Here is a 52608-nt window from a genome sequence, read left to right as displayed (position 1 = left end):
ACCGGCCCAGACTGTTTTCTAAAGTCTAAATAAGAAAAACAGCTCACATAAAGTTCCCTTCCGTATGGATGAACATCACTGATACAGCTCAACCCACAATAATACTTCGTTACTAATGACAACCAACAAAAACCCACAATCGATCCGTTAATTCTTTTTGTCTTATGTTTAATCACCCACTGGAGATGCCACTGCTAACTTATAAGGGAAGTTTCAGCAATGGTGAGTTGCAAGCTTCAATTTGAGAAAGCGTTCCGTTCCGTGGTTTAGTCCATCATTCCGTTCCGTTCCGTTCCGTTCCGTAGAATAGTCCCCACCTGCGCGCTCGTTTCTAATCCCTGTACTCGATGATGTAACTGGATAGCCTTTTAGGCTTGAGGTTTCAAATCGTATAAATTGCACCCAGCTAGCCTACGCAGCAAGCCGATGAGAGTCTGAGAATATATAGCTAGTTTGACTCTGATAACTGGCTACAATGGCATCAATAATTGGAGTGGTATGCGTTATTTACGCTTGCTTTTCTTTCACTATCGTAGTGTCGGGATGTGTGTGCCTTGACTTTCCTCATTTTCAGTTAACGGATTTACAAGCTATATGCACTGAATATAGCTACAGTAATGATGTGTATGCGGCGCGAGTTGTTGACAGTGACTGGTGCAGGTGCTTTGATTGGAACTGCCGTGAGAATCATACAACTCAAGTTGTGGATGTATTCAAAGGGAATCATCAGGTGCTCTCTGTTTTGCTGCATGTAGTTATCAATTACTTGGTCCTATTTATTTACTTATACCGTACGTGTATAGCTATTACATAATTGGTACTAGCTACTGGACATGCTAGCAAGGGTGATGTCAGTTGTCAGTGTAGGGACAATTACTTTTTAAAAGTAACTCAAAGCTATACTATTATACAAGTACACAAAAACTTGGAATTTTCAACTAGAGTAGGGACCATACAACTTGGGGCGTTTATGAGCTCCTGATAAAAGTACTGAAACAAGCTGGAGAAGTGCATGACAATAAAACAATAAGAAGTGTTATATCCCTACTGTGCAGCTTGTTTCAGTACTTTTATCTATGTGCTATGCATGGTCCCTATATATACTCTAGTTGAAAATTCCAATTCTTTTCTGTGTAGCTACTTGTTTGTTAACTTTTTTTGCAATAGCTAATTATATGACTGGTGAACCCACATAAAGCGCACCTGAAATGGTTCCGCGCGCCTCAGTAGTTTGGTCAGTAGTCTGCAGGGCTTTCTTCTTAAGGCCCCTGTCCGGGGGTTTTGCTGTGTGTATGCTGGCGGTCCATGCGGTGTTTTTGTAGGTCTGTGTAGGCTCTGTAGGTTTAGCTGCTTTTTCTTTTTTCTGCTTAGTTTTGTCATTTATAAATTAAATTAGGTTTAACTTCTAGCTATAGAGATTGGGGAGGATGGGAGTGCCATTAGGGCCGGAATAAAATTAAATTAAAAAAATAAATTTAAAAAAGTTATATCAATTATCGTCTGAAAAATGAAGTATCCATTACGCTTCGCTGTCAGCTATGTTCAACTCGTTACACAGCATTTCGGATCAAGAACCATTCGAAAAGCGCCTCTGGTGGGGTGTAAAGGATCTTTTCTTTTACAAAAACAATTAGTTCAGTAAACCAAGTGCGTGCCCACAGCCGGCCTTAGGCCGGTTTAAAAAGCATTGCATATCGCTGTGGTGGTTGGTCTGTAAGTTATACTGTCAGTTGATTGTAGTCAGTATGTGATGAACTGTTTATATTGTTGGTTCTTGTGGTAGGTTCAGCAGTTTGATGTCACATGACGTTCGGTTACGACGATCGTCAGTGGGTGCCTGCTCTAGAAGTTAAATGGAATAGCATAATAGACTATAGCTAGTTGTATGCATGCAAGCAGCATTTGTTTACACTAATACAGGTAGCTGTAGGCCTTGTGTGCATACAATTTTCATATTTTTGTTTGATAATGTCTCACATGAACGCCTGAGCGTGTTTCTTGTGTGTGTAGTTCAGTTGATGTTATGCTCTACCATCAAATATTGGCTGGCTACCCCCATGGTTACATAGCTGAATTCACGCTCTGCAAAAAGACATTTGTAACAGCTGAACTCTCTGCTGGGTGACTTGTAACACAGCTGAACTCTTTACAGGGGACTTGTAATGTAGTTGAACTCTCTACTGAGTGACTTGCAATGTAACTGAACTCTCTACTGGCTGATTATAACTTATAATGTAGCTGAACTTTCTACAGGAAGAGACTTGTTAACTCTCTACAGGAGACTGGTAGTGTAGCTGAACTCTCTACTGCATGACTTATAATGTAACTGAACTCTCCTACAAGGTGACTTTTAATGTAGCTGAACACTGTATAGTGTTACACAGTTGAAGTCTCTACAGAGAAATTTGTTATGTAGCTGAACTGGAACTCTACAAGGAGACTTTTGTAATGTAGCTGAACTCCCTACTGAGTGACTTACAGTATTATGTAGCTGAACTCCCCTTAAATCATTACTCTTTTATTTTGATGACCCACACTTGAATTTCATTGCACTTGTTTGGTAATTTGTGTTGTAATATAATTGTGGCATACCATAATATGCATCAGTACATGGTATAGTAAGCACTTATTAGAAAATTCTGTTTAAAAATTCACTAAAAGTATTTGGGATAGCACTTTTGGGCTGGATTATACCGATCTACCCATGACCTAATCAATAATGAGCTGCTGTGAAGGAAAAATGAGGCTGGTTTCTGAGGGATATATTTGGGCAGAAAAAATGTAAATCTTTATGACTTATACTATACACCACCACTGTACTATGTGATATTTTACATATTTTGGCTTGGTGCAGACTCTGAGTAATGTACAGGCATATTATATGTGTACTAACTTGGGGTACTGTATATTGCAAATATGATCCAATTAGATTGGTAGACACTACTACCCTGGACCCCTACCAGCCAAGCTGCTAGAGGCACTTTTATGGGGTAAGCTCATTGATATAAAATTTAACAGAGGCTCTACCCCTTCTCCTCAACCCCCCACATATCAAAACTGTCTCTTTACTATTCTGTATTTCCTTATAAGGTCTTTCAACATGGTTGTTGTAAAACTGCCAAATATGGTGCTTGTTTGGTACCATAGTATTAACCACAAGATTACCTATGCTTACTACATAGTACTAATTGTAAAATTCATTGCTGTGTTCAAATTCAATACGAACTCCTAGTGTGTTATAGTAGTGTGGTTACTACCTCACATCTATGAATACATCATAATACCAACCAGACTAAACAGTTTTGTAATGTGTATACACATGTGACTGGTACATCTTATGTACAAATAACTAAGTTTTAATAAGTTTAGCAAATGTAGATCATTCTAGGGTGATTGTTTGTGTGCTCATCCCATTTAATGCTCGCCAGCTGCTGTTCTATCCATTGCCATGGGTGCCATGCAGAGCTGTTACAAGGTAAATAAAGTATAATTACTATATAGCATGTAAATATTTGTACAATCTGCAAAAGATAAGTTTTGCTTATTTCGTTATTCCGCAATTCCGTTATTCCGCGTTTTACTAATTTCCGAACTTTACACAGGGTGTTTGTACAGGCCATACTGAGTGTTAGATACTCTCCCCATATAAATATTATGTACTTTTGATATTATGTGCCAATTAGCAAAGTCATTAGCTCACAGTGTGTGAACACCTCTGGCTATATAGACGTTATATACAAAATACTAATTGTTGTTTACTTATAATCTATAGTATTACAATCAGTTGGTTACTATGGGTTTCATTTCTTTTTCAATGATTTATTATTTTTATATAACCTATCCCAGCCCTACATGGTTTTGATTTAGCCATGACAGTTTAATAGTCTGCGCATGCATATTTTATGAATGCTTATTTAGAACAACAGGATTACAAACAACCCCTCTACTGAGTTATGACACAGAGTCAGAGAGGGATTTATTTTAGCTATTATGCAGGTAATGCTTAATGTAATAACTTTGTTTCTGCTCTTTATAATTTGCTTAGAACTTGAACTTGTAAGCTGTAAACCATGCTGCTATACTAGCAAACAATATACTAAACCACAATGAGAAAAATCAATTGATTGTAAAGACATGCAGCTAGATGATGCCTCCACATGCAGTATTAGTCTACCATGAATGTTGCTTTCCACGCCTTACTTACTACATGCATATAGACTGGTGTGGTTCACCTGTTTGCACAATAAAAGTAAGCAGCATCATCACAGGTCTATACTGATAATTTACAAGGAATGATTATATTAGTCATCCTGTTTAATAGGTTAGGTTACTCAAAGGCAATGTTAAAAACTGGATATCCTCACTTTTGAATGGCAGGATACAGCATGTTATTTTAGATGGTGTTTACTCTCCCAGATGTCCAGTTTAGTCAGGTGTTCTCCTGAACACAGTCCTTGGCCCTACTCTGTTCTCTATCTATAGTGCGCTGCTCCTGGCATTCACAGGAAAATGTAATGTTATTGTTTACATAAAAAATTCTACTATATCCACAAGTGGTAGTTTAGGCATATATACATAAACGAACTACCAGCAATTATAATACATGGCTCTATAAAACTAATTGCTGATGATTGTATATGTTACTAGGCTATACGCACAGCTGACAGCAATGCAAACAATGCAAATAGACTACAAGAGGGCCTGTGTGCCCTACAAGATTGGCAGCAAATGTGGTTGATGAAACTGAATGCAGCCAAATGTCTTGTTATGAGTGTTTCACACCCTAGAAGTAAGATAATCTCCTCTTCTAATGAACATTTCAAAACTTTGGGCATAATAATTCAGAGTAACCTAATGGCATAAATATATCCAATCTATTTCCTGCAAAACCAACCAGACAATATAGTTTTGCTAAAGCATAATCTAAAAGCATCATTGCAGTTAAGAGAAAGAGTCTACCTTACCACAACAAAAAGAGTGTTCCAATAGTACCTATACTATCTCTGTCTTTAGTCAGCATTAAAACAACTATTTCAAAAAAACGTCCCTATAATGAGAGAACATGGACCACAAATCTATAAATGACTCCAATGCTATTCAGTATTAGGGCCTGTGGTCTGATTTTGTATGATCAAACTAAACCGGTCCCTACATGATTCAAGTGATTTCCAGTTGTAGCTCATTTAGCATCTCTGTAACACTGGCATCATATGTATGTATACTATCCTTTTACATATCTAGTAGCAAGTCTCTGTACTTTCTCCATCATTTATTAGGTGTGGACTCCAGACTGTGTTGGCATATTCAAGTTTAGGTCATACCAATGTACACAGCATAATTTATATACAAATACTACCTGTATTTTTTCTGTCTATGTTTTGGTGTTGGAATTAATTTTACACTCAATAACATCCTAAAAAAGAACACCAATCTACTATCAGAATATATTCCGGAGTCTTACTCCCAGAAATCACAACATCAACTACAATTACGAAGAAGTACTTGCATTACAGAACAATTTAGTTAATCTGAACAAGTGACTTGATCTGGTTTGTAGACTTAGTTAATCTGAACAAGTGACTTGATCTGGTTTGTAGTCTACAAACCAGATCAAGTCACTTGTTCAGATTAACTAAATTGTTCTGTAATACAAGTACTTCTTCTTAATGTCATCACCAAAATCATGGAACTCTTTGCCATGCCACATTGTCGAATGCACCACAGTAGAATCCTTAAAATTATCATTACAAAACTATTACAGTACTTCATAGTATAGCTGTATCTGTGCATGATCTTCATCTTTGAAGCTTTCATAGGTTATTATATTGAATCAGATAATAAAGCTACAGCACAAGTTGCTGTCAGATCTTCACTGCTGGACACTGCATGTAAAGCCATATAACAATTACCTTTTTTTTTTAAGGAAGTGGTTACTGAACCGAACTTTTTCTCTGCGGATAACACACAATAACTGACACTCATCCATCTATATGAGTATCTAGTAACTAGTTGCATGTTAGGGTTTGTATGCCCCCAAAATTTGACATTAAAGCATGCATCTAGTAGTGTCCCAAGTATTCAACTTTAGGGCACGCGAAAAGTAGTATTAGCGTTAGGGTTAGAGTCGGGTTCAGCTTTGGTTTCTTCTTCACCATTTAGGTTCTTCTTACTATAATATTATACAACTTACTTATAAGATAGAAAAGTAATGGAAGTGGGTAGTTAGCAGCAGTAGCACAGTGATTAGCACACTGCATGGCTTAGCACACTGGTAGACCAGGGTTTGAGTCCTGGATGAGTTGTGTCTTTTTTTTTTTGTTTTTGGAACCCCTTTTTTTGTCTAAGTTTGACTTATTGAACTGACTTTCGGTTCAGTATCCTCTACCCTTTTATTATTATTTTATTTTGTAACTGATGGGCATCCTGCAGCTGGCATGGACAATTGACAGTATTGAGAGTAACGCGTTACTTATGTAACACGTTATGTGATAATTATAACTTTTGTGGTAACAAAGTGATATATTGAAATATGCTATACAAATAGGTAATAGCTATAACTCAAGTTACTTTACTTACAAATGTAATGCATCACCTAAGTGTTGAAGTGACAGTAACAAGTCTAATATTACTTAATATTATTACTACAAGTAACAGTTACTAATCTCGTTAGTAATCTACTGAGTAGCACCTAGCCACAATGAAGTAACAAAGCAAACCTTATTCAACAGCTTATTACTTAAAGCCAAGATCTGCAAATTTCCGTCATGTCACATGGTAAGGTGGTAGTTTTGCACATGACAGCTTAAGGCTGTGGACACTAAGTAATATGATGTATTATTATAGTTACTTTATTGTAATAGGTAAGGCCATACCTATTTGAAAAGTTGTTGCTCAGATTTATTTTACAACAAAATGGGCCAGTTGGTAGGCAAAAAAACAAAAACAAAAAAAACAGCTAGTTACAATTTTAGATGTGTACATGCTTATGATTTCTGGTTACAAACCATTGATAGATCAGTAAGTCACATTAAAGCTGTATGTAATACATAACTATTAAAAACAGATGAAACATAGCCAGTAGCTCAATGAGCACTGCACTGCTGCTATCATAGATATTTCCTTTGTCACTGAGGGGTGATGAACATGCTGGTTTTACATTTACAGATAGCTAGCATTAAATTAATTTTGAGATCAAAATTGTATCAACTGACTGTTCTATTAGAGTATCTCAATCTCTTGCAGGGTGTCATGTGATCTATTTTTTTTTCTTTTCTTAATTAAAATCTGTGCAAAATTGGGTCAGTTGAGTCTGATCAACAACTGTTAAAATAGGTATAGCCTAATATGTACCTGTATTAGTTGCAAGTAGTATCATACAGTACGATAGTTACTGTATAGTAGCATAGATACTACACCTCCCGGGTGTAGTATCTATGATAGTAGGCAGTGTTGGGAGCAACGCATTATATTAATACTTTTGTGGTAACTAAGTAATATAACGAAATACGCTATAAAAACGGGTAATATAACTCAAGTTACTTTACTTACAAATGTAACGCGTTACCTAAGTAATATAGTTACTGTAACGAGTCTAATATTATGTTATATTATTACTACAAGTAACGAAGTTACTAATCTCGTTAATTATCCTCTGAGTAATGCCTATCCACAACGAAGTAACGAAGCCTACTGAATAAAGCTTATTCATCAGCTTCTTACTTACAACCTAGATTTGCACACTGTCCAACAACACAATCATGTCACATGATAAAGTGGTAGTTTCACACGTGACAACTTAAGGCTGTGGACACAAAGTAATATAATATGTAATATTACTTTATTTTATGGGTAATATGTAATTGTAACTAAATAGTTCAGTTGCAAGTAATATGTAATATGTAACTAGTTACTTTTACAAAGTAACTTACCCAACACTGATAGTAGGGACCACAAAGGAGTAGGCGACTAGGCATGGCCCACGAAATAACATCACCCAGAAACCATCCTCAATATTTTCCCTGATGACAATGAGGCAGTGTTGGTTAGGAAAACTAAGCCCAAATAAGCTTTCAGATCAACTCTGAATGCTTTCAAGACGTTACTACAAAATATATATTTAAATTATTTAACGAAATTTTCTAGTGACTGATTGATTACTGACTGACTACCTGACTGACTGATTCCTTCAGACAACCGCAACTCAATAACGGCTAAGGCTATGGGCTAAGTTTTTCACTGTTTGATGTCGCTTTAGCCCGAGAGGTGCCTTTTGGCATACCGTAGTACGTACAATGCTGGCATTCATCGTGGACTTACCAGTGTCCTCCTTTGTGTCCTATTCATCTTTGCTGACAGCGAAAAGTGTCAATTTGGCCGTAGTACATGATGGCTTCCCTTTGTATTAACAGAAACAAATCTAGACAATAACCTGCAAACTGATGTAATTTTCTTAGATTTTGCCAGGACTTTTAACAAAGTTGACCATTTCTGTTTACTTCACAAACTTGATCATTATGACATGCGTGATAATCTTCTGTTCTGGCTAGAAAACTTTCTAACTCGAAGAACTCAACGTGTCACCGTAGAAGGACATTACAGCTCTACAACCAACGTCACCTCAGGGATACCTCAAGGCTCTGTCCTAGCTCCTCTACTGTTCCTGTGTTTTATAAATGACCTACCAGAGGGCATTAAAAGCAGAATAAAACTGTACACTGACAATGTACTCCTGTACTCAATAATCACAACACCATATGATTGTCACCAGTTACAAGCTGACTTGCACACTCTAGAACAATGGGCTAAAAAGTGGAACATGATATTTAACCCTTCCAAATGTGAGTTTCTTAGAGTCACCAATAAAGCAAATCCCATTCACATGTCTTACTAATACAGAATGAAAGGATTAAAGAAGTTCCTCATGCTAAATACTTAGGAGTTACTATAGACCAACACCTAACATGGAATGAACATATAAGACAGATCACAACAAAGGCTAACAATGTCAAAAGTTTTCTCCAGCGAAACCTAAAGTCATTTTCCGTAAATGTCATAGCTATCTGTTACCAAAGTATGGTAAGATAATGCAATCCTTGACTATGCATCAATAATTTGGTCACCATATATGCAGAAAAAACATTCAAGCTCTGGAATCTGTGCAAAGGAGGTCTGCCAGATTCTCACCCTACAATAGTGTATCTGAAATGCTTACTAATCTTCATTGGAGCTCTCTTGCTGACAGATGAAAAGAACAAAGATTGCTGATGCTATATAAAATAATTCACCATCTAGTAGATATTGACGCTGACTCCCTACTTCCACCTCGCCCTTGTAGCCATTCTACACGTGGACACCCAGAGATTGTTACAGTTACCAGCAAGAATTAGCTAATGCTTCTTTTTTTCCAAGTAGTATCAAGTTATGGAACTCGCTATCAATTGATGATGTAAATATTTCTGATCTCAGCCAATTTAAGCAAAGGATAACAGGACTGCTCTGATAAATTTTGTAATATAATCACTTTGTGCATATATGCTCCTTGTGAGGTTGGCACAGTAATAAGTAATTATTAAATTGTCTGTATATTCATAATGGCCATTTTGATTGCAGAGGTGCATGCTTTTCAAACAGTTCTTGATTCTTACTGCTGTGTAACGGGTTGAACATAGCCGACAACAAAGCGTAATGCACCTATCAATGTTAATCCCCACCCACCCCCTCCCGGGAATTATAAGGGATTAGTAGGGGATTTGATCTTTCAAAAGATCAAATTCCCTTCCCACGGGGCATGATTTATGATCAAATCCCCAACTACACACACGGGCTTCACATTAGGGATCATATGGGGATTTGACTTGCTACAATTTTTAGACTGCAGCTCACAAGACTGATTCCAAGGTTGATTTCAAAAGTAAATGTAGTGCTTGAAAAATCAAGCTATACAACTAATCATTAATGTGCAAATCATTCATAACGTAGCTATTGATTTTTTTTTTACAACTTGAAAGCACTTTGTTACAATATGTAATAGTCAAAACAACAACAACAATTACTTACACTCAAGAACACCTTCACAATCTCCACAATACCAGGAATCATACATATCACACATAATCCATAACTCTTCTTCTGTAACATTGTCATACTTCTTTTCACACTGTCCACAGTATGTGTCAACATTAACCATATTTTCATCGTCAGTCTGGTCAGATGGTAAACTAACTGATGATGATGGGTCAAATGGTAAGGTAACAGCTACAGGATTCAATTTTTTTAGCTTGCCTTGTAACAACTGCCTTTGCAGCTCCTCACTTGTGATTTAACAACACCGTATGAAGATGGTCTAACCAAAACATTACACTATCTGATGTAAGCATGACTTTCTTTGACAGTCAATGTATAAATGTATCTAAAGGAGGGTAGTTAATCAACTTAGAAAATTCTTGCTTGATGATCGTAGAAGGTGGCTGCATTATCGATTTAACACATTCAGAATTATTAACATTGATATATATATGAAGTCTTGTAATGTCCTGGTCTTTCGTTATCCTTAGCAGGAAAAGGAAGTGTTGTAATTGGTGGTCCGCCTACATACCAATTCACAGGCTCAGTAGGCTCTCCTTTTTTGCACACTGGATGCATACACCCTGGCTTATAGCAACATGTTAACATAAATATGTATTGTGATGGTAAATGACCAATCATATGGCTATTACGAATATTCCAAATGGTCTGAAACTCTTTATAAATGTCTGGATATGTTTTTTGTAAAGCTAATTTTTCTTTTTTAGAGCCTTTCAAGAAAATGATTAATTTTTTCCGGTTTACTGTGTACTCAGAACTGTACTCACCTTTGTACAATTGTATAGTAGTTGCACCACACGGACATCCATTGACCCTATTAATATATGCATCAATAGCCAAATTCAAATTTCTTTTCGACTTTTCTGGATCAATTTCTCCTGTAGTCTCATCCATGCAGCTTCCACCTATAGTGGAAGGAATAAATGTATTGGCGTGACCCAAATAAGACAGCCATTTTGCAATTTCACTCTGTTAAGAAAGGACGATCCACTACTCCTAGTTGTCACTAAAGTAACTGTTTTTTTCTTTAGCAATATGATGCTGTGTCCAAAGGAACTGGACTTCTTCATGGTTTGGGCCTTCGTCTGTTGCCCCATCGACCCTTATACATTCAATTTGTTTGTGTGCACCACTCAAGGGATTGATAAAAGCTGAAGACAGTTCAAGCTTAGACTCCAACATGCATAAATCTGCCATGTGCTGAGTAGGGTTCTATTGGTGAAGCTTGGCCGCTTTCACTACCCCAACACAAATTTCATCAGTCGTAGAAGTGTGCGTAAAGTTAACAGCTACAGGATTCAATTTTTTTAGCTTGCCTTGTAACAGCTGCCTTTGCAGCTCCTCACTTGTGATTTAACAACACCGTATGAAGATGGTCTAACCAAAACATTACACTATCTGATGTAAGCATGACTTTCTTTGACAGTCATTGTATAAATGTCAGTAAAGGGAATGATTGAAGGGATTTCAGGGGAATGTGGGAGCATATTTACAGTACCTAGTTGAAGCATAATTGTGGCAAGATTGAATCTGGAAACAATTTGAGATAAATGACTGAGACCTGGAACTAGGAAATAGCGAACAAACTTACAGTGATGTACAAACCAATTATTTTTTATTTTTTAGATCAAACTGTTGTTTTATAAGATTTTAAGGTGATCATTTGATAGTAATAGTGGACTATAAAAATGACCTTAACTAGCTATAAGTTGCAATTTTAGTGGATCACAAGTGGAAAATTTTTGAAAATGGTAATCTCAAGACTGGATCTTGAGGTACTTTTAGTCAAATCCCTGCAAACATGCACAGCACAAGTATGTAATTTTTGACTTTATTCTTTTCTGTGGTGTAGCTTGTCATTTAGTCTTGACTTTTACAACTAACCAAATCACCATTTACAACTAGCCAAAAGTCATTAATTTTACAACTAGCTTTTTGGCCACAACTAGCCCCTTTTTTTAGCCCCTGCCGTGCAGAGACATCTTCCACCTGGAGTCTTGCTTGATGCATAAACAGGTAGTGCATACATATATTATACTTTATAGTAGGCATTCCAGCCCGATTTTTAAATTTTAGAAAAACGGGCTTTTTATATGCTCAATAGATAGGGTATTGATTGCTGATCTTAGAAATATATAGTTTGTTGGGTTGGAATTAGCTACTTTGGCATGCACATGCTTAAAAACTGAAAAAGGTACATTTTTTCTCCAGGGCTCCCCATACATTCTAAAGGGGAAAATGGCACAATTGAGCCATCTAGCAATCTGGACTATCTTGAAACTGTAGTTGCTTCTAGTTTGTACATGTAATGAGAGTAACTTCAGGTCTTATTGGATCTCAGCAATCTTTGTATACTTTGTGGTGAGCAAATATGCTTCACCTATTGCACACTTCTCAATACAATGCAGTGGCGGATCCAGATGGGTATCTGGGGTTTCGACAGAAACCCCCTTTTAATTTAGCTCAGTGGCAGTCTAAACACATAAACATTGCTGCACTGACAATTTGTCATAGCAAACAACTGTATACCACTGTATTTTAGTGACATGCATGCAGTTGCACTTAATTAACACCATTTATATCTATTAAACTTTCAGCAACACTTCACTTTTCATCTCCAACTGCATTAAAAGCGATCGAGATGCTCTAATAGAGCATTCATGTAACTACTCTAATAGAGCAATCAAAGCTACAGTTTGTAGTCACCATATTTGCCCTATAGTTAGCTATAGTGTTTACAGTTTAAAGCATTGGATTTATTGCAATTGGTAACTTAAAATAGCCTAAAATCCTCTCAGAGCTTCTAAAATCTCAAAATTTTCTGGAGAAATGTCATCAGATGTCTTATTCAGCTATACTAACTTTCAGAAACCCCCTTTTAAAAATCCTAGATCCGCCACTGCAATGGTGTATACCTATATAGGCAAGTGGCTACCTCAAGTTGGTAAAAACATCAAGTTAACAACTTATAAAGGTAAACAACTAAAGTGGAGGTGCCACAATGTTTCAACAATACCTATGGTGGAGTTTTGGTTCAATTATGGCATTGTTATGCCGACTTTGAAGTGGTTCATACTTTTGACCTGATGACTCAGCCATCAGAAAATTGCTCTGGAGCTGAAAATCGCTAACCCGAGTGAAGTAAATACGCACTTTAAAGTAAGCACCAGTGACTACCTTCCACCCGACAGTACGTTTTTAAAAAGTTTTAAGGTATTCTACATATATTACAAGGCTTGAAAAGATTACAAAACAACACAAAACGTACTATATGTAACGCGCACGATAAAACTAAGATTTTCATGATGATCAGCGTGGACAAACCCCACAGCGATTTTCATCCTCATTGGAGCTCAGACGACGGAGCAATCCCAAGTTAAACACGAGTTGTCATTTTGTGCCAGGGTTCTATTGGGGAATATACGGAGAATTTTTTTATTAAAAAATCTCGGATACTGGAATGCCTATTTATAGTGTAACTGTGCATAATATCTCCACTAGACTGTAGGCTGATTTCGTTTCTTTTCTCTTTTCTATTCCGGTTTTTATAACTATCCAACGTAAACAAGATCGTCATCGTTTCTTCTACCAAACTGCTTTCATATCCATATGCGCAAGTGCAAGGGGGTGTCACGTCGGCTCACGCTGTAGGTAGATCTGCGACCGCGGTCAAAGTCTTGACCGGGGAAAATTTCACCTTGACCCTTGACTTGCAGCATTTATCGTCTTTGACCTGTGACTTGAGCATTTCTTGTCGAACTTCTGACCTACACTTATTTCTCTATTTTCCTATACGCGCCTGCGCTTGTAACCTAGTATAATATTTTCTTAGTGCGTGCTACCAGCAGCTGGGAGAGAAAAATCATTATAATTACGGCGAAATGCCTGTTGGAGCTTTAAAACATCTTCTTAGAGATCCTTACCTCTTGTGAGTTACGTATAATCCCGTAAACTTGATAATAGCTACGTATAGTTTTCGATTGTGGGTTTCGAATCTTCCGTATCGTCTTGACCCTTGACCCACTGTAAGAGCTATTTAGTGGCCTTGACCGTTGACTTAGAGTTTGACCGCGGTCGCAGATCTACCTACAGCAAGAGCCTGAGTGACACCCCCTTGCAAGTGTCTACAGGGCTAACACTATACCTTGGCTGATGTGCTGATCTATCGCGAACATTTTAAGCCAAATTGTAACGTTGTAGACTGTGCAGACTAATCCAAACGGAAGTTATGACTGCGAATGTAAGCGCCTGTAGGTTTTTTTCCCCAGGCTTGATGGACTGCCCTTGCCTACCACCCCCAGCACAAAGAAAGACACGTGCTGGACAACTGTAAAAGACAAGAAAAACAGAGTAACACAGCCAGCATGTTACTCTGACAAGCGGGAATCCACTTGCACTAAATCCATTGGTGGTGGAGCCCTAGTGTAAGCACCAATGGATGAACGTGCACCTCGAATGCACTGAATAGCCGAGTGGAGCAGAGAAAAGCCAAGACAACACCGAAGCCAACCCAGGACTAGAGTATTCATCACCCCACTTAGCCGATAGGAGGGAAGCCAGACGCTTGTAGAAAACTGTGGCTTCATGAGCCAACCCCCTGTTGCCGACATGATGATAGGTATAAAAGAAGCATGCTCAACCTCACGAATTCTCTGACCATAAGCTCGACGCTTGATATTCTCATTTATGATTGTAAAACTCACAAATTTGAGTATAAAAACAATGTCTTTAGATTATTAATTACTGTTTTTCATTGAATGTGTCAGTGTTGATTGAAGAATACTATCAAAATCATTTAGGGAAAAAATATCATTGATTGGTAGTTGATTCCATAGGGTAATTGATCTTGGGTAAAAACTAAATTTGTATGCATCAACAGTAGCAGATGGTTTGATGAATTTATCCTGGTTTCCTCGTAAACATCTTGTAGAATGTACAATATAACTGGGGATAGGAAGCTCTACTAGGTGATTGACAATCTTGTAGAACATCAAGAGATGAAGCCTTGTATGGTGGTACACTATGGATTTTAACTTCAGTGAATTTAGGATATGTGATATACTACTTAATCTGCGGTAATTTGACACAATAAAACGAGCAGCACGCTTCTGAATAGCTTCTAGTTTATTGATGTAGTATTGCATGTGTGGGGACCAAACTGTCACAGCATAGTTTAAAATTGGTAGAACAAATATCTTGTAGGCATCTAGCTTAACTCTTTGGTTACGGTGTTTCAGATTTCTTCGTAAGAATGCTAAAGTGTTATTAGCTTTTTGGCAAACAGTGTCCACATTATGGTTGAATGGAAGCTTGCTATCAAAATTGATACCCAAGTATTTAGCATTTACAACAGGATTCAGTTTTTTGCCATGGAGGGCGTATCCCGTAATGTAAGGATTATGTTTTAATGTGATTGTTAATATCATGCATTTCTCTATATTGAATTTCATCCCCCAGGTCTCTTCCCATATTTCCAGTTTTCTCAAGTCTTCTTGAAGCATTTTAGCATCATCCGGTGTATCAATCTTTCTGTACAAAATACAGTCATCAGCGAATAAACAACAGGAAGATGATAAATTGGTGGTGATATCATTAATATATGCTAATAATAATAATGGTTGCAACACACTTCCCTGAGGTACGCCACTAGTTACGTTTATAGGTTTAGAGGTGACACCACCACATACCACACGCTGAGTACGGCTGTCCAAAAAGTCAGTAATCCAGTTCAAGATGTTACCACTTACACCATAATGTTGAAGCTTTGTGAGCAGTAAGTGATGCGGTACTCTGTCAAAAGCCTTGCTAAAATCTATTAGTATGGCATCAGTTTGGCCTTTGTTGTTTAAGCTAGAAGCAAAATCATGAGATGTTTTTATTAATTGTAATTCAGCTGAATGATTCTTACGAAATCCAAATTGGGATTCAGAGAGTAAACTGTGGTCAGAGAAGTGAGACATGATGTTTGTATGTACAATATGTTCCAGAACTTTACAGCATATACACGTAAGTGATATTGGTCGATAATTTGAGGGGTTAGATCTATCACCTTTTTAAAATAAGGGTGTCACGATAGCCTGTTTCCAAATTTGTGGGATGGCACCTTGATGAAGGGAAGCAGAGAATATCAGCTTCAAGCTAGGAGAAATTTCAGCAGCCATGGATTTCGGTAATCTAGCAGGTACCTCATCAGGACCATGGGATTTTGATGGGTCTAGATCATTAAGTAAGCAAGTGATTCCTTCACAACAGATCTCAATATTAGGTATATCTGGATAGGGGCTAGGCCCCATATCTGGGGGTGGTTGGAGATGTTCATCATTACTAAAAACTGAGGAAAAATACTGGTTTAAAATACTAGCTTTAGCTTGGTTGTCATCATGCCGAAGTCCATCTTTTTGTAAAGTTAGTACACCACAATAGTCTTTCCGTAGGGATTTTATGAAACTAAATAACTTTTTCTTTTTACTATTTACATATGAATCATGGATAATGTCAGACATATACTTGTTATAAGACTTACGACATTCTCTTTGCATTTGTCTTTTAAGATCTTTAAATTGTGTCCAGTGTAGTGATAAATTCGTTTGTCTGGCCTTGTTGTAGGCCTTTTGTTTATGTCTTCTCAACTGTTTGATCTTATGATTTATCGAAAGCTTACGGTTGCTAGTGTGTTTGATCTTTGATGGGACAAATGTGTTTAACAGACTTAATAATTTGTTATGAAATTCTTAAAGGTAGAAGAAAGTGATGAAGAACTGTTAGATGGGGCAAGTGGATTAAAAACGTGTAATTTTTCAGTATAGTCGCTGTACAAATCGATTATCTTGCTCAGTTCCTACTAGTGTCTAGTGCTATACTGTAATTTCAACTGAACTACACACCACAGAAGGCTGAAACTTTGGTGATCCATTCCTCGGACACTGCTAATAATGCTGAATGCATTAAAAAAATTCATTGTGCGAACAAGTCGGGTTTTTGCTGAGACGGTCACATATTACAATCATAGAAGGCTGAAACTTTGGTGATCCATTCCTCGGACACTGCTAATAATGCTGAGTGCATTTTAAAAAATTCATTGTGCGAACAAGTCGGGTTTTTGCTGAGACGGTCACATATTACAATCAACACATGAATAGCTACAACACATAAAGTTACAAACTGTGCATAGAGTAAGCCACCAATGTTCGACAACCATAGGTTCGGACGCGATTTTTCTTTAAACCCGCAAAGAAAATTTCTGCTCTTGCTATGCCTTTGGAGAGGTCTAGGCCATAAACTCTTGCATGCAAAATTTCACACCTGCAGCTTTCTTAGTCTGGCTGCAGAAGCTGCAAAAGTGACCTGTCCAAATGTTCTCAATTCTCGGACAAAAATATGTATTATCGGTTGAGTGGCACTGCTCATAATGCTTGAAGCTGATCAAGTATTTCTGTGCTTGATATGAAAGAGCAACTCTTATACTCTATTCTTGGCCCGTTGCTATTTTCCATTTATGTTAATGATCTTCCAACCGCCATTACTGATGTTGATGTCAATTTATATGCTGATGATACAGAGCTGCATTATTGTCATAGTGACTTCAGACAATTGGAGTGCATTCTACAGTGTGCTGTTACACAACTTTTTATATGGTTGGTTGCCAACAAGTTGAAACTGAGTGTTCCAAAGTCCTCATCTATGCTCATTGGGACCCGACAGCGTATTTCTGGGAAAACCCTACACCTATCACTTGACAGTTTACCACTACAACAGGTTTCTACTGTGCGATATTTAGGAGTTTACATTGACCAACATTTAACTTGGCACCAACATGTGGAGTATGTTTTACGGAGGGTTCGTGGCAAATTATATTCAATTAATCGCCTTAAGCCACTCACTCCTACTGTGTTGAAATTATTATATCAGGCCCATGTTTTACCTATAATTGACTACTGTGATGTTGTATGGGTACCTACTAATGTTGGCCATCTTAAGAGACTGGAAAGACTTCATTCACGGTTTTCATCATATGACTCTGCCAGATCTTCTGCATTTAATCTTACTTTAGTTGAACGTCACAGATTTCATATTGCCATACAAGTATACAAGATCTTAAAAAGGCTATCACCCTCCTACTTACTTTCCACCTTCAGGTCTGCTTTATCCGTCACAGGTCGTGCAGGGCGCAATGTCCATCGTTTGTATGTACCTGCTGTGCGATTAAACTATGGCAAACGAAGTCTATATTATCGTGGCACAACTATATGGAACAGCCTGCCTACCTCAATCACCGAGATGAACTCATTAAATAGCTTTAAGCTAGCTTATTTAAGTCATATTTAGTTAATTGTGTGTATATATGTACCTATATTGTTTTTGTATGCTTGTTCAGGGCACAGCTGAAAAACAGCTTTTGCTGATGCTGTCTCCCTGTCTAAATAACATTAAAAAAAAAAAAAAAAAAAAATACTCTCCAAATATATGCAGATATTTGGCTTAGTCCTTATTGGCTGTGAATTACAAAGCTCCAAAGTCACCTCTGTCGTGCAATCTTAAATTCGGCCACATGTGAAGTTCGTGCAAATCAAATAGTTACCTATATCGAATTCAAAGCTATTTTTATGAACATTTAGAGCATCAGTTACCGTTCAGTAGTAAATAGATACATGCATGATGACCGCACCTTGATTTTTGCCCGAATAGCTACATTGCATTTAGGCTTCTCTGACAGTAGCAGCCTAGCTACTGCACCCAGCACACATATACATAATCCATATCCACTTAAATAGGGTTTTGACTATCTCCTGTCTTAAAAATGTCAAACGTTTCTCTTCAAAACGTCCAGGACATTAGCCAGAACGAAATACTCTAATAGAACAGTTAATTACTCTAATATAACGATCAGCTAATTTATTATCACATGTAATCAGGTTTTAAGCGTTGTAATCAAAGAAATTTACATTATAATAGTCTTATTGAAGTGAATATGTCTGGGCGTGGCCCTCAGATTTTCTGACTGCTCCAATTGTATAATAGGTGACTGTTCTATTAGAGTGTTTCGATCTGGCTAATGTCCTGGACATTTTGGAGAGAAACTTTTGATATTTTTAAGGTAGGGGTTAGTTAAAACCCCATTTAAGTGGATTTGGATTGTGTATATGTGTGCTGGGTGCAGTAGCTAGGCTGCTACTACCAAAGAAGCATAAATGCAATGTAGCTATTCGGGCAAAAATCAAGGTGCGGCCATCGTGCATGTATCTATTTACTATATACTGAACGGTAACTGATGCTCTAAATGTTCATAAAAATAGCTTTGAATTCGATATAGGTAACTATTTGATTTGCACGAACTTCACATGTGGCCGAATTTAAGATTGCACGACAGAGGTGACTTTGGAGCTTTGTAATTCACAGCCAATAAGGACTAAGCCAAATATCTGCATATATTTGGAGAGTATAAGAGTTGCCCTTTCATATCAAGCACAGAAAGACTTGATCAGCTTCAAGCATTACGAGCAGTGCCATTCGACCGATAATGCATATTTTTGTCCGAGAATTAAGAACATTCGGACAGGTCACTTTTGCAACTCCTGCAGCCAGACAAAGAAAGCTGCAGATCTGAAATTTTGCATGCAAGAGTTTATGGCCTAGCTCTCTCCAAAGACATAGCAAGAGCAGAAATTTTCTTTGTGTGTTCAAAGAAAAATCGCGTCCGAACCTATGGTGGTCGAACATTGGTGGCTTACTCTATTATTAGAAGTCAGACTCTTAATTAAATGCGCAGCGCTTATTTTCCATGTAAAAATTCGCTGCAAACATCCGCTACAGTCATGTATGCTACAGTCAATGGTGGATATCGTACAAAACTGGAACCATTAACTGTTCAAAATAAATTTTTAGATATTGTAACTCTGGAGCAAGCTTGCCCTCTGTGGAAGAGACTGATGTATGGCCTCCCTGAAAAACAGCTGTCCTTCCTGCTACGTGCTGGTTGTGACACTCTACCAACCCCTATGAACCTGGCCAGATGGAACATCATTACTGATCCTAGATGTGCTCTTTGTCAAGCTCCTCAACCCACAACAAACCATATTTTGACTGGCTGTCCTGCTGCTCTAGATCAAGGTAGGTATACCTGGAGACATGACTCAGTTTTACAGGTCCTTGTTCATGGGCTCCAACATCATTTACCTGAAACATTCAAACTTTATGCTGACCTTCCAGGTTATCTAGCTAGTTCCAGCCCCCCTAGTACCATCCCAACCAATCTTTCCTCCACCCTCAGCAGGCCTGACTTGGTATTGGTTTCTAATGATTCCATTTGTTTGTTCGAATTGACAGTACCAACTAATACCCAGCAACATCTTCTTGCTGCTAGAGCTAGAAAGGAAGATCGATATAGCTCCTTGCAATATGACCTCCAGCTTTCTGGGTTAACTGTTAATCTTGTTCTAATTGAAATTGGTTGTTTAGGCCACTTTTTGCCAGAAACAATTGCTCAAATGGCTACTGCTTGTGAAGTGCCAAAGAAAACCATAAGATCCTTGTTTGAGCAGGCAGCTCGCATTGCTGTGTCCTGTTCTTACAGAATTTTTAATTCTAGAGCCTCCCCGGGCTGGGATCTTTTAGACCACCTTAGGTAAACTTTAAGTATTACATATATGTAGATATAGTTGTTTTTTTTTGTTTCTTTTTTTTTGTGTATTGTAATTTAATTTACCTTTAGTTAATGTAAGTCTTGCCAGGGCTCCTGTACTGATCCATCAGCACATGGTACCCCTGTGTCTAGGCCCCTGTATGCTTGTAATGTATATTTTGTCTTAATCATTAAGACGTCTATTCTCCTTTTCCCTCATTACTGAATTGTGAGCAGTGCGTGGCTGCCACGCCAGAAGATTTTCTGATTCCCGGGCAAGGTGAGCTGATGCCTGGGGAAATGCCCGGGTGTAGATACGCCACTACTACATACTGTTCTAATACTGTAACTGCTTTATTAGAGTGACTGCTCTATTAGAGTATCTCGATCTTGGTATACTAAAAATTTTTGGAGGGGAGGTCAAGAGCCCCCTTGACCCCCCCCCCCCCAAGGCTCTGTATCCGCCCCTGACAAAGACTTTAATTTGTAGGTGTGGTTCATTTTTCATTAATTTTTATTAATTAACAAAGCCCCTAAAGGGGTAAAATGCTAATATAAAAATTAAGTTAGTTATTAGTTAATACAAGTTTAAAATCTGCAAGGGATAAGTTATTAATGTTATTGATTTGGAGACTGTTCCATTCAGGTATCGTTTTGGGGAAGAAGGAGAATTTGTAAGAACCACAAGAGGTTTGAACGTGGTAAAATTTACAAGGATGATTTGATCTAGTTGATGTCAGCCTTGCGGGTGAGGGTAAATATTGTTCAGGTATTAATATCAGATGATATACAACTTTAAATAGTAGGATCAATCTAAGATAATTACGATATGATGACTTTGGAGGGTTGGCCATTTCAAATCATTTAGCATCACAGTTACACTGTCCAAATTGTTATTCCATGGTTTATTGAGAATAAATCTTGCTGCTCTGCGTTGCACTGACTCTAGTTGCACTGACTCTAGTTGCACTGACTCTTGTTGCACTGACTCCTGTTGCACTGAATCTGTTTCATGGGTGGGTTCTGAAATTCTTGGAAACTGAACAATGAAATTTCCAGACTACACAACAATCCCCTTTGTGATATTTTCCCCTGGAATACAGATGAGATGTCCTTGCTCTGAACAAATGAGATCAATGCTAGCAGTTACAGGACAACATACAGAAGAGCAATGTCCCCCTTAAGCACATGATGGCAGACATTAATAGTGAGCAGCGAAGCCTGCATCTCTACCAAAACAAAGCATTAGCTATAATTCATGTCCCACCTGTCTGCCAATATGAAAGCTAACTTTTTAAATAAACAGCTCTCAGCAGCATAACCCTTGCCAAACTGATCTTCAGTCAGGTAAGTTTATTTTCTAAGTGTTTAAATACACAACTACTTCAGAACACAGCCACACACAACCTCGAATGCATTTTCATAGCTCTAGCTGCCTCATGTATAACACAGGCTATCATACCAACACACATCAGTAGCTATATGAAACCTTACTTGTGTCACAGGTTTAGCCTTGCGGACAATTCTTATCACAGATTTGTCGCTTATTTCGCTACCATCATAATCAATAAACACGCTTCCCCAATCCTTAGTCTCCCTCTTCACTTGGGTGAATAAGCCGTAACCTAACAGCACATCATTAGAATGCTCCTTGATAGTGTCAATTAATAGCTGAACTTCTGCTTCCACATCTGTTTCAGCCGGCTACTCACGGTCACACATGAAATACTTCACTGTTCTTGTGTGGTCTCCCATCAAAACTAATACTGTTATCTCCCTTTTTGTTTCCATTAAGAAGAATCGCTTAAAAGTACCAACGACGATTGAGACAAGATAAAACTAATTTATCACGTGCAGTCATCTATTGCGGAAGTTACTCATGTGCACTTTTTAAAGGTACACTGAAGTATGTCTGTTGCAATCAAATCCCCCACCTTTGAGGCATTGTTCTGAATCAAATGTACACTAAATCCCCACTAAATCCCCTATGATGCCCGGGAGAGGGAGGGTAGGGATTAACATTGATAGGTGCATAATGGATACTTAACTTTTCAGACAATTAAAAAAAATCTATTGTGGGTTGGAGTATGTGGATTATCTCTGTTGTTTTAGTGGAATTTACAATGCTAGAAACTGCTACTAGATGGCACTAAAACGTGATAAACCCCCAGCAAAAAGACCAAAGACAAGGAAGGTACAAGTTGTATTCTATGTATTTCATGCAGTAAAAATTCGGATGAAGGCAATGTACAGTGTATCATTGTATAATTACAATTACAATTATAATGCAAACCCTACAATAGCTCAGAGTGGTCCCCAACCCTTTCAACACATTTTTATGAAATTTTAAAAGATTTAATTTTACTGAATTTTCTACTAACTGACTAATAACTAATTGACTGATACCTGTAGCAAAGCATAACTTGACTTATAGGCTTGATTTCTTCACTGTTTTACATTGCTTCAGTCCAAGATGTGCCCTTTCACTAACTGAAGCAGCTTTACAGTACATACATGCATCATGGTTTTATCTTTGCAACCCTTTGTGTTGCAGCATAAATGCATGATTGCTTCCAGCGACACTGCTGGCTACAGTGTATCACGAGAATTGTTCATAATTTTTCCATATAGCTAGTCAGTTGATTGGTTGCAGAGGTGCATCTCGTGCTGTTGTTTGTTTGTAATGCTATAGCACTGTACAATGGGTGGAATATCATAACTGAAATAAAATTAGAATGGCTACATATGAATCAGTAGCTGTAGCTATTGATAGTTGAGGAACACATTTAGTTGCAATTTCCATAATGATGCATGAGGTACTGAATGGACTGGATAGGCACTTTTGTCCTGTTGTTCATTTGTAATACTGTATAGTCAATGGGTGTAACATAGCTGAAAACAAAACAGAATGTGGCTATATCACTAACATTTCAGTAATGGATTGTCGGGAATGCACATTCAGTTGCTCGATAGAATTTTATAATGTATCTGGCCAGTGTCATTCTTCCCAGACCTTTTATGTGTATTGCATTGCATTGGTTCACTAGTCATTAGAAAACAAATATAAAGAAAATAATTTTACATTGAGTAGTAAAATAAAAAGCAATGAAAAACAAGTGGGGAGGTCATATATACTTGCAGCTATACAAGTGGACCATATACTTTAGTCATAGCCACACACTATTGACAGGCTATATAGCTGTAGCTACAGTAGAAATGACCTCTCTTATTCATTGCTATGATCTCTACTCAATTGTATAGTTTCTATTTTCCTGTACACTTGTATATTGTACAGTCCATGCAAGCACTTGATAAAAACATGTTCCTAAAAGGACTTGGAAAGCTGCACCTCTGCTGCTGTATAAAGAACCTATACTCTGGTTATCACCCTCACATCAAAACTTCCTCCACCACTGCTAACTGGTACTGCAGTTATGATAAAAAAATAAATATATTAGTGGTACTGTATTATAGCTCACACACTTAAGCTCTGTAAAAAGTTATCATGCATGTAATTGTTCAATATATTCACAGATTGGTGATAGGATTGTACATACTAGTCAGAGTCCTCGTGATCGTGCGTTGTATTCATGTAAATATGATTATTATGATCACTATCTATATATTGGAACTACTTATCTTTTTGGAATTGGAGGACTTTGTACTCACATCAAGATATGGACACCATACAGTAACTTTTCTCTAGATCTTATTCAAGCAATAGCCAATGGTTGTAGCAATTGTCATGTTGTCAGTGTTACATTCCAATACAATTCTTTATTTATTTACGAGAGCAATAGTACAGTATTATTTGAGTTGCTTCTTAGCAAGCCATTACCATTGGATATCACTGTGCAAGTTGGAGTAAGTAATGACACCAGTTATACCAGTATTACTACTGCAACTGGTAAGTTAGCTTAAAGGATATTACCCATGTTAAGTGTCACACATAATTATGTAGAAGGTGTGGATTTCAGTTCTGGACCATATAATGTCATATTTCCAGCTGGATCTACCAATGCCTCTTTTAGTATTTCTATAACCAATGATACTATATATGAATCTATTGCAGAATATTTTCATTTGATAATATTGAAGGACTCACTACCTACCTGTGCTCAATATGATTCATCTACATTCAGAGTACTAATACTTGATGATGACATTCGTAAGTTATTATAATTTCACCTGCATTTGTACAATTGAGACTCACACTGGTGAGCTACAAGTCCAAGGTGCTAGTTACAACAATAATGAATGTACATGCAGTACATGCATGGCCACTGCTATGTGCTATTTTTGAATTAGGCAATCATTTATGTAATCTTTATAAAAGAATGGAGCTAACAAAAATTCATATGCAATATAGCTATTTGAAAAGATGGGATATGGTTGGTGGTCAAAATGGCTACAGTGGTGTTCATTTCATCAATTTTGCAACAGTAACAGTACAAATAATTTTAAAATTTGCAATGCCTAAACTGGCCTGCAGGAGTTTGAGGTTTGTTTATCTTATTACATAGATAGCTAAGAAATCAAGGCTTTAACATATTGTATTTGTTGAAAGTTTAGCAATCATTATTTTTATATCACTACTGTCTGAAATACAAAATATTTTCAAACATTTGTTGCTAACTGTGTCCTGATCTATCACCATGGTTTTCTTTCCATGCCTTGGTATTATAGAGAACAATGTCAATAGTAATACAACTATGACTGGTACCTTCAGGCAATGTTTTTTGAGAACAATGTCAAGCGCATGGAAAATTAAGCTCAATTTGGGATCAGAAAAATACAAGGTAGTAAAACAAGGGAGGTTACCTACACCTGACGATATAGTGGCCCAAACAAGGTAGGTTGCCTATATCTGCAGGTGTAGGCAACCTCCCTTGTTTCACTACATTTTTATTTATGATCCCTAATCTTTCAGCAACATTACTTTGAAAGCTACGGACACTCAAAAATATTTGCATGGGGCTAATTTTTGGTTGCAATTTGACTTGGAAAGATCATGTTGCATAAAAAGATGCCATATTATCTGTATGTAGTGAACTCTAACCAGTAGGTGCTTCCTGCAGACTTATATTATTAAGTTCCTTTTGGAGTCAATAATTTTAACAAGACTCAGGTAGTGAGTTGAGTGTCCAGTAAAACAAAAACATGCAGCACAGACAATAAATGACATGAACACTACATGTGAGGATTTTACAGGAACAAATGTTGTCAAATTTAGCTTGCCTGTAACTCACCTGCCATTTACACTATCCCTCTGGAACTCTAGAGTTAACCTCATCATGTTACTAGTAACTGCCACACAAGCAGTGATTAGCAAACCACTTTGACTATTTTGAGATTGAGATTGAGATTGCTGACATCAAAGGGAAGGTTTCATTTATTTTTACTTTTTTAACATGCGGTTAGATGCAACCACAAGTGTATTCCTTGCATTCCTTTGTGTATTCCAAACATTGATTGCCCTGGTATTGCTTCCATATTCTCTCAATTGCCTCAAGATTCACATAATCGATTTTGCCATACATCATTACTCTACAGTCATAATTTCAGTACCAAATGAAGTTTCAGTCATCCTCAGTCGGCCTAGAGGCCATATACAAAACCCATATTGTTGTTTTTTGCAATACTCGCTTGGCAAGTAGGGAAATGTGTCTTTAAACTGTTCTAAAAGTTCCTTTGAGATTGTTACATATGTTTTTGAGAATGGCTAGTTTGAAATTTTTCCCATGTAATTTTCTCTCTAAGGGCATTGCTTAAGAATTTAAAAAATGATGCAGGGCACAACTTTGGTCACTGGTTATTGGGCTGTGAATAGCAGGTGTAGTTAATCAGTGTATGTAGCAATAAAGAAGTGTGCAAAAACTATGCCATCGTTTGAGAATGGCTAGTTTGAAATTTGAATTTAGTCGCCCCCACCTGATTTGCTTTCTTAGAGCATGGCTTAAAGAATTTAAAGAATGACACAGAGCACAACTGTGGTTATCATTTGTTGAAACAAGATGTATGTGTATTTAATTAGTGCATGTAGCTAGCCTAAAAGGAAAACCACCAATTATTTAGAATTGTCACCATGCATTTTATAGCACTCCTACACAAAATTATATGGGTACACATGTAGTTACAACATACAGAAGAAACATGAATACCTAACAGTTTTCACAGTAATAAAAGTAAGAATTGTATAATATAATGACTGTGATATTACTGCTATGAAAATAATGTCTCCATTTCTCCAGTGGCCCACCATGGTAGCAGGTCTCACACGACAACATATTCATCCAAACACAGATAAGCAGTGGGAGTAAGTGCACTGACAACAAGTAGGTATGACTCCATTTGTAGAATCTAGATGAGTGGGTGTGGCTCCAGTATGTCTAAACAGTTAACACACATTCTTGTTATAAATATGTACTAGAATTGCAACAGTATTTAACTACAATGATACATAATTTCCATTGCATCACTATCAAATGACACTAAGTGGAGGATATTGTTGCATATCTAGTACATACACTCCATCAGTACAATCAAGGAAACCTGTTTTAATGGCCACCAGTATAGAAAGCAACCTCTCTCAAAAAGCCAATTCCAAATTGAGAATTTATACACTGCTACCTGTTTATTGAGTGAAGGTTGCAATAGACAAGCTCCACTATAATTTATTCACATAATCTGATCGTGTACCTTCTGTCAGAGGATGAGATCCACTTGGCCAGGTAAAATGCAACCCAAATGTCCTGGATGATCCAGACTCAACTCACTTATGCAGCGGCACAGTGAAACTGAGAATTTATATAGGAGAATATAGTTGAAGGGGTCAGTGGAAAAAAGGAGACATGTGCCATTTTAGATTTTCCATTTTCTAAAAATTAGAAGGGCTTGGTTTAACCATGTGAATAATATTGTCACTAAGTAAACTACAGAGTTTAAAAGTTCATGACAGCCTCAATATAACTTTTAGCAAATATTACAAAAATCCCAAAATTCCTATTACGTGGTCACCTAATCTTTTAAATGGTACTTGTCTCCTTTTGTTGCTGGCCCCTTCAAGTATATTTTAAGATGTGTGGATGCATTATAATGTGCATACAAGAAATGCTATGTACCGTTTTAGCATTGCAAATCACCACATTAAGTCAACAATACTACATAATGCCCATCAATAAACCTGAAGAGGAAAAGTTACAAATAGTATAAATGCATACCATATATAAGTACGTACAGTTAACAATGGTGAACAATATTAATGGTTAACAATATACACTGAAGCTTCACTCAGGTCACTTCATGGCCAACCTTGTGACAGATTGCTCTGTATACAAAATGACACATTCGGGTATTGTATTTAGATAGATGATAATGTAACGTATTGTGACATAAATACGTATGATGTGTCACTGCTAGGCAGTATACTGATATGGTTGTCATATATACCTGCATATATACCTCAGATAAGTAGGCGCAGTAAGATGGTTACTTTTGGGCCAAAATTTCTTGGCTTAATAGGCAGGTAGCTGCTTTAGCAAGGCACTGATTTAACCATATGGATGTCTCACAGGAGAATTTAAAAGTTGGCCTTCTTAGAGAGGCAGCCTTCTGTACAAGTCTTCTGTACAAGTGGCCACCAAGGCAGGTCCACTGTGGATGAAAGTCAGGCATTAGATATTTGGAATTTCATGTGTTGAAGGTATTCTAGGACTTCTGGTAGTCTAAAAACTCACCACAGTTTATTCAGGCAGTGTTGTGGTCACCACTAAACCACTAGAATGCTGTGTTTTTGTCTTATGCTTGAACTGAAATGGATATTCTGAAAAATACATCCTATGGATAATGACTTCCATCGCTTTCTTCATCAGGAGCTTATAAGGACCAAAAGTGAAACTTCTTACACCTTGGGCTAACACCCATCTCGGAAATGTCCCATCTGTGATCCTATAACCTACATCAGAGCAGTGTTTTTGGAACTCTAACAGATTGGTTGCCCCATTGCTGCCAGCACTCATTGTCTCACACGCTGTCACACACTAAACCCATCTCTATGGCCAGGTAGAAGTTAGAACAGCTGCATTGTAGATGCTTCTTACTAATTGTTTATGGCTGCAAAATGCAGCCACCTCCTTAATAAACTAGGTCAGAAAGTTTTGTCCCTACAATTAGAGAATGACCAGTTATCACTGTACTATTAGTGAAGGATTAATTATCAAGATACTGAGATATACATACGCTACAAAGTCATCTCCGGGCAGCCTCCAAATATAGCAGTAAATTTTTTACGCTGGTCTAATGTCTAGCTATACTGTCGTGATAGAGATTCCACTGTACAAAATACATGTTATCATGTTATGCGCTAATTATGCCTTTTATAATTAAGTTTTACAACACAAATGCATGTAAGGTTAAACTCACCAATTGTGTCAATCGCTTCAACACAAAAAGACAACCTTCGGGCGATGGGACAACAGTCACAAAGATCACAGCCTATTCCAGTGCGCTTATTATTTTTCCCGGGCTAGATGGAACGCCCTTGCCTACCACCCCCAGCACAAAAGGCATGTGTGCTGGACACAACTGATACAACAATAATAGGGACAATTAAAAGTCCCTAGGTCAACTCAGTTCTGGGGAAGCATCAGATGATCTGTAAGAGATGGAACGGCTTTCCTGTATGTACATAGTTGTATATCTTAAAAGAGAAAAAGACAACAAGCAATGAAGCCACACAAGAGTACTGTTGTAGGTCATGATGTTACATTTGGAAAGCAATTCAGCCATATAAATGGCAATAAAAAGTGACTGCTTTCTTGCCCATACCTCCAGTTATTGAAAAAAGTAAAGGGGTGAAAGATGCCAACTCCACCTCACGGACACGGTCACCATACTCCCTTTTCTTCTGTTGCTCATGATGTCTATATACAGATAGAATAGAAGCACTGCAGTAGCTCTGTGCATTTGGATGAAACACCCTTATGTCAAAAAAGGAACTTTGCCGCTGCCCCCAAATCCATGAGCATGTATATTGGCTCTGGCATCATCTTGTTGGTTGGCAGACTGAGGAGTAATCACTTCTCCACTGAGAGATTGAAGAGGTGGCTCGATGGCAATGTCATTACAAACCTTAGACAGTAACTCAGCTGTGATGTCACACAAATCATTATGACGCACAAATGTTAAGCCACCATGCTGACATATCATGGCATGATTAGTAGAAAAATTGGCACCACAAACACAGTGACTAGGAGTGTTCAGTAAATTCCAACCATAATGTTAAGTGTGCACCAGTTTACAAAGGATTTCTGAAAATTTACTTCCCTGATCACAACGATATCCTCCAGCTGATACAGGAAATTTCTACAACAACAAAAATGAATTTGCAATCATTTTCCTTGCCAATCTCCTATTTTAGACTATTCGCCAAAGTTTTTTTTGCCAATGCCTATTCGCCAAAGTTTTATGCTGCCAAAGTTTTGCGCTCACTATATGATATAGCGAAGAATTTGGAATTTTAAGTTCGATTAGGGATCACAGAAATAAAAGTAGGGAAACAAGAGAGGTCTGCAGGTATACTAGTTGACATTGTCAATCCCTACTTCAGCCTGTATCCATGACCAAATTAGGGATTAAGTGTCCACTAGTATATCTCCCTTGTTTCCCTACTTTTTATATCTATGATTCCTAATCAAACTTAAAATTCCTAATTTTTCTTTATACTCAATTTTTAAACTTGTTTTTAGCATTATTATGACTGGTGAACCCACACATACCGCATCAAAAGAAGGAATGGAGCCAGAGTTATGTTTCATCTGAAAGCACACCCCAGGTATCAATTACTGACTCAAAAGTGAAATAGCAATAATGCTTTGATATCAGCTATATTCACTCTGTTATACAGCACTAGAAGGAAAACACCTCTGCAATAAATCCAGTCAAAAATATGGACAATTCGCAAGCCCCAACTACTCAAGATTGGGAAGAAAAGCTACTCGAGATTAAACAGTGGTTATTATGCTGCGTTTTCACCTATTTCCGTCCATTGTACAGCATTACAAATGAAGAACAGTATGAGAAGCATCTCTGCAATCAATCCAGTTACTATGAAAAATACGTGCAAGATACCAACACAGCCACAGAGAAGCTGCATAGTGTTGTTGCATTGTCAGTGAAAAGAACTGGAACACAAAGGAAGACAAAGGCAAGTCCATGATACATGTATTGTACATACTGTGGCTGGCAAAAAGGCACATCTCGGGATGAAGCAACATAAAACCATGAAGAAATCAAGCCCCTCACTATATATCCATCATCGAGTTATGCTTGACTGAAGGCATCAGTTATTCAGAACAAATTTCTGTCAAATAAATCCATAGAACCTTTTTGGAAAGGTTTGGGGTTGATCATAAGACATTTTTGGGGTAACCAATACTATCAAGTTGTCATGAAGGGAAATTGAGGCTGATCTTAGGGTAATATTTTTGACTAGAAAAGCCCAGTTCTTCATGGTCCATAATATGCAGTACTACTGTACTGCGGTACTGTATGATACTGAAACGGTGATTATTGTTTAGGATATAGACACAATGCAGTATCTCACAGTACGTGCATTTTCAAATTATGTATATTTCCAAAGTTAGCCTGTTTATGCTGTACTAGAATAATGTAAGGTATAGACACAGTATAGCTAGTATTTCACTGCATCTTAGCCTATGCAAGCATCTGATTGAACGAGTCACTAGTATAATTATAATGAGAACCTCTTATACATTGTGAATGTGCAATAGCCTTGGTCACACACAACCACAAAGACTAGCTTAAAAGATGAAACCAGTATAGGAATTACAAGTACAGAATATATATATATATATATATATAATATATATATGTGAACTAATTTTAGAAAACCATCGATATACGAAGGAAGGCGAATTCATTGAAGAAACACCGTTGTAAATTCTTTCATAGCTGCAACATAAACAAACATCTGTAACTCAGAAACCCACCTGTGTATGAAGACAAAACAAAGATTTTTGAACTCCCTATGAATAGGAGAACATGTTGATTCCCAGGATTTATTCACCGAAATCAAAGGTGATGGCCAAGAAATGGCTGCAATAATGTTAATGCTAACAATTTTTAACAATGCACACAGCCATTAACAAATGGTACAGTCGTACCATTTAAGTAGGAATCCAGGTGAAAATTTCATGCGCCGCCCAAAATTCCACCTTTAAAAATCATCTTAGAGATATCTTAAGAGACTAAAATCACCTTTATGGAATAGTACTAGTACATATAATACATAAAGTACAACAAAACACTTACAGGTGGCCAGATACAGTTACTGTATTAAAAAATTGCCAAAAACTTGCATTTTAGATTGACTGCCTGACTGACTGACCAGTCGCAAGCCTAGAGGCCAAACAAAGCAGTGCACGGCCACCATTTTATGTCACAACTACAACAACAACAAACTCACCAGTGGGGTATGCCTTTTGTGGTTCTGACGAGTGTGTGCCCTCTGCTCCTTGTCTTTTCTTTTATCTTCAATCATGCTACATTTCTTTTCATCCAACGAAACCATATTGAGGCGTTGATTTTCCGTATCAACACTTTCTTTAAGCAGCATAAGATTATTTAAGGTGCTTAGACTATGCTACTGTATGGAGGCATATATCAAGACTCACGGTAGTGAGTAGCATGGTCATGAAACTACAAAGCGCATGCCCAATTAAAAGACATGTGACCACTACTGTGTGTTATTTATGTGCATGGATGGTTTTGCAATATTAGCCCTGGATTATGCAATATCTCTCAATAGGTTTGTATTGCATTACATAATAAAAATTTTTACGTAATAGTAGTAGTTTTCTTACGACTAATATTAAAATGCGTATTTAGATAAATTTCGCTTTATTTCTCAACCTTGTTTTACACCTAGCATCACCTTATATCATTCAACTTATTCATGTTTGTACGCTCCATCTGGCACTGAAATTATCTAATCCTGGTTTGTTCATACGCGCATTTTCTTTGATCAAACTTCTAATCCCTATGATAACTTTTGAAGACACGATGTGGACACAAACCCTAATGTCTGATTAAAAAGTTTTAAAAGCGTGTAGAATCATAAGTTCCCTAGGAAAGGTGTTTTAAGCAGAAATCTTTTAAATTCCATTTAGTGCCATGCTTCATGCAAGCACTGATAATTGGCAGATATCTTATAAACAAGTGTGAAAGCGTCAAGAACATAGCATCACTAGAGAAGGTGTTCCAAGCATAATTCTTGTTGCCACACTATACACATGGTGCATTAAAATAACTTGTGTGTTCTGGTGGTGCTCAAACCAGCTTGTTACATAGCATCACCCATCCTAACAGCAAGTAGTCACTCCCATTGTGGCTTTCATCATGCATGTCACTTAATTAATACACATGTTATGTAACAAAATATATCATATTAATTGTTTGTGACATTAACAATAAAATTCTGACAATAAAATGGGATAGTTAGTTTAGTCCCATCACAATTGTACGCCTCATCCTGGAAATTCAGAAGATTATAATCAACTGAGCCAAGATCTTACCAGGCCAGATGAATCTCATCGTCCATGTACACTTGAAAATTGAGAACTAAAGAACACACATAACATTATATGATTCCTCTGTCTATAAACTTACTCCCCGAAACTTGATCTCAGTTGCCAAGTTACGTATGTACCACTGCTACTGAGAGAACCGCATGCTATGACCAAGTACCCTGTACCTGTAAAATCAACAGGCGGGCATTAAATACAATGCAGCTAAAAATCTGTCACTTTTTATGCAGATGACAGATTTGGGGATCTGAAAATTCATCACACCCTTGAGGTAATACAAAAATTTCTTAGTATACACAGAATGACCTGAAGATCCACAACGTCTACAGTCCACGTACACTTGACAATTGAGAACTAAGGAAAACACATAACATTATAAAATTCCTCTGTCTACTTACCCCCGAACCTTGATCTTAGTTGCCAAGTTTAGAGCTCTAGCCAAGTTACGCATGTAGCACAGCTAGTGAGAGAACTACATGCTATGACCAAGTACCCTGTACCTGTAAAATCGACAGGTGGGCATTAGATACAATACAGCTAAAAATCTGTCATGTTTTACGTAAATGAGTGATTTGGGGACCTGAAAAATCCATCACACCCTTGAGGTAATACAGACGTCCCTAAATTTTGCATTGCCTCAAGGGTGTGATGGATTTTTCAGGTCCCCAAATCTGTCATTTACATAAAACATGACAGATTTTTAGCTTCTTCAACACACCTTTTTTTTACAGCAAACACCTTTGCTGTAAAAAAATGCGCGTCCAAGAAACTACAAGTATCTGTAACCCCATGTAAACACAGATATTAAGCTGTAGAAAAACACTCCATGAAATCAATGGGTAACTGAAAGAGCTGATATCTAGAGCGGCCAAGAATCAATAATGTTACTACAACTGACTATGATTACCAAAGAATACCTTGGCTGTAAAACAGGCAAATAAAAGTAACTGGCAACCAAAACAGTTGATATCTGAAGCGGTCAAGAATAAAAGTTAAGTTGATACAAATTATTACAATTATTAACTTACAACATTGAATCTTAATCATTTAACTATGTTCTATACATTCACCCTTGCTACATCCTAAATTAATTCCTTGTAACTCTAATTGGCTGGTAATTTGGCCACCTTTTTTTCTTTACACTGACTGTTGAACAAGGCAACCAAATTACCAGCCAATTAGAGTTACAAAGAAATAATTTAGGATGTAGCAAGGGTGAATGTATAGAACACAGTTGAATGATTGAGATTCGATGTTGAAAATTAATAATTGTAGTAAGTCGTATCAACTTAACTTTTATTCTTGGCCACTTCAAATATCAGCTGTTTTTATTGCCAGTTACTTTTATTTTCCTGTTTTACAGCCAAGGTATTCTTTGGTAATCATAGTCAGTTGTAGTAACATTATTGATTCTTGGCCGCTCTAGATATCAGCTCTTTCAGTTACCCATTAATTTCATGGAGTGTTTTTCCACAGCTTATCTGTTTTTACATGGGGTTACAGATACTTGTAGTTTCTTGGATGCACCTTTTTTTTACTACAGCAAAGGTGTTTTGGGGGGGTATTCCTTACTGATATAATCTATGACGGAGGCTACTATATGGAGGTACCAGTACTACATAGCTTTCACGATAGGTCACAAGATCATGCCCATTCTTCATTCTATGCATTATTGATCTATCGATTGAAACCACCACCAAATGACACACCCCTTTTATGCTAGCTGTATTTCAGTGACCACACACCTTGAAGTTGGAAGGCTGACTCAAGATACTCTAATAATCAATCGAAATCACGCCCCTTTTGAGCAAGCATACATCTTTGCATGCTGACTCGAGGTACTTTAATACAGCAGTCACCCTAATAGAACAGTCACATGTTGATAGCTAGCTGTATGCCTTAACAAAAAACTAAACAAACTAGTATATTAAAAATTATAAATTTAAAAGTGAAGTAGGAGTGCAAACGATAAAAAGTAATGAAACAAGAGATGAACGATGGTAGCTATTACAGCATAGCTTGGTGGGAAATCTCTACTTTGGCATTGAACACAAAATAATTGCTATACCATGCCAAAGTAGGGATTTCCCACCGAGCTATGCTGTAATAGCTACCATTGTTCATCTCTTGTTTCACTGCTTTTTATCACTTGGATTCCTACGTCACTTTTAAATTTATAATTTTTAATATATATACTAGTTAATTTTTTTAGTATTAACATCATTGCAGCCATTTCTTGGTTGCCACCTTTGATCTCACAACTTTTTTCACCCAAGGATTTTAAGCCGCGTGATTTTTTAACAGCTTGGCTGTTTTGTGTGGATTTGTGTGGATTTTTTAACAGCTTGGCTGTTTTCTGTTAACAGCTTGGCTGTTTTGTGTGCTAACTTTGGGGTTTATTTTTACTCACATTTCTTCTTTTCTATAGGTAGACACAGTGGTAATTATTGAAGACAGACCTATAAATGTATTGCATTGCATTGCATGATTTACTGTATTTATTTATTTATTTATTTACACTGAGCAGTCAGCAATACTGGTATGTTCAGTAAAAAGCAAAAAGAAAGAAAGAAAATCATACACTCACATTGGTACGGTAATTTGAAATGTTAATAGTCAAAGTGATCTAGTTTGATTAGGAATTGTGGTAATGAGTTCCATTTTTGTACTGTTCTGGAAAAAAAAGCTTTTTTGGTATGATGTTGTAGATGTCGTTGGAAGTATGAAATGATGCTGATGATATTGCCTGTTTTATGTGATCATTGAAAGATAGTAGATGGGGATAGATATACGAAAAATTGGTTGTGGAATGCTTTGTAAAATGTTAGCAGTCTAGATATCTTACATCGAGTTTGAAATTCTGGCCAGGAGAATCTTGTGGTGACTGCTCCATTAGAGTATCTTGATCCGCAATTTTACACTTAGTTGATTTTTGCTTTATAACCTTGTAGCTGTAACTCTATTGCTATTCAAACTATCAAAAGGCACTGCTACGGTGATCAGCCTATCTACACACCAATTTTCAAGTTATTCCTATACTCGGTTTACCCTGTAGCCTTGACAGAAGTTTGATCTTGTTTTTATGTGAATTAACACTCATAACTCTTTGGATATTCATTAGATTCACAGCAAACATGGTACATGAATTCATCTTTATACTCTCTTCATTTTTTCAAGGATTGAGGCAAACAAGCTATATGTTTGTGCTTATAGCAATTTTTGCAAAGTGTGCAAAAAGAAAAATTGAAGCCTCCGTACAGCATAAGAAGAAAAAAACAAAGAAATTAAAATGAAACTTTGAATGCCTATATCTTGCAGATGGCTTTTGTGAATTTCATCAAATTTGCTGTGTGGTCTTCCCTACCTGGCAGACATTTATAATACAAAAATGTGTACTTTGGAGAAGGGGCCATGGAGCTATATGCACGCATAAAAAAACAGTTTTCTTTTTTCCTGTAAATATACTCATGGTGTGAGGTGCGCCAGCTTTCTTGGCTGCATGACACACTACAGTGTGTCTTGATACAAGTACACAAAAAATTGGGAATTTTAATTGACCATAGCACATCAATAAAAAGTGCTGAAACAAGCTGGAGTAGTGCACGATATTAAATCACAGTAAAACAATAATAAGTGTTATATCCCTATCAACACCTCACACCGTGAGGAGCTAGTAGGGATCACACACCTAGTACACCTCACACCTCACACCGTTATATCCCTACTATCCCTGCTAGTAGCGATATAACACTTCTTATTATTGTTTTACTGTGATTTCATATCGTGCACTACTCCAGCTTGTTTCAGCACTTTTTATTGATGTGCTATGGTTCCTATTCTAGTTTAAAATTCCAATATTTTGTGTACTTGTTTATTAACTTTTTTTGTAAACTAAAATTATTATGACTGAACCCATCCATACCACATCAAAAAAATGGCTCTGCACACCCCAGCTACCAATTATTGTCTGAAAAGTGAAGTATCCATTACGCTACATTGTCAGCTATGTTCAATTCACTCAGCAACATTACAAATCAAGAACTTTTTGAAAAGCACCTCTGCTAACAAAGTAGCCACTATGAAATATATGGACAATTTCCATTAGGAAGAAAGCCATCACATGCTACTGCCAAATCAATGCTTTTTGCTGTCAGCCACAATGAATGGGATGTGGTAACAGTGCTGAAATTAGCACGTGATGGCTTCCCTTCGTAACGGAAATTGTCCGTACTTTTCTTACTACTGAGTAGCTATTTTGATTGCAGAGATGCTTTTTAAACAATTCTTGATTCATACCGCTGTGTAACAAGTTGAACATAGCTGACAATGAAGCGTAATGGATACTTCACTTTTCAGACAATAATTGATATAGCTGGGGCACGCAGTGCCATTTCAGATGCGGTATGCGTGGGTTCACCAGTCATATAATTATTTACAAAAAAGTTAACAAACAAGTACACAAAAAATTAGAATTTACAACTAGAGTAGGGACCATAGCACATCGATAAAAAGTACTGAAACAAGTTGGAGTAGTCCGTGATACTAAATCACAGTAAAACAATAAGAAGTGTTAAACAAGTTGGAGTAGTCCATGATATTAAATCATAGTAAAACAATAAGAAGTGTTATATCCCTACTGTGCATTTCCATTATGGTATCTTGAGCACAGTAGGGATGTGTTATATCCCTACTGTGCTCAAGATATCATAATAAAAATGCACAGTAGGGATATAACACATTTTATTGTTTTACTGTGATTTAATATCGTGCACTACTCCAGCTTGTTTCAGTACTTTTATCAATGTGCTGTGGTCCCTACTCTAGTTGAAAATTCCAAATTTTTTGTGCACTTGTTTATAAATTTTTTTGTAAATAATTATTATGATTGGTGAACAATGCATATCGCATATGAAATGGCATCGCACATTGATTATCATCTGAAAAGTGAACTATCCATTATGTTTCATTGTCAGCTCTGTCAACCTGTTACACAGCATTATGAATCAAGAGCTTTTCGAAAAGCACCTCTGCAATCCATGCATAATCGCATATTGAAAGAAAGAAATAGTGCCGTGCATCCCAGTTTATCATCTGAAAAGTGAAGTATCCATTACGCTTCATTGTCAGCTTTGTTCAACCTGTTAGTCTGTTACACAGCATTTTGAATCAAGAACTGTTCGAAAAGCACCTTTGCAATCAGAGTAGCCACTATGATAAATACAGATGATTTCCATTTCGAAGGGAAGCCATCACGTGCTACTGCTAAATTGATACTTTTCACTGTCAGCAAAGATGAATGGGTCACAAAGGAGGACACTAGTAAGTCCATGAAGAATGCATTTTACATACTGCGGTATGCCAAAAGACACCTGTCGGGCCAAAGCAATGCTGAACAGTGAAAAAATCAAGCCTGTAGCTTTAGCCATTATCAAGTTATGCTTGTCTGAAGACATCAGTCAGTTACTTACTTACTCAGTCAGTCAGTCAGTCAGTAGAAAATCCCATCAAATAAAACTTTTTAAAATTCTGTAGCAACTTGTTGAAAGTGCTTCGGGTTGATCTGAAACTTGTTTATGCTTAGTTTTACCTAACCAATACTGCCTCATTGTTGTCTGGGAAAATTGAGGCTGGTTGTTGGGTGATATTATTTTGTGGGCCACACCTACTCTTTTGTGGTCCCTACTATGCAGTACTATTGTACTGTATGATACCATAGGTACTTGTGCTTTGCCTGATATATGCACATGAGCATGAGGGCATTAGCCCGAGTAAGAGTGCGTATATATCAGGTAAAGAACTCAGACCCTTGGTATAACTATTAGACTATATATTATATATACAGTGTTGGGGGTAACGCGTTACTTATGTAATGCATTATATAATAATTATTTCTTTTGTAGTAACAAAGTAATATTGCAAAATACGCTATTAAAACAGATAATACAACTCAAGTACTTTACTTACAAATGTAACGTGTTACCTAAGTAATGAAGTTACTGTAACGAGTGTAATATTATGAAATATTATTACTACAAGTAACGAAGTTACTAATCTCGTTAGTAATGCACTGAGTAATTCCCTAGCCGCAACGAGGTAACAAAGCCTACTAAATGAAGATTATTCACCAGCTTCTTACTTATAATCAAGATTTGCACATTGTCCAACAACGCAATCATGTCACGTGATAAGGTGGTAGTTTCACATGTGCCAGCTTAAGGCTGTGGACACAAAGTAATATAATATGTAATGTTATTATAATTACTTTATTATATAACTGTAACTAGTTGCAAGTAATATGTAACGAGTTACATTTAAAAAGTAATTGCCCCCAGCACTATATATATCTAATCCAAAACAGCCAAGCTGTAAAAAAACAGTGCGGCCCTCAAAAAGGCTATGGTGAAAAAAGATGTGAAATCCAAGGTGGCGGCCAAGAAATGGCTGTGATGGTAGGTTAATGGTAAAAATTTTAATAATGACAATTCAGGTAAATTTTGTGAAGCAGCACAAAAATTCACCTGAATTGTCGTTATTAAAATTTTTACCATTAACCTACCATCACAGCCATTTCCTGGCCGCCACCTTGGATTTCACATCTTTTTTCACCATAGCCTTTTTGAGGGCCGCACTGTTTTTTTACAGCTTGGCTGTTTTGGATTAGATTTCATTTCTTTTTGTATTTGTATACCCCAAAGCCGGCCTATGGCCAGCTTTGGGACTTTTTTAACCTATGTTTTTTTTCTTTACTACAGGAAGAAGAAAAGATGAAGTACTTTAAATATTTTATCAGTAAATGTACAAATTATATATATAATACATATGTGACCGGATTTGCGAAAAGGGGCCTTCCACACACATCCAATTTGCCAACTTTGACAATTGATAACTTCAGATTGGAAAGAGCTATTGCCTTGAAATTTGGGCAGTGGTGATTTCTTTGCAGCTGAACTCTCTACAAGGTAATTTCTTCTAGCTGATCTCTCTACAGGGAGATTTGTTTGTAGCTGAACTATCTACAAGGTAACTTCTTCTAGCTGATCTCTCTACAGGGTGATTTGTTCGTAGCTGAATTCTGTACAGGTGATTTGTTTGCAGCTGAGCTCTTTACAAAATGGTTTCTTTGTAGCTGAACTCTCTACAAAGTAACTTCTTCTAACTGATCTTTCTACAGGGTGATTTGTTTGTAGCTGAACTATCTACAAGGTAATTTCTTCTAGCTGATCTCTCTACAGGATGATTTGTTTGTAGCTGAATTCTGTACAGGTGATTTGTTTGCAGCTGAGCTCTTTACAGAATGGTTTGTTTGTAGCTGAACTCTCTACAAGGTAATTTCTTCTAGCTGATCTCTCTACAGGGAGATTTGTTTGTAGCTGAACTCTCTACAAAGTAACTTCTTCCAACTGATCTTTCTACAGGGTGATTTGTTTGTAGCTGAACTATCTACAAGGTAATTTCTTCTAGCTGATCTCTCTACAGGGTGATTTGTTTGTAGCTGAATTCTGTACAGGTGATTTGTTTGCAGCTGAGCTCTTTACAGAATGGTTTCTGTGTAGCTGAAGTCTCTACAAGGTAATTTCTTCTAGCTGATCTCTCTACAGGGACATTTGTTTGTAGCTGAACTATGTACAAGGTAACTTCTTCTAGCTGATCTCTGTACAGGGTGATTTGTTTGTAGCTGAACGATCTACAAGGCAACTTCTTCTAGCTGATCTCTCTACAGGGTGGTTTCTTTGTAGCTGAACTCTCTACAAGGTAACTTCTTCTAGCTGATCTCTCTACAGGGTGATTTATTTGTAGCTGAATTCTGTACAGGTGATTTGTTTGCAGCTGAGCTCTTTACAAAATGGTTTCTTTGTAGCTGAACTCTCTACAAGGTAACTTCTTCTAACTGATCTTTCTACAGGACAATTTGTTTGTGGCAGAATTTTATACAGGGTGATTTCTTTGCAGCTGAACTCTCTACATGGTGGTTTCTTTGTAGCTGAACTCTCTACAAGGTAACTTCTTCTTGCTGATCTCTCTACAGGGTGATTTGTTTGTAGCTGAACGATCTACAAGGTAACTTCTTCTAGCTGATCTCTCTACAGGGTGGTTTCTTTGTAGCTGAACTCTCTACAAGGTAACTTCTTCTAGCTGATCTCTCTACAGGGTGATTTGTTTGTAGCTGAACGATCTACAAGGTAACTTCTTCTAGCTGATCTCTCTACAGGGTGGTTTCTTTGTAGCTGAACTCTCTACAAGGTAACTTCTTCTAACTGATCTTTCTACAAGGCAATTTGTTTGTGGCAGAATTTTATACAGGGTGATTTCTTTGCAGCTGAACTCTCTACATGGTGGTTTCTTTGTAGCTGAACTCTCTACAAAGTAATTTCTTCTAGCTGATCTCTCTACAGGGTGATTTGTTTGTAGCTGAATTCTGTACAAGTGATTTGTTTGCAGCTGAGCTCTTTACAGAATGGTTTCGTAGCTGAACTCTCTAATAGGTAACTTCTTCTAACTGATCTTTCTACAGGGCAATTTGTTTGTGGCTGAATTTTCTACAGGGTGATTTCTTTGCAGCTGAACTCTCTACTTGGTGGTTTCTTTGTAGCTGAAATCTCTATAAGGTAACTTCTTCTAGCTGATCTCTCTACAGGGTGATTTGTTTGTAGCTGAATTCTGTACAGGTGATTTGTTTGCAGCTGAGCTCTAAACAGAATGGTTTGTTTGTAGCTGAACTCTCTACAAGGTAACTTTTCTAGCTAATGTCTCTACAAGGTGACTAGTTTGTAGCTGAACTCTCTACATGGAGGTTTCTTTGTAACTGAACTTTCTACAAGGTGACTTCTTCTAGCTGATCTAACACAGGGTGATTTGTTTGTAGCTGAACTCTCTACAAGGTAACTTCTTCTAGCTGATCTCTCTACAGGGAGATTTGTTTGTAGCTGAACTCTCTGCAGGTGATTAGTTTGAAGCTGAACTCTCTAAATGATGGTTTCTTTACAGCTGAACTCTCTACTTGGTGGTTTCTTTGTAGCTGAAATCTCTACAAGGTAACTTCTTCTAGCTGATCTCTCTACAGGGTGATTTGCTTGTAGCTGAACTATCTACAAGAAAACTTCTTCTAGCTGATCTTTCTACATGGTGATTTGTTTGTAGCTGAATTCTGTATAGGTGATTTGTTTGCAGCTGAGCTCTTTAAATAATGGTTTCTTTGTAGCTGAGCTCTCTCAAGGTAACTTCTTCTAGCTGATGTCTTTACAAGGTCACTAGTTTGTAGCTGAATTCTCTACATGGTGGTTTCTTTGTAACTGAACTCTCTACAAGGTAACTTTTTCTAGCTCATCTTTCTACAGGTTGATTTATTTGTAGCTGAATTCTGTACAGGTGATTTGTTTGCAGCTGAGCTCTTTAAAGAATGGCTTCTTTGTAGCTGAACTCTCTACAAGGTAACTTCTTCTAGCTGATGACTCTACAAGGTCACTAGTTTGTAGCTGAGCTCTCTACATGGTGGTTTCTTTGTAACTGAACTCTCTACAAGGTGACCTCTTCTAGCTGATCTTTCTACAGGGTGATTTGTTTGAAGCTGAACTCTCTACAAGGTAACTTCTTCTAGCTGATGTCTCTACAGGGAGATTTGTTTGTAGCTGAACTCTCTACATGATGGTTTCTTTGTAGCTGAACTCTCTACAAGGTAACTTCTTCTAGCTAATCTCTCTACAGGGAGATTTGTTTGTAGCTGAACTCTCTACATGATGGTTTCTTTGTAGCTGAACTCTCTACAAGGTAACTTCTTCTAGCTAATCTCTCTACAGGGAGATTTGTTTGTAGCTGAACTCTCTACATGATGGTTTCTTTGTAGCTGAACTCTCTGCAAGGTAACTTCTTCTATTGGTCTCTCCACAGGGCGATTTGTTTGTAGCTGAACTCTCTACATGGCGGTTTCTTTGTAGCTGAACTCTACAAGGTGATTTTTTCTAGTTGAACTATCTCTTTCCATAGTTGTATGAACTCCCTACAAGGTAACTTCTTCTAGCTGATCTCTCTACAGGGTGACTTGTGTGTAGCTGATCTCTATACAGGTTTCTTATTTCTAGCTGATCTCTTGAATTCTCTTCAGGGTGACGGCTCTATTAGGATGACTGCTCTATTAGAGTATCTCGATCTCGCACTTGCTGCTCCAAGTTGGATTTCGTGTTATAACTCCGTGGCTTTAAGTCTGATTCTTCTACACCATTGATGAGCCTTTCTAAGATAATTACTCCAGCTGTACAACGATTTTCAAAGCATTACCCCAAGCGGTTTATCTGGTAGGCGTGGCAAGCAGTCCTTTTTTTTTTATTAGCTAATCTCGATTGCGTAATTGTTACACACTGTTGGTTTTTTCGTTGTATCTTCCTGTTTTTTAGCTCGATTTCTTTCAAACCACAAAAGGTTTGAGGTTCAATAGTTAACCTATTCACCCACCGATTTTCAGCTTCTTCCCATACGCGGTTTACCCTGTAGGCGTGACAACATATTGGTGTTATTTTTCGTGAATAATCGCTCATAACTCTTTGCCTGTTTATCGTATTCCAGCCAAAGTTGGTACCGAGATGTGCCTTTATATCCCCCTTCTGTGTGCCAAATTTCAAGGCAATTGGATATGGAGTTCGAGTTTTATAGCAGTTTTTGTAAGTGTGCGACAAGAAAAAGAAAAAGAAGAAGAAAAAACGAAGAAACTGAGCCAATTTTTGAAGTCGAATATCTCGGGAACGCGCGAAGCGATTTCGCTCAAATTTGGAATGTGGAGTGCTGCAGTTGGGGGGCATGTCCACAGCAAAAATCGTCTTGTTTCATCAAGGAAGCACAGAGCTACGGAGGTGCGAAAATTGCGTTTTCTTTCTTCCTGTCAATATACTCACGGGTGTTACGCGCCGGCTTCTTGGGCCGCACGACACACTACCGTGTGTCTTGATATATATATATATATATTGTTTAGTACACAAAAATGGAATTTTCAACTAGAATAGGGACCACAGCACATCGAAAAAAGTACTGAAACAAGCTGGAATAGTGCACGATATTAAATCATAGTAAAACAATAAGAAGTGTTATCTCTACTGTGCATTTCCATTATGGTATCTTGAGCACAGTAGGGATATAACACTTCTTATTGTTTTACTGTGATTTAATATCATGCACTACTCCAGTTTGTTTCAGTAGTTTTTATGATGTACTATGGTCCCTACTAAAGTTGAAAATTCCAATTTTTATGTACTTGTTTGTTAACTTTTTTGTAAATAATTATTATGACCGGTGAACCCACGCATACTGCATTTGAAATGGCACCATGCACCCAATCTATATCAATTATTGTCTGAAAGTGAAGTATCCATTACGCTTTGTTGTCAGCTATGCACAACCTGTTACACAGCATTGCAAATCAAGAGCTGTTCGAAAAGCACCTCTGCAATCCACGCATATACTGAAAGAATGAAATTGTGCCGCGTGCCCCAGCTATCAAGACTCACGGTAGTGAGTCGCGAGACCAAGAAAAGCACAAAGCGCGCGCCCACAATAATAAGCACGCGACCACTACTGTGAGTCATTTACATGAGGGATCGATTGTGCAATCTTTTAAAATCCGCATGGCGAAATCTCAGGCTTACTAAAAGATTCCACCTCGAAACCAGGGGCATGTAACCTTTGTATAATGAGTAACTACCACACGAAAAATCAGGCGAATTGTTGGAGTAGTTTGTTCCATCGCCCACCCATTTACCATGCGTAAATGAAATTATTTATTCAAATGTGCATCGTTCTTTTTTCATTTTCTTCGTCATCGCATCCCATTGAAACGATTTTCTTTCAACCATGAAGTCGTATTGTAAAAAGGCTGCGGCTATCAGGGGCTTTTTACACAATGTATCTGTACATTTAATTTCGCTACAAGTTGTTTGTTAGTTTATGAGATCGCTTTTGTGCTCTTTGAAGATTCAAACTTGCCGCTATGACGTCGAGGTGTTGGCTCTCGCCTCAATTCCCAAACAGTGTGGAAGTGGGCAAGGTCATTAGCCATAATGAGCTGGCTGATTTGATAGACACTGTGCTGTCAACTCTTGGTTTAATTGTGAGCAGTCACTGATTTGTTTTAATTTCGCCATGGTATGCCTCCACTGACTCGTCAACGTGACTCCGGCCCATGCAGGGCCGTACATAGCTAGGGACCCGCCGATTATGCTCATAATTTTACCTATTATGCTATGCTGCACTGCTCAAAATTTACCTATTATGCTTAAATATATGCTCAATACTTACCTATTACGCTCAAATTATGCCCAATTATTTATGCTTCAGTTCCCATGCTCTTTTCAATTTATGGATAAATAATAAGTGGCTGAAGCACAAACTTACTTGTCAAAATGTATATCACAGAAAAGATCGATATACTCTAATAGAACAGTCAGTTATATGATTGTTCTATTAGAGTTACTGACTGTTCTATTAGAATATATCGATCTTTTTGTGATAGCTATTTTGATAAGCAAGAATTCATACTATTACACAAATATTCTACCTATTATGCTAGCATTATGCTCAATGCTTTCAGACACCTATTATGCTCATAATTATGCCAGCATAATCGGCGGGTCCCTATACATAGCTATAGCCAGCTGTTTCATACCCGCTGTAGTGATACAGTTGAAGTAATTTACTGCTACATTACCCGTGCACGTCTCTAATCCCACCCCAGCCCTTCAGTGCCTGTGAAACTTCAGTGTTGACTTAAAAAGCCAGCATCAACTCACATGATCACCTTTCAGTCACAGCTCTTCGCAGACCCTCATGCAACCACCCACAATTATAGAAACTCTTTAATGATAGCATGATATATTGTAATAGTAAACATTTACATTATGATAAAATGACTACAATAGCACAAGAAGCCAGGTACACTAGTGTTTGGCTATGAAGTACCACCAAGAGTGATAATATAGTAGTGGGGTCTTGGTAGCTACCACATATTATTTTTTCTTCACCATTTGCGTGATTTGTCCATTGACCATAAACTCACCTGCCAACAGTCACAACATCAGTATCCACCCTGCATATACAGAAAGGGATACAGTATGGTAAGGCACAGCTAACTAAAAACATGTAATCATAATCAGACTAACATGTCAACAAACACTTACTTCCACTATTATGATTATTGTTAAAGTGAGCATCCAACATAGTCATTCCCAAGATATATTCAGCATACTGCAGCAATTGATCACCAATTTTGGAATATATTACTTGACTTCTTTTGTGGTTCTCACCTACATTGTTGACATAACAATTTTTGTTGCTAGGAGACATATAGACTAGGAGGGACTATTGGTTATAGCATAATGGTAAACAAGTTACAACAGCAAAGGAAATTTTAATAAACTAGCAGTGATTGGATAGTTGATAGACAAAAGTAGAAGACAATTTGTAGTTTTTCCAGTCCTGATTGTTTGAGGATAAGCACATTAGCTGAAAAAAGCAATGTGTTATCCTACCACCCCCCTTGGATGTAAGTGGGGCTTTACAAGGCGAATTGACATGAAACTGCTGCTTCACTATGGGGCATTTGACAATCATTCATTAAGCACCCAAGTATTTTTCTACGCTGTCTAATCCCCCACGTTGCAACTGGAGCCAATGGTGGGGATTTAACACAATAGGTTTGTCCTACCATGGGGCATTTAACATTCGGTTGTGCCCACTATAGCCCTATATATGCCCGAAGGGGAGGGGGTTAGTAGGGCAATACGTTGATATGTGCATTATATATAATATGGTGCATCTACTGGGGTAAGTAGACTAAGCCTGTACCTTGTGGGCCTAAGCATGTTCCTCTCCTGTTTTGAAAAATAATCTTTTATTGCCTGCCCCTAACTGGAGTTTGCTTGACACCTTCACCATCACAAAAAACTATCTAAAATGGTTAATTTAGCTTTGACCATTGGCAAACTACAACACTCAACAATTATATCAGAGTATACATAACTCTATATGTACCACTCTGCGTGGGCAGTTCAAAGGCACCGCCAGTGCCATAATTTGTATATTGCACTGCTGCAGACCGCAGCGAGTGCATTATAACTTATAACGCACTGGTTGCGGTTTTGTAGACCACAACGAGTGCATTATAAGTTATAATGCACCGACCGCAGTGCAATATCTGTTGCACTGGCTTCGGTTTTGTGCAGCATAGCACAAGTGCCAGTGGCGAAGACCACTATGATACCTCACCTAATAGGTGGAAAGACACTACACAGATCACTCGAATTCTTTTATAGCCTGACATGTAAAGGTCGATTGTGGGCCATAACGTCACCAATACGTATAATGTTTACAAGCAGCCAATGGCGATCGAAAAAGCCAACGTGGGTGGCCACAACTCTAGTCTACATATATATATATTAACGTACTTATACACCTTACTAGTCTGGTGCCATCTTAGCCCAGATTAAACTGTAGTCCACTTCGACAATGACTCAATAAAACAAATAAATTCTAAATAATACTAACCTTTACGTTCGATTGTGGTAACCAGTTTTGTCATGCCACCAGATTCGAGTTTATCCAGTGTGAATAGTAAGAATTAGACTAATATCATTTAGTAGTTAGGTTTTGTTTACTTAAACTGTCTATTTAGCTGCTTTTTTTCGCTCGAGAGAATCACTATGGCGATTAGTCTGGTGCTTAGTCTATATGGCACGCTGGCATGCTGAGCACTACATGATGAGAGTGGAACAGCGAATGCAGGTTAGTGATATAACCCATAGCGTACTAGCTTTCAATATCTCAGGTGGCTGCAGTACTGCAAAGGGGACGTCATCGCAACGTCAGGCTTGGTTACCCACAATCGATGTTAGAAACCTGGCCTTTATAAGTGTTACAGCTGTCTTGTGAGACTCTCCCCACCTATTAGGTGAATGGTACATAACAGTTATACAACATGTACTCATGCTCTGCCTGTATAAACGCACTTGCCTTCGGGCCTGACGGCCCTCAGGCTCGTGCATTTATATCAGGCAGAGCACTCGTGGCCGTTGTATAACTATATAATATCTGCCCAGTTACTATATAGTAGGGTCCATGGTTGTCTCAGATCTGCACATGTTATCATCACATCAATCGATTGATGCATAGTAATTATGGTATACTGTATGTACGCATTGAGCTGAGCCCTCAAAAATATTAACTTATTAGTTTTGTAGTATTGACTTACTTGCTAATCATTCAAATGCCTGACACATTATTTATAGCCAAAGGTTTCACCATACATTAGAGGAAGCCATAAAAGTATATAGCCTTTCCTGAACTGTTGATGGAAGCATTTGTCTGTTCTTGACAACTTTGTTGTCATCACCAACCATCTGGTTGGTTGAAATGTTGAGAAAAAATCTTTCATTGTTAGCTGTTTTCTCACTAGGGTTCAGCTCAACTTGTTTGCGGTCTGACCCACACAGCTTCTAGAACAAGCCAGCAGAGCTGCTCAGCTGCAAGGATCTGGCCTACAAAAGCATATATATTTATAATCCCAGGAAGGTACTATGGCGTGGGGGGTTCCTGTCTAAAATTATGATGGTAGTTATATATCCGTTTACAATGACTTATATACACGAACATACTCGGCAATTCGCTGAGAGAATAGTGTGATGCATTTAGCGCCTTCATGTCCATTCCGAGGCATACATTCAGTAACAACTCGCAGCCGATTCGCCTCCACTTGTTACGCACACAGACTAGTTATATCACCAATCCACCGCTTCAGGAAGAACCATTAAGATGGTAGCCTCAACTTTGTCACTATCCCCGGTTCTTATTTTCACGTGAAACATCAAGCAAAATATCACGTGAGTCCTTGAGGGAAATTTGAACAGTTTGAACGAGTTTTCTCTTAGCAAGTCACTTTTAGTAGCACTTCTAAACACTGAACTTGAAGCTTTTGCTACTGATTTAGCTAGCTAATCTGATACTGAAGCTGTTATTATGCATGCATGCAGTGTCTCCTATGTAATATAATAGCCAATCTTCAGTAACTGTATGTTCTCCATTCAACAAAAAGTAGTGATATCCTGTGCCAAAAACAGCCCAGCTGTAAAAAAAGGCGAGGCCAAGAATGCACAAGTACATGTTCATGGAGTAACTACAACCAAAAGACATAATATCAAAATCTGGCCAAGAAAGCATTTACAGTATAGGCACTTTTATGCATTCATTTTCTATATGCTTCACATTATCACATCCAGCTAGCTGTACATGTGTGCTTGCAATGTAAACAATACTACTGAGACGATAAAAGATGATTACACTACATTGTTACTAAAATTAATTTAGCTAAAAATTTACAATTGGTTTCTACTTGGCCATCTTTTTATTTAAATATACAGTGCAAAAAGATGGCCAAGTAGAAACCAATTGTAAATTTTTAGTTAAATTAATTTTAGTAACAATGCAGTGTAATCATCTTTTATCGTCTCAGTAGTATTGTTTACATTGCAAGCACACATGTACAACTAGTTGGATGTGATAATGTGAAGCATATAGAAAATGAATGCATAAAAGTGCCTATACTGTAAATACTTTCTTGGCCAGATTTTGATATCATGTCTTTTGGTTGTAGTTACTCCATGAACATGTACTTGTGCATTCTTGGCCTCGCCTTTTTTTACAGCTGGGCTGTTTTTGGCACAGGTATCAATTATTGTCTGAAAAGTGAAGTATCCGTTACGCTTCGTTGTCAGCTATGTTCAACTTGTTACACAGCAGTATGAATCAAGAACTATTCAAAAAGCACCTCTGCAATCAAAATGGCTACTATGAACACACAGACAATTTTCGCTATGAAGGGAGCCATCACATGGCACCACCAAATCAACACTTTTCGCTATCAGCAAAGATGAATGGGGCACAAAGGAGGACACTGGTAAGTCCATGAAGAATGCATTGTACATACTGCGGTATGCCAAAAGGCACCTCTCAGGCTGAAATGACATTGAACAGTAACAAAATCAAGCCTGTAGCCTTAACCATTATCAAGTTACGCTTATCTGAAGGCATCAGTCAGTCAGTTAGTCAGTCAGTTACTCGGTCAGTAGAGAATTCCATTAAATAAAGTTTTTTTTAAAAATTCCATAGCAACTTTTTGAAGGTGTTTTGGCTCGATCTGAAAGCTTCTTTGGGCCTTAGTTTGACCTAACCAATAGTGCTTCATCATTGTCTGGGAAAATTGAGGCTGGTTTTTGGGTGATATTATTTCATGGGCCACACCTACTCCTTTGTGGTCCCTCGTCTGAGTAGTGTAGCTGTACCGTAGTTACATAGTTAGTTACTATAGTTTAGTTAGTGTAGCTAGTTGTAACATTGTATTGTTCACCATTAACTATTCACTACACATTATCATCTGGAAAGTGAAGTATCCATTATGCTTTGTTGTCGGCTGTGTTCAACCCATTACACAGCAGTACGAATCGAGAACTGTTCGAAAAGCACCTCTGCAATCAAAACAGCCACTATGAAAAATACGGACGATTTCCATTATGAAGGGAAGCCATCACATGCTATCACCAAATTAACACTTTTCGCTGTCAGCATAGATGGATGGGACACAAAGGAAGACACTGGTAAGTCCATGGAGAAAGCATTGTATGTACTGCGGTATGACAAAAGACACCTCTCGGGCCAAAGCAACATCAAACAGTAAAAAATCAAGCCCATAGCCTTAGCTGTTATTGAGTTTGAAAGCATCAGACAGTCAGTCAGTCAGGCAGTCAGTCAGTAGAAAATTCCACTATAGTAAATCATATTTTAAGTTCCATAGCAACTTGTTTAAAGCATTTTGGGTTGATCTGAAAGCTTGTTTGGGTTTAGTTTTACCTAACCAATACAGCCTCATCGTCATCAGGGGAAATTGAGTGTGGTTTCTTGGTGATTGTATTTTGTGGGCTACGCCTACTCCTTTGTGGTCCCTACTATACAGTACTACCGCACAGTATGATATATGGTTATCAAAAATGGCATGTTTTGTATTTTTTAACTACCATACATGCACCATCACATTTTATTGTTTATAGCTATCAACATAAGCTTCAGTAAGCCAAGTTACACTGTTAAGGAAAGTCTTGGACAAGTACATTTTGAATTACTTCTCACTGGGTCATATTCAGATGCCATCATTGCAAAAGTCAAAAGTCGTGACATTACTGCAGCTGGTTGGTAACTACACCATATAGATTAATACAGTGTGATTTTAGATCATTACAGGAAAAGGTGTGGATTACACTTCAGGACCATATCAGGTTGTGTTTCCTCCTGGAGTGACTAGGGCACCATTTAATATTCTGATAAATACTGATGATATTTTAGAGGGGACAGAGAGCTTTCAACTTATTATCAAAAAGAGTTCCCTTCCTACAGGCATTTACCTTGGTGAATATGGTAAATGTACAGTGACTATATACAATTAGGTACTTTTGCTAGTATTTTTGAGCTTGCATACATGTAGTATTAGAACATGAACAGTTTCAACTGAACTAAACTAGAGTGTTTCATAATAATATGTAGTTTTTAGATTCCCTATATCTCTTGTGTGTGTGAAAATTTAGTAATAGTATAATTGGATGATCTTTGCACATCATTGCGTGATGGAGTTTGTTTATTTGCTGGGAAACAGCATAGATGATACTCCCAGGAAAAGAAAGAGTATAATTAAAAATCAAATTCACAGAATAAACTTAACAACTTAAGGATGCATATGGAATCACTTGAAATTTGGCTCATTTGTAAGTACAGCTCGGCACACTCTGAAAAATAATGATCCATAATCTTTTCATTCAAATGTCTGGCATGACCAATCAATATTTTCACTATATATTTCCTATGGGTCGTAAAAGTGCACCGTCTGTTCTGTCTCTTTCCCAAACTTGTAATTGAACCAAACTGCAGCAGCCGACACATGCATATGCTCTTATGTTACATCAGCAACATATGTGGTTAGTAACATTAGCACATCATGTGTTAAAATAGCTACCCATTTGTAACAGTTTATGGCCCCACTGTTAGACAACCCAACTGGTACCTTACTGCAGTATGTACAATATCATGCACTTACCTCTGTCTCTCTTGTCCCATTTTTTTTTGCTGACAACAAAGGCGTTGATCATGATTCACAGCAGCACGTCATGGCTTCCCACACTAATTGTCCATGTTTCCATATATAGTAATGCCAGCAGAGGCACTTCTCATGCTATTCTTCATTTGGAACACTGTGTAACTAACGTGCCAAAGATAGCCAAAACCAAA

At 37.6% G+C, this 52608-nt stretch overlaps 1 protein-coding gene across 3 annotated transcripts; it reads left to right on the top strand.

The window, feature by feature from the left end:
* Positions 1-401: 401 nt before the first annotated feature.
* Positions 402-51930, top strand: LOC136263250 (FRAS1-related extracellular matrix protein 3-like). Of its 3 annotated transcripts, XM_066057758.1 has the most exons (7): positions 402-730; positions 1784-2990; positions 3389-3475; positions 24236-24608; positions 24663-24869; positions 51381-51518; positions 51571-51930. In XM_066057758.1, the coding sequence occupies exons 3-7, from the start codon at positions 3449-3451 to the stop codon at positions 51771-51773; spliced, it is 948 nt and encodes a 315-aa protein (XP_065913830.1). In that variant the 5' UTR covers positions 402-730; positions 1784-2990; positions 3389-3448; the 3' UTR covers positions 51774-51930. The 3 variants fall into 3 exon arrangements, with proteins under 3 accessions (XP_065913830.1, XP_065913828.1, XP_065913829.1); XM_066057756.1 differs by lacking the exons at positions 1784-2990; positions 3389-3475; XM_066057757.1 differs by lacking the exons at positions 402-730; positions 1784-2990; positions 3389-3475 and adding an exon at positions 22085-22895.
* The last annotated feature ends 678 nt before the right edge of the window (positions 51931-52608 follow it).

This window comes from Dysidea avara, chromosome 8 (assembly GCF_963678975.1).
Source record: "Dysidea avara chromosome 8, odDysAvar1.4, whole genome shotgun sequence".
NCBI lineage: Eukaryota > Metazoa > Porifera > Demospongiae > Dictyoceratida > Dysideidae > Dysidea > Dysidea avara.
Note: the sequence above shows the minus strand (reverse complement) of the source record. Positions and strands in the feature narration are given on the sequence as shown.

Excerpts from the sequence above, each read along its gene's own strand:
- LOC136263250 (XM_066057756.1), top strand. The coding sequence starts at position 476 with ATGGCATCAATAATTGGAGTGGTATGCGTTATTTACGCTTGCTTTTCT. Across the intron at positions 24,609-24,662 it reads CAGTATTACTACTGCAACTG|AAGGTGTGGATTTCAGTTCT; the intron begins GTAAGTTAGCTT and ends ATAATTATGTAG. Across the intron at positions 24,870-51,380 it reads AATACTTGATGATGACATTC|CTATCAACATAAGCTTCAGT; the intron begins GTAAGTTATTAT and ends TATTGTTTATAG.